The sequence below is a fragment of the Triticum aestivum genome, chromosome 1A (assembly GCF_018294505.1).
Source record: "Triticum aestivum cultivar Chinese Spring chromosome 1A, IWGSC CS RefSeq v2.1, whole genome shotgun sequence".
In the NCBI taxonomy this organism is placed as follows: Eukaryota; Viridiplantae; Streptophyta; class Magnoliopsida; order Poales; family Poaceae; genus Triticum; species Triticum aestivum.
The window spans coordinates 561,995,240-562,067,328 of record NC_057794.1 but is presented as its reverse complement, the minus strand read 5'-3'; the positions used below and the strand labels follow the sequence as shown (position 1 = coordinate 562,067,328).

At 47.9% G+C, this 72,089-nt stretch overlaps 2 protein-coding genes across 2 annotated transcripts; both read left to right on the top strand.

Moving 5' to 3' along the window:
• Positions 1-14,636: 14,636 nt before the first annotated feature.
• On the top strand, positions 14,637-23,783 carry LOC123181284 (uncharacterized; the record flags this gene model as incomplete). Its single annotated transcript, XM_044593544.1, has 2 exons — positions 14,637-15,016; positions 23,768-23,783. Coding segments are annotated over exons 1-2 (396 nt in total), but the record flags the coding sequence as incomplete, so codon positions are not given.
• Positions 23,784-51,194: 27,411 nt separating this feature from the next.
• Positions 51,195-51,650, top strand: LOC123050847 (uncharacterized). Its single transcript, XM_044473604.1, has one exon. It carries the CDS (start codon positions 51,195-51,197, stop codon positions 51,648-51,650), a length of 456 nt encoding a protein of 151 aa, XP_044329539.1.
• The last annotated feature ends 20,439 nt before the right edge of the window (positions 51,651-72,089 follow it).

Here is a 72,089-nt window from a genome sequence, read left to right as displayed (position 1 = left end):
TGGTGGAGGGGGCACCGCACACGGCTAAGAGATCAATGATCAACTGTTGTGTCTCTGGGGTGCCCCCTGCCCCCGTATATAAAGGAGTGGAGGAGGGGGCTGGCCAAGGAGGGTGGCGCGCCCTAGGGGGGAGTCCAACGCCCACCGGGAGTAGGACTCCCCTTTTTCCTATTAGGAGTGGGAGAGGGAAGGAACGGGAAGGAGGGAGGAAGGAAAGGGGGGGCCGGCCCCTCTCCCAATTTGGATTGGGCTTGGGGGACGCCCCCTCCCTTGCTCCTTTCCCCTCCTTTCCACTAAGGCCCAATAAGGCCCATATACCTCCCGGGGGGTTCCGTTAACCTCCCGGTGATCCGCTATTGTCCCAATCTCACCCGGAACCTTTCCGGTGTCAAATATAGTCGTCCAATATATCTATCTTTATGTCTCGACCATTTCGAGACTCCTCGTAAAGTCCGTGATCACATACAGGACTCCGAACAACTTTCGGTACATCAAAATATATAAACTCATAACGAAACTGTCATCGTAACGTTAAGCGTGCGGACCCTACGGGTTCGAGAACAATGTAGACATGACCGAGACACGTCTCTGGTCAATAAGCAATAGCGGAACATGGATGCTCATATTGGCTCCTACATATTCTACGAAGCTATTTATCGGTCAGACCGCATAACAACATACGTTTGTTCCCTTTGTCATCGTTATGTTACTTGCCCGAGATTTGATCGTCGGTATCTCAATACCTAGTTCAATCTCATTACCGGCAAGTCTCTTTACTCGTTCTGTAAAACATCATCTTTCAACTACTTATTAGTTGCATTGCTTGCAAGGCTTAAGTGAGGTGCATTACCGAGAGGGCCCAGAGATACCTCTCCGACAATCGGAGTGACAAATCCTAATCTCAAAATATGCCAACCCAACATGTACCTTTGGAGACACCTGTAGAGCACCCTTATAATCACCCAATTACGTTGTGACGTTTGGTAGCACACAAAGTGTTCCTTCGGTAAACGGGAGTTGCATAATCTCATAGTCATAGGAACATGTATAAGTCATGAAGAAAGCAATAGCAACATACTAAACGATCGGGTGCTAAGCTAATGGAATGGGTCATGTCAATCACATCATTCTCCTAATGATGTGATCCCGTTAATCAAACGACAACTCATGTCTATGGTTAGGAAACATAACCATCTTCGATTAACGAGCTAGTCAAGTAGAGGCATACTGGTGACACTTTGTTTGTCTATGTATTCACACAAGTATTACGTTTCCGGTTAATACAATTCTAGCATGAATAATAAACATTTATCATGACATAAGGAAATAAATAATAACTTTATTATTGCCTTTAGGGCATATTTCCTTCAATTCGCCGCCGGAACATGGATGCACTGCATACTCCTATAGTTGGAGAAACCCCTGTGGCCCAAGCCTTGGAGCAGGCGCGCTTGGCCAACCTGGCTGAGCGCACTCGACTGGAGAACCTCCAGCGCGCACTCGACGATCGCGCTCGACAACGTGCTCCTGAGTCGAGTCGACGCCATCTTTTTCCACCTCCGACTCAGGTATACCGAACACCGATCCAGAATCTAGCAGCTGCTGCTCGAATAGCAGAGTCGGTCCAACCTTCCCAATCAGAAGCTGGCCGAGGTCTGGTGAAGATCCGAGCCTTGCTCCGGGCAGCGGGAGAGCAGAATACTGTCGTATCTTAGTCGCGGAATAGGATCCACAGCAGATCCGTGATGGCAGACACAGTTCAGTCGGCCCATAGCCCAAGATCGACCCCGAGGCGTGAGGGACATGGAGATCGGCGTGATCAGTACAGAAACAGAGAGCAGTATGATCGCCGTGCCGATCGCGATGATCGCCGTCGAGTGCCCACGCCTCCTCCAAGAAGTGGGTCATACGTACCTCGGCCACATGAAGACAGATGCCCTCACAGTGTCGGACGAGGTATTCTAGTTGACCCCAGGGAGCCAGGCTTTGATGCGAGATCTATTCTCGTGCAGGGCTTGGTCGACAGAAACAGAGCTCACCGAGAGGTCCATGACATAGATCCGCAAACCAGCAATAGGGTACATGTCTCTGGTCCAGAGTGCTTCAGCAGAGCTATCAGAGCTGCGGTGATTCCCCCAACTTCAGGTTGGCGACTAGAGTCAGTAAGTTCACCGGAGAGTCCAAGCCTGACACTTGGCTTGAAGACTACCGAGTGACTGTCCAGATTGGTGGCGACAATAATGAAGTGGCCATGAAACACCTTCCTCTGATGTTGGAGGGCTCGGCTAGAGCATGGCTGAATCAGTTAGCGCCTGGCAGCATCTATACTTGGGAAGATCTTGCCCGAGTGTTTGTCAGAACATTCGAGGGCACTTGCAAACAGCCGGCAGGTTTGACAGAATTACAGTGTTGTGTTCAAAAACCGAATGAAACTTTGAGGGATTATATCCAGAGATGGATCCCCCTACACCACACGATAGAAGATGTGTCAGATCATCAGGCAATTTGTGCCTTTAAGGAAGGCGTCAGGTATCGGGAGTTGAATATGAAATTCGGCCGAACAGGAAATATGACTCTGGCTCGGATGATGGAAATTGCCACCAAGTATGCCAATGGTGAAGAAGAAGAGCGACTCCGGAGTGGCAAGCACAAAGCAGTCGCCCACGAAGCCAGAGGAGGAAACTCCGGTCGAAAACAGAAGCGCAACACCGAGCCAGCTGCTCCGGGTGAAGCCTTGGCTGTGGTTCAAGGAAACTTCAAGGGGAAGCCCAAAGGGCCGTGGAACCCCAAGAAAGTAAAAGATCAAGATGGAAATGACGTGTTGGATCTGCCGTGCCATATCCACACCAAAAAAGATGAAGAAGGTAATTTCATTTACCCGAAGCACACCACTCGGCAGTGTCGGCTCCTAATCCAGCAGTTCCGAGAGAAACAGCCCAAGGAAAAGGAGAAGGAAGCAGACAAGGCTGAGGATGAGGGAGAGGATGATGATGGTTATCCCCACGTGAATTCCACTCTGATGATTTTTGCTGACGTTGAGAGCAAAAGTCGATTGAAAGTCATCAACAGGGAAGTGAACATGGTCGCTCCGGTGACACCCAGTTACTTGAAGTGGTCACAGACTGCCATTACATTCGACCAGTCTGACCATCCAGCGCACATAGCCACCCCTGGGAGGCAAGCACTGGTGGTCGACCCGGTGGTCGAAGGCACTCGACTGACAAAGGTCCTGATGGACGGTGGCAGTGGCCTGAACATACTGTATGCAGAGACGTTGAAGGGAATGGGCATTCCGATGTCCAGACTCAGTGAAAGCCATATGAGTTTCCATGGGGTCATTCCAGGCAAGAAGGCTGCATCCCTCGGTCAGATTGCACTCGACGTGGTTTTCGGTGATTCCAAAAATTACCGCAAAGAAAAGTTGACGTTTGAAGTTGTGGATTTCCAGAGTGCTTATCATGCAATTCTGGGCAGGCCAGCTTATGCACGATTTATGGCTCGACCATGTTACGTGTACCTCAAACTGAAGATGCCTGGTCCCAGAGGAGTGATCACTATCTCTGGTAATCGGAAGAAGGCAGAAGAGTGCTTCCAGAAGGGCTCAAAGATCGCCGATGCCCAGATGGCCGTGGTAGAATTGCAAGAATACCAGAAAAATGCAGATCCGAGTGACTTGCTGCGAGCCAAGAAGCCAGCCATAGATTCAGCATTCCAGTCGTCTGGTGAAACGAAGTTGATTCACATTCACCCGACGGATCCCAATGCTGCTCCGACTCACATTTCAACCAAACTTGACTCCAAATAGGAAGAAGCGCTCATCCAGCTCCTCCGTGAGAACTGGGACATCTTTGCATGGAAGCCTTCTGACATGCCGGGTGTTCCCAGGGGACTGGCTGAGCATCGTTTGCGAGTCGACCCGAAGGTGAAACCAGTCAAAGAGCATCTTCGACGGTCCGCCGTCCAGAAAAGAAAGGCAATCGGTGAAGAGGTGGCTCGGCTTTTGGCAGCTGAGTTTATCCGAGAGATTTACCACTCCGAGTGGTTAGCCAATGTTGTCATGGTCCCAAAGAAAGACGACTCACTTCGCATGTGCATTGATTTCAAGCATATCAATCGGGCCTGCCCGAAAGATCACTTTCCTCTCCCTCGCATCGATCAGATAGTCGACTCGACTGCAGGGTGCGAGCGTTTGTCCTTTTTGGACGCCTACTCCGGGTACCACCAGATCCGTCTGTACGGACCCGACGAAATAAAGACAGCTTTTATCACCCCGTTTGGGTGCTTCTGTTATGTCACAATGCCATTCGGTTTGAAGAATGCCGGAGCCACATTCATGCGGATGATTCAGAAGTGCCTGCTCACTCAGATCAGTCGGAATGTGGAAGCATACATGGATGACATTGTGGTCAAGTCACGTAAAGGTTCCGACCTACTGACTGACCTTGCTGAAACCTTTGCCAACCTCAGAAGGTATGATATCAAGCTCAATCCATCAAAGTGCACGTTTGGAGTTCCAGGCGGAAAGTTACTCGGTTTCCTTGTTTCCGAACGAGGAATCGATGCTAACCCAGAGAAAGTAGGCGCTATACTCCGAATGAAACGCCCTGTGCGTGTGCATGATGTCCAGAAGCTTACTGGTTGCTTGGCCGCCCTAAGTCGATTCATTTCTCGCCTCGGTGAAAAGGCGCTGCCTCTTTACCGACTGATGAAGAAATCAGATAAGTTCGAGTGGACCCCAGAAGCTGATGCAGCGTTTGCAGAGCTAAAAGCCCTGCTTTCCACCCAGCCGGTGCTTGCTGCTCCAATCAGCAAAGAGCCTCTACTGCTTTATATAGCAGCCACTGGACAAGTCGTCAGTACAGTACTTACGGTCGAGCGGGAAGAAGAAGGAAAAGCTTATAAAGTTCAACGCCCAGTTTATTATATTTCTGAAGTCCTGACCCCGTCAAAGCAGAGATATCCTCATTATCAGAAGCTTGTCTATGGGATTTACATGACCACGAAGAAGGTTGCACACTATTTCTCGGATCACTCTGTTACAGTCGTCAGCGACGCTCCATTGTCAGAGATTCTGCACAACAGAGATGCAACTGGTCGAGTGGCCAAATGGGCGATTGAACTCCTTCCCTTGGATATCAAGTTTGAGGCAAAGAAAGCTATCAAGTCCCAAGCAATAGCAGATTTCCTCGCCGAGTGGATCGAACAGCAACTGCCGACTCAAGTTCACTCTGAGCACTGGACCATGTTCTTTGACGGATCCAAGATGCTGAATGGTTCTGGTGCTGGAGTAGTTCTGGTATCCCCCGAGGAGACAGGCTCAGATATGTCCTCCAGATTCACTTTGATTCCTCCAACAATGAAGCAGAATATGAAGCACTCCTGTATGGGTTGCGCATGGCCATCTCACTCGGCGTCCGTCGCCTCATGGTCTATGGCGACTCAGATTTGGTAGTTAATCAAGTGATGAAGGAGTGGGACGTCAGAAGCCCAGCCATGACTGGTTACTGCAACGCGGTGAGAAAGCTTGAGAAGAAGTTTGAGGGGTTAGAACTCCACCACATACCCCGACTGAAAAATCAAGCAGCCGATGACTTGGCAAAGATAGGTTCCAAGAGAGAAGCCATTCCCAGCAATGTGTTTTTGGAGCATATTCACTCGCCGACAGTTCAGGAAGATCCTTTTACTGAAGAGCCCCCGCAACCTAAGAGCGCCACAGATCCGACTGAAGTCGAGGTCCCAGCCGTGGTCGACCTGATCATGGAGGTTCTGACCATTACTCCCGACTGGACGGTGCCCTACATTGCGTACATCCTCAGGAAAGAACTCCCAGAGGATGAAGAAGAGGCTTGACAGATCGTCCGTCGATCCAAGGCCTTTACTGTGATAAGAGGGCAACTGTTCAGGGAAAGCGCGACTGGAGTCGGTCAGAAATGCATAACACCAGAAGAAGGTCGAATGATCCTCAATGACATCCACTCGGGGACCTGTGGTCATCATGCGTCCTCTCGGGCCATCGTGGCTAAAGCATATCGAGCTGGATTCTATTGGCCATGAGCAAATGAAATGGCGAAAGATATAGTCGACAGATGTGAAGGCTGCCAGTTTTACTCCGACATGTCTCACAAGCCAGCGTCAGCCCTGAAGACCACCCCCTCGTCTGGCCCTTTGCTATTTGGGGACTGGATATGGTTGGACCACTGAGAACTGGCAGGAGCGGCTTCACTCATGTGCTCGTTGCAGTCGACAAGTTTACCAAATGGATCGAAGCTAAACCTATCAAGAACCTTGATGCTAGCACCGCTGTCAGTTTTATCAGAGAATTGACATTCAGATATGGAGTCCCACACAGCATCATCACGGACAACGGGTCGAACTTCGATTCCGATGAGTTCAGAGCTTTCTGCGCCTCTCAGGGCACTCGAGTCGACTATGCTTCTGTCGCTCACCCGCAGTCGAACGGACAAGCAGAAAGAGCCAATGGCCTAATTCTCAAAGGACTGAAACCCCGACTGATGCGTGATCTCAAACACGCAGCAGGCGCTTGGGTTGATGAACTTCCGTCAGTTCTGTGGGGTTTAAGGACAACTCCTAATCGGTCGACCGGACGAACTCCTTTCTTCTTAGTCTATGGAGCCGAAGCTGTTCTGCCAAGTGACCTGCTCCACAATGCACCCCGAGTCGAGCTCTTCTCCGAAGAGGAAGCAGAGCAGGCCCGGCAAGATTCAGTCGATCTCTTAGAGGAGGAAAGAGAGATGGCCTTGATCCGGTCGACCATTTATCAGCAAGACTTGCGTTGATTCCATGCCAGAAATGTGAGGGGTCGAGCCTTCCAAGAAGGAGACCTGGTTCTTCGAGTGGATCAACAAAAACCACACAAGCTTGCCCCGACTTGGGAGGGTCCCTTCATCATCACCAAAGTTCTCCACAACGGAGCATACCATCTTTACAGTATTGAGCATCAGAAAGACGAGCCACGGGCTTGGAACGCGGAGCTGCTCCGCCCCTTTTATACTTAAGCACTCGTTCGAATAAAATGTAATAAGAAACACATTTGTAATCTGTTTATCAAAGACAAGAGCTTATGACCCTATCATCCCATTGTTGTGTTCTTATTTACTTCTGAAATCCCCCAATGGGTGGGCTTAGTCGCGAATCCGTTTCGCCTAAGTTCGAGAGAAAATCCTACCGAGTGGAGAGCAATCCTCCCACTCGGGGGCTTAGCTGTAGTCCAGTACTCGCCTAAGTTCTATCACTAGGAGACTTAGCTGCAGTCCAGTACTCGCCTAAGTTTGAAAAAAGCCTACCGAGTGGAGAGCAATACTCCCACTCGGGGGCTTAGCTGCAGTCCAGTACTCGCCTAAGTTCTCTCACTAGGAGACTTAGCTGCAGTCCAGTACTCGCCTAAGTTTGAAAAAATCCTACCGAGTGGAGAGCAATCCTCCCACTCGGAGGCTTAGTTGCAGTCCAGTACTCGCCTAAGTTCTCTCACTAGGAGGCTTAGCTGCAGTCTAGTACTAGCCTAAGTTTGAAAAAATCCTACAGAGTGGAGAGCAATCCTCCCACTCGGGGGCTTAGCTGCAGTCCAGTACTCGCCCAACTTCTCCCACTAGGAGACTTAGCTGCAGTCCAGTACTCGCCTAAGTTTGAAAAAATCCTACCGAGTGGAGAGCAATCCTCCCACTCAGAGGCTTAGCTGCAGTCCAGTACTCGCCTAAGTTCTCTCACTAGGAGCCTTAGCTGCAGTCCAGTACTCGCCTAAGTTCTCTCACTAGGAGGCTTAGCTACAGTCCAGTACTCGCCTAAGTTTGAAAAATCCTATCGAGTGGAGAGCAATCCTCCCACTTGGGGGCTTAGCTGCACTCCAGTACTCGCCCAAGTTCTCCCACTAGGAGACTTAGCTGCAGTCCAGTACTCGCCTAAGTTTGAAAAAATCTTACCGAGTGGAGAGCAGTCCTCCCACTCGGGGGTCTTAGCTGCAGTCCAGTACTCGCCTAACTCCGAAACATACCCCTATCCGCAAGGACGATGAGGTGCAGGTCGACTGCAACCTTCTCCTTCGGAGCCACGGCACAAGAACAACGTACGCTCCATCCCTATCCGCAAGGGCGACGAGGTGCAGGTCGACTGCAACCTTATCCTTCGGAGCTACGGCACAAGTACAACGTACGCTCCACCCCTATCCGCATGGACGACAAGGTGCAGGTCGACTGCAGCCTTCTCCTTCGGAGCTACGGCACAAGTACAACATACGATACATCTCTATCCGCAAGGACGACGAGGTGCAGGTCGACTGCAATCTTCTCCTTCGGAGCTACGTCACAAGTACAACGTCCGCTCCATCCCTATCCGCAAGGACGACGAAGCGCATGTCGACTGGAGCCGCCACCTCAGAGCTGCCTCTCCAGCGCAAAGACTATTCCGAGCAGTGAGCAAAGTCCATTCGAAGGCAAACGCAAGCACATTCGGAGATAAACCAAATTCAGATAAATCCTAAAAGTTCCAAGCAGCAAATCAAAAGTACTCGGGCATCAAGCCCGAAGGAGTTCAACGGTTACAGCAATCACTCGGCATTCTGAGGCAAATTTAAAGCAGATTCAAGTTTCATAAGTTTGTTCACTCGGCCGGAGGAGGGCTGGCAGGCTCCACGAATGAGTCCAGGTCGATCCCATCAGCGATCCGAGTGGCGGCAGCAATGAAAGTCTCCATGAAGGACTGGAAGTCATGCTTTTTGGTGTTAGTGACTTTGATCGCAGCCAACTTGTCTTCACGAGCCTCCTTGCAATGGACTCGCACCAAGGACAGCGCCACGTCAACACCACACCGGGCGGAGGATTTCTTCGATTCTTGCACTCGGTCAGGGATCTCGTTCAGTCGAGTCATCAGGGATTCCAGGTCATTTTCAAGCGTCGCCCTCGGCCAATGCAATGAGTCAATTCGGGAGACTACCTCCTTCAGGCGCACGAGGTAGCTTGTGGCGCTGGCGATACGGGACTCCAGTCGGAGCACGTTCATTGCAGTTTCGTCGCAGACTGGAGAAGCGATAGGGTCCAGACCCGTCTCGACCCTTCCAGTTTCCTCGTCGAAGTCTTGGCAGAATTCTGCAGCCAAAAATTAGTGAATCGACCGAGCAAGATCCGATCGCAAGCATCAACACAGTCGGTTTAGAAGAAATACCTTCCAGCGTGAGATAGAGCTTCTTGGCAAGAGTCCTCAGATAAGCTTCCGTGTCATTCCTCTTGCGGATCGCAGACTCCAACTTTTCATTCAGGACGACCTTGTCCTTCTTCAGACTGGTCACTTCGCGGTTAGCTTCATTAAGACAAGATTTCAGTTTGTTCACCTCCCCTTCCAGCGTTCCGATTGAAGCAAGCTTCTGGTCTATGAGAGCAGTTTTATCTTGGGATGCTTTTTGCGCGGCAGCGAGGTCCGAGTCCTTCTTCTCCAGAGCCAACTTCATTTTCTCTGCAGAATAAACAATCGAATCAAAGAAGGGATCAAACAAATATATTGAAAGTCAGTCAATAGTCAGTTACCTTCCAGACCAGCGGCTTCGCCTTGAGCTTTCTTCAGATTCTGCTGGGCCAATTCCAAGTCGAGGTTGAGTTGCCTCTGCTTCTCCTCAAGTTCAGCAAACTTAGAAATAAGAGTACAAGACTTTTGCAGAAAGCAAAAGACGGATCAGTCGATAAGATCAAAGGTTGTTTACTTCCGAGTGAATAAAACCTAAAGAAGTTCGCTTAGACCCCAGCCGACTGCATACAGTCGACTGCGGTCTCAGGGGCTACACCCAGCGGGTGCACTTGGCGTGCCCCCGCTGACTAAGACTCAACTCGACCGGTCCGCCCGGACCAAGTCAAAAAAAAGCTATTCAGACCACAGTCGACTGCCAGCAGTCGACTGCGGTCTCGGTGACTACACCCAGTGGGTGCACTTGGCGTGCCCCCACCGGTTCGGATCCTACTCGACCGGTCCGCCTGAGTCGAGTGAAAAAGAAAGGAAAGTAGAACTCAGACCCCAGTCGACTGCCAGCAGTCGACCGCGGTCTCGGGGACTACACCCAGTGGGTGCACTTAGCATGCCCCCACCGGTTCAGATCCCACTCGCCCAGACCGAGTGAAAGAACGAAACTACCAAAAACAACAAAACACCCAGCGGGTGCTCTAATTCGACGCAAACAATAGGAGATTGTGTAGAAGAATATTTTCGGGTAACATTTCCTCATAGAGCAAAAGCAGTCGGAAAGTCTACTCACCTGGACATTGGCCCGAAGAGCAGCACTGGCGTCGTAGGTAGCCTGGCTGTTCTCATGCACCGTCTTCACCCGCTCCATCATCATGTCAGCCTGTCGGATGGCTTCCACAGCCGCTTCCGACTGGTTGTCCGGGACGGGATAGCCGGTGAAAAAGTGAGCAGACGACCCAGGTGCGGCGGCTTGGAGCTTCGTGGCATGGAGTTGGACGACTGAAGGAATCACAGGCGCAGTCGGCGGTGTGGAGTGCTCACTCGACAAGGGTGCAGCGAAGGTCACAGAGGCCCTGCCCGCGTCTTCAGGTTGACGGACGGGAGGTGTCGTAGTTGGTTCTTGCCGAGACATCCTACCAGCTACTACCTTCTTGCTCTTCCTGGGCTTAAGAGCCACATCTTCATCGTCATCTGGAAGATCGATGACGTTGGGTGGAGCTGCAAGGCAGATCATTCGACCCCAAGTGAACCACTAGAACGCAATCGACCTAAGAGTCAAGAACAAAATCGCAAGAGTTTATACCTGGGTTGGAGGTTACCGCATCTTCCATCTCCTCGTCCCGGTACTAGAGAGAAGAGGTTCCTAATGTAGTAGCACTGCAAAGACCCGCATTCAATCGGTTACGTCCGGTTAATCGAGTCGACGAAAAGGACAAGTTAGATGATTACCCGGAGATAGTAGGGACGGTCACTTTGATCCTGGGCAAAGCTTTTGGCAGTTTGGAGGAGGTGGCTTTCGGTGCTTTCAGCGCTGGAGGCGGCACAACTTTGGACTGCTTTGGAGCCTTCTCAGTCGGCGTTGGGGAAGACGTCCTGGGACGCTTCGAAGACTGTCCAATCGGCGCGGCCACCAAGTCCGGAGCGCTCGCCGGGTCGTGAGCGTGTTTGGATCTCCTCTCCCTGCGAGGAGGCGAGTCGACTTCTTCGTCATCAGTCGATTCGTCGCTCTCCTCGTCCTCCTCGGCATCCGAGTGCCCCTCGCCGCTCTCGCCCCCGCTCGCTTCTTCCTCGACGTCTTGCTCCTGCACTCCGTTGGGCATTGAGTACATGTCGATGACGGCCTGAAAAGACAACGATCAAAGGAAATTCAGTCGACCATAAACAAGATGTCACACGGTGAATCGGAAAGATACTTGATAAAACAGAATTATACATGCTCCGGCTCGTGCGAGTTGTCGAATGGAATCACCCTCCTAGACCCCCGAGGGTTGTCTTTGTTGCTGGTTATCCCCATCAACCACTTCTTCAAGGTATCCTCGCTGACATCCTCCGGGTGGATCCGAGTGGAATCCTCGAGCCCAGAGTACATCCACATCGGATGATCACGCGCCTGAAGCGGTTGGATGCGTCGACCGAGAAAGACCTCCAGCAGGTCCATCCCGGTCACCCCGTCGCGGACGAGTTGGACGACCCGCTCGACCAGCACCTTGACCTGCGCCTTCTCTTCTGGAACTACCTTCAGGGGGGCGGGCTTCTCCACTCGAGCCAAGGAAAAGGGAGGAAGTCAGTCGACTGACCCGGGGTCGGCTGATCCTTGCAGTAGAACCAAGTCGACTGCCAGCCCCGGACCGAGTCGGGAAGGATCATGGCTGGGAAGGTATTATTGATCCTCATCTGGATCCCCAGACCCCCGCACATCTGGATCATTTGTGTCCTCTCGTCACTCGGATTGGCCTTTTTGACTGACTGGGAGCGGCAGGTGAAGATGTGTTTGAAAAGACCCCAGTGCGGTCGACAGCCCAAGAAATTTTCACACATCGACACGAAAGCAGCCAGATAGACTATGGTGTTTGGAGTGAAATGGTGAAGTTGAGCCCCAAAGAAGTTCAAAAAAACCCGGAAGAAAGGATGGGGAGGCAGTGAGAATCCGCGATCTACGTGGGTGGCGAGGAGAACACACTCACCCTCCCTTGGCTGCGGCTCGGTTTCGTTCCCCTGGAGCCGTGCCGACTTGTGGGGGATCAGTCCCCCCTCCACCAGGTCATCGAGGTCGTCCTGGGTGATTGTCGAGCGGATCTAGTCGCCCTGGATCCAGCCCGGCGGCAGGCCGGATCTCGACTAGGATCCGCCCCGGCTGGTCCGCTTGCCCTTCGCCTTCGCGGTCGCCTTCTTCGTGTGCTCCAGCGCCACCATCTTCTCTTTCCCCATGGCGACGGGTCGAGCGAGAGCAAGAGTCCGGTGACGAGAGCGGAAGCGAGCGTGGCGGAGAGATTGGGAGAAGAAGAAGAGAGAATGGGAGCGCACGGGGCAAAGGCCCGGTCCGGGGCCTTTTATAAGGTCGTCCCCCGAGTGACTGACTGGTGGACCCAGACGATCTAAACAAATCCCGCAACAGTCGCACGCGCAGTACTTGGCGAAAAAGGTGGCGCGGGGATCGAGGAGACTTGCCTAGTCCGTCCCGATAACCTCGGTTCTGTCCGTCTGGCGCACTTCCCAAAATTCGAATCCCGCGAAATCCGCGGAGAGCACAGCAACCTGTCAGACTGAAGACAAACATCCTCTACATTATCATTTGGAATTCTACCGTGAAAACTCACTCGACAAAAACCAAGAATGGACCAAGGCGACTGAGAAAGGAGTCGACGTCGTCACCTCAACTGATTGTTCCAGAACAAGATATACTCATGGCACAAAGAATGGGTCGGGAGTGTTCCCAACTCCTTCCTCACTCAAACCCTGATCCATTCGGGGGCTAATGATGAAGCTATGTACCTAGGATAGGGTCATGGATCTGTCCAACATACCCTCCCCAAAGACATCTCTACAAAGAATCAGAAGCAGTCGAAGAGAAACCATCATCCACTCGACCATGAAGATGTGCTCACTCGACCACCTTGAAGACACTCGACCACCAGAAGATGGGAAACCCTCCACTCTGCAACGGTCAGGACTTAAACCATAGCTTTATGGGCATTTACAACACTTTACTGCAGACGTTACCAGTAACGCCCCTCCTTTATGAGCATTGAACCTTGTGTAACGGAGGGGAGCTGGGGTCCTGGCGTACTCTATATAAGCCACCCCCCTCCTCTGGGACAGGGATTCGCACTTTCTGTAATTCACACGCATATATTCAGTCGACCGCCTCCGGGCTCCGAGACGTAGGGCTGTTACTTCCTCCGAGAAGGGCATGAACTCGTAAAACTCATGCGTACAACTCCTCCATAGCTAGGATTTTGCCTCTACATTCCTACCCCCCTATTCTACTGTCAGTCTTAGAACCACGACACCGGGACAAATGCATCCATTGGTCCCGATTCGTGGAAGAACCGGGACTAATGGGCTGGCCAGGCCCGAACGAAAGCCCCTTTTTCTACTAGTGCTCCACTCCTTGGGGATCAGCGATGTGAGGAAAATGATGGCATGCTCCGGCCATAAACTCACCATTGTGATCTCGCAGCACTACCCTTCCTCCACCTTTCTCTCCGTGTCTCCAGACCGTGCAATCGGAGTTGATCTTGACCCATCTGTCATCCGGGGGCTCCCACTTCTGGTCGATCTTAGGCTCTGGTTGTGACGCCCTCGCCTCATGCGCCAGCTTCCACTCGGCCATGTGTAACCTTACCGTAGTCAATATTTCATGAGGCCGATCTTCTTCCCGTCTCTTGCATCATCCGGCCCGTAGGCCGCCTGGACCATAGTCTCCTTCTCCTCATCGGCCGCAACGGCGAACCAGTCCAACAACCAGGAGGCTAGGGCGTTCTTGGAGTCCATCTGACTTGGCAGGGTCACCACAACCCCTAACTCAGAACGCAACATGCCCCAGAACGCAACACGCACCATCGTCTCCTCACGGCCGCACACAACATAAAAAAAATACCCGGTTTGATCCGACATCGAAAGAGCTGAGACCTGACCGTCGGGTCGTTTCGTATCATTCGCCACATATGTATCTTGGCCTTTGCTGGTGCACTCGTTTCCCACAGGGCGATATATCCCTTGTGCTTGTTAACCGAGCTCGAGGACTCCGGCTGTCAGGTCCTTGCCTTATTCAAAACCATCCTGAGCTGATAGGCAGATTTCACACTGGAGATATCATTTTTGTCTGGTTCGATGCCATATAATCCTCAGTAGCAGCTAGCATAGTGTAAACGGGCAAAAATATCAGGCAACACGGCATGCACCTGGTGGACGTGTCACCTGGCCGGCCGGTGAGCGGTGGTACGAGAGTCCATGTGACAAAACAAACGATATATCCAACTTTCTATACGCGCGAGAGCCGAGGTGCCCTGGGCCTCCCAAACGATATATAAACGAACCTTGCGCTGCACACACCACACAAAGCACAAAAGAACCATCTTCTTCTTGTTGTTGTTCTTCTTCCAGATTAACCAGTCCAAGAAGAAGAGCTCGCCGTGGTTTTCTAGGTAGTAATCCAACTTTCTAAGTTAGGCATGGAGGCTGTAGAGCCAGCGGTGGTGGTGAGCTGCGAGTGCTGCGGCCTCGAGGAGGAGTGCACCGGCGAGTACATCGGCGGCGTGAGGGCCTGCTTCGGGGGCCGGTGGCTGTGCGGGCTGTGCTCCGAGGCCGTCAAGTACGAGGCCGGCCGCAGCAAGCGCACCGTGGCGATGGGCGTGGAGGAGGCCGTGCGGGCGCACATGGCCTTCTGCGGCATGTTCAGGCGCGGCGGCCCCGCGGAGCGCGTGGCCGAGGGCATGTGCCGGATGCTTAGGCGCACCGCGTGCGAGAAGAACCGGACCACCTCATCGTCCTCGTCGCGGCCGACAGCGCTGGCGACGGTGGCGTCAGCGTCCGGGCACCACCGCGCCTCGGTGCCATCCGCCTGAGTTGATGTCTGCTTCTTGCGACGAGGTGATGCTTCGGACATACGTCTTCCTCGGCACAAGCTAGCTAGCTATATATATGCCGATATGCATGTGATGTAGTAGTATATTTTGTTTTGAATCTGTTCCGGAAACTATACGAGGTTAAAGCTCGATTAATCTTCCCATGAGGATCTTGATCTACCCAACGACCGAGCAGCTGTTCTTGGCCCAAATCCTTTCGAGGTGTAATAATATACCGACTGGTGCAGTGCACATTCGATCGATCTGCTTGAATGTTTTTCCCCTTCGATGCGATTCCCCGTCCGTCAGAATGATCTTGCACTTGTTCTTCAGAGTTTTTTTTTTTGTTTCTTTGCGCACCGGCTTCAGTTTTCTACCTGATCGACTAGACGAGCCATGACCGACCCCGTCGCCTTCGCCGTCTGTTGCTTTCGATATCCTCGCCCTCAACACACGTGCAGAAACATGAGAGCTTGATACGGCTAGTGCATGCTCACCCGTGGAGAAATTTGTTTAGATAAGGGAAGAAGACTTCTCCCGTCGAGAATGTGAGCTAGTCACTCAAAGATTTGTGTCCTCTGCAAGTTTGTCTGATAGACGTACGTCCTGAGTACAAAAGCTCTGGCTTGCATCCTAGCTTGATACTTCCTGGCTACCAGAGAAAATGCACACTGCACACATGTATACATATTACATACAAAAGCTTTTTGATCGACGTCCAAGTTCGAAGATGAGCGATTTGCTTTAGACGATGATGATATGTACACGCACACGTACACGGCGGAGATCCATCAAACATAATCATGGCACGCTCCACATTTTGTGGACTAAACAAAAAAGCCGAATTCAAGATCAATATATTCTTCCTTGAGACCAAAGTATTCAATCATGGATCGGTCTCCACTCCATCGAGTCATGCATGCTTTGCTCGATCAACAACTACTCCAGTCAAAACGAGGAGCTCAGCCGCTTGCTTTGGAGATAGCGACAAAATATAGTAATATCACCGTTAAAATTTCCGCTGAAAAATGGAGAAGCTTCCCAAGATGATCAACCGAACAAAATATGGTTACGCGCGACGAGTCAGACGATGCATGGCCGCTTCCAAAAAGCCTGGGGAAGAAAATAAAGAATCGGGATACTGCTGGTGTGTCACCCGCCAGGGGAAACAAAAACCTACGGTTCGGCGGATCGAGCACCGACAGCGACCGCGATCGTGAACGAACACCAGGCGCTCCCGCGATCGTTTGCTGTTGACATGATGCGTCACGTTTTTTTTCTCTGTTCAGCTTCTGCATCTATCTGACTTTGCCAATCCGATGTGATGCGACGTGACTGCGGCAGGAACAAACTAATATTGTGAGATTCTGGAGCGTCGCCACGTCGCCACCGGCGCTGAGGGGTGGATTCCAGCCATACACGTTAGGTTTAGCTAATTTCTACATAGGATGAAGAAGATATCCACGAGAGGACGTGAGAGCCAGCGTTCCCGAGTGGACATAGACGCCTGCTCGTGCTCGACCATACGAACCGTGCGATTCGATGAGAGGCGACAGGAGACCGTGGGCGTCCAATGGCGCGCCGGAGACACGCATGGGAGCTGCGTCCACGGCCATGCCCGTGACATGTGGACGCGCTCTGTGAGGCGCCTACTGAGTGAGGAGAGAAATATCTCGCTCCGCGCTGCTCCCGGTATGTCCCTCCCGCGCATGTCGATCACATGATTGAAAGACTAGCTCGGACACGACACGACATTGTATGCGTCGACGTATCGATATAGTAGTATATACAATCGCCCAGACGGCCAGACATGACGCATGCATGCACTCGGGACAGCAGTTTGGATCCCTGTCTTGGCAGCACCCACCCGCCCTGTCGACGTTCGGTCGATGGCTCGGCTCGGCTGATACATATACCTACCTGATGAAAAAGGCACGATCAGCCAACACGGCTTCCACAACGGTCGACGCGCCGCGTCTTGCCTCTTTACCTCACGGCATCTACGCGAACTGTTGTTCGGTGAAGATGCCGGGCACGCACGTGGCTAGACATACCGACAGTCTGTGCAGGCACCTGCAGGCTATTGCAGAAGTATGTGGCTGTTTTAGTTTGCAGAGCAAACAAGGGTTTTTTCTGGATAGCGGATAGGGGCGATTATATGTGGGGTCGGATGTGTAAGCGTGGCCAGGTTTGACATGACGGATGCGCCTGGAGCCCCAGACCTTCCTATATCCGTCCCATATTTGACCTAGATATGAGAAGAGTCAGTTAGCCCGGGCGTTGAGGCCAGTTTGAGGCACCCGTCGTCTGGGTTGGTATTTTTACCGGTCAGTGACCGAGCCGTCCGCCTGGGCGCATGAGGGGGTTTGCGGCTCCCGGCTATAGATGCTCTAACCGTAGCCAGCACCCGTGATCCGATCCCTTTAGCTGCCGTCAATTAAAGCCCGCGTGGCGCCGGCAATGAGAGAGAGGATGTATGGAGGAGCTGGTGGGTTGTGGCGGGCCGGCGACATATTTGTGGTCGGGCTGCAGCTATCAGCATGTGATGCTCGACGGCGGTATTTGTTTTCTAGCTTGGTAATTGTAGCGACCCGACCTCAAACGGTCAAGTCTCTGTGCTTCATTGTCATCCTTGGATCGGTAATGCTGACACACACAGTACTCGAAGGATTTATAACAGAGTGACAGTCACACACTTATTATATCGAATGTCTCAAGAGAGAACTTATTACAATAATATGGCTTAAGGTCATTTAATGTGATAACAGCGGAAGGCTTGGAAGACAAAGTGAGTCCATCAACTCCAACGACATAGCTGAGCTGCACGGCAATGACCTAACGAACCATACTCCTCGTCTGAAAAGTCTGCAACATAATACGTTGCAGCCCGAAAACGGGTCAGCACATGGAATATGTTGGCAATATAACACAGTAGAGCATGAACAGAATAATGCTATCACTACCTGCATATTTGGCTGGTGGAAAGCTCTATGGTTATAGTTTTTGCGAAAAGCCAATTTTTCCCTACAACAAAGGAATAGATTTTTAATTTAACTATCATGGTGATTGAAACATTGAGAAGGTAGCCCCAACTCAATCCCAATTAAAATAGTTAACAACCAACAATATTAATTAAAAGTGATGAGATACATGTGATAACCCAAGTACTAGATACTCAAGATTGTCCATAACCGGGGACACGGCTAAACATGATTAGATTGTACACTCTGCAGAGGTTTGCGCACTTTTCCCCACAAGACTTGATCGCCTCCGTTGGATTTCTCGCACTACATGGTGTTTGAGAAAATGGATGACCGAGACACAGTCTTTCAGAAACATTAACTCTCTACTCCGGGTAGACCATACCAAACCTACAAAACTCACTACCTGCTGATCCACCTCTTCAAGAGTTTCGTGTAACTTACTCAACTATGCTAGAGCCCATAATAGCTTGTGGCTGCACCCGGAAGTTCTAGCATGAATCATGTCAGTTCCCTTTGAGCCTGGGTGGCGGTCCTTAGGAAGATCACACGGGTACCCCGGGATTTCCAAAAAAACAGACAACACTGGGTTCCCCAGGTGCCTCAATCCACCCAGATGTTTGTTTAAGTTGCCACCTTAAGTTGAACCATTAGTTAACAATCTCACATCTGTCATGGATTTCACTCAAACCCAAACCACGTCTACGAGCATAGCACAGCAAAGCATAGCAATATAAGTAACGCGTAGAAGTAACTCCCAAGGGTTTGATAGTAACAGGGCAATAGGTTATACCTCAACAACTACTTCCCAACCGACAAGTTAATGACATCCTAAGCATGCAATGTTTGAGGATTGGAACTAATGCAGAAAAACTGGGTATGAAAAGAGTATGATCAATGTGTTACTTGCCTTGCTCACGATCCACGAATCCTAGGGACTCGTAGTAACACGCTTCGCACTCCGGGAGTTCTATCACAAACAAAAAAACAATAGCATACATAAGCAACAAGCAAAGATGCATAAGAAAAACTCAAATAAGAGAGGTTGACCAGAAAGTTCAACTTAAGAACTCCGGTTATAAAAAGAATCAAATCAAACGGAGAAACGAAACTCAAACGGCGAAAGAAACAAGATTTGTTTACTAATCTGAACTAAGGTCAAATTTTACATTACCAAAATATTGTTTAAATTGATTAAACAGAAAGAGGGTCTCGAGACGAAGATCTAGGCGCTTGAATCGCCTGATTCCGACTAACAAGCGAAAAGATAAACAGAAACTAAGATCGGATCAGAAATCGCGACCGAAAATAATCGCAGATAAATCCGTTAAAAGAAAACTGACGAACAAACTAACTAACGAGCGTTCATTAGCTGTAACTAACGTGTGAAAACCGTTCGTTTAAACGAACGTACGGACGAACGTCTGCAAATTAGAAGAACCGAAAAAACCAGTGAACCGATCTAAAAAAACGAACTAGGGCTTCTAAAAAACAGCGGCGGCGGATCGGCGCGGTACCTCGACGAGGTGGCTCCGGCGAGGCGGGTTCGGACGGCGGGGCGGAGGCTCGCGGGGCGGCGGGGCTCGGCGGCGGGAGGCGGCGCGGCTCGGGGCGGCTACGGCGCCGGTGGTGGTGGGCGCTCGGGCGACGCGTGTATAAAGGGAGCGGGGCGGCTTGGGAGAGGGGCCAAGGCGGCGGTGGTGGAGTCCGGCTCGGACTCCTCGTTCGAGTCGGCGATGACGGCGCGCGCACGAGGAAGGCGGCGGCGTGGGCGGTTGGGCCAGCGGCCCGGCTGGGTTTCAGCCCAGTCGGCTGGAACTTAAAAAAAACTATTTCACCGACAGAAATAAAATCCTAGAAAATAAAATAAAAATCTAAAAATACCAAAACAAATTTTCACCGCCTAAATGAAATATTTAGGACGAGATGAACATTTTCTTGGCCCTAAAATGCAATTTTTGAAAATGTGCAATTTTTCTAATGCAAATAAAATCCAAGTAAAATCAAATAAAATCAAATAAATGATTTTAATATTTTTCCTCCAATATTTCAATTATTTTGGAGAAGTCATATTATCTCCTCTCATATTTTTTTAATATGAAATATTTTTCGGATAGAAAAATAATTAAAATCAACATCCTCGTTTCATTATTTGATAAAAAAATCAAATATGAAAACTGGGAAATCCCCAACTCTCTCCGAAGGTCCTTTAGTTGCTTAGGATTTCGAGGATTGCAGAACGAAAATGCAATAAAATATGATATGCATGAATGACTTATGTATAACATTCCAAATTGAAAATTTGGGATGTTACAAACCTACCCCCTTAAGATGAATCTCGCCCTTGAGATTTGGGTTGGCTAGAAAATAGGTGTGGGTGGTCTTTGCGGAGATCATCCTCTCGTTCCTAGGTGGCTTCATCCTCCGTATGGTGGCTCCACTGAACTTTGCAAAACTTAATAATCTTGCTGCAGGTGACTCGGCTGGCAAACTCAAGAATCTTAACTAGCTTCTCTTCATAAGTCAAATCGCTATCCAACTGAATCGCGCCCAAGGGTACTGTATCTCTTAACGGTATATCGGACATCTCAGCATAACACTTGTTCAACTGTGAAACGTGGAACACATCATGAACTCCTGACAATCCCTCAGGTAATTCCAACTTGTAGGCAACTTCTCCCATCCGTTCCAAAACATGATACGGTCCTACAAATCTCGGGCGTAACTTTCCCTTAACTCCAAAACGTTTCACTCCTCACAAGGGGGATACTCGCAAATATGCTCTATCTCCAATTTCATAGGTTACCTCCTTGCTTTTCGAGTCTGCATAACTCTTCTTCCTGGACTAAGCAATCTTCAGTCTATCACGGATCAGTTTAACCTTCTCCTCAGACTCCTTGATCATGTCTGGTCCAAACAACTGCCGGTCTGCTACCTCATCCCACATCAACGGTGTTCTGCACCTGCGTCCATACAGGGCTTCAAACGGTGCCATCTTCAAACTGGATTGGTAGCTATTGTTGTATGAGAACTCTGCGTAAGGCAAATTGTCATCCCAGCTAGATCCATAATCTAGCGCACAGGCTCTCAACATGTCCTCCAAAATATGATTGACTCTCTCTGTCTGTCCATATGTCTGCGGGTGAAACGCTGTACTGAACTCCAATCTTGTTCCCAAAGTCTTGTGTAATTGGTGCCAAAACTTTGAAGTAAACTGTGTTCCTCTATCTGATACAATGGTCCTCGGAACTCCATGCAGACATACGATCCTGGACATATTTATCTTGGCCAACTTCGCACTTGTATAGGTGGTTTTCACTAGGATAAAATGAGCCACTTTAGTCAAGCGATCAACTACTACCCATATAGAATCATATCCTGCTTTGGTTCTAGGCAATCCGGTGATAAAGTCCATGCCAAGTTTATCCCACTTCCATTTGGGTATGGGCATAGGCTGTAACAGTCCTGCTGGCTTCTGATGCTCTGCATTTACTCTCTGACATACATCACATACGGCTACATACTCGGCAATATCCTTCTTCATACAAGTCCACCAGAAACGTTCCTTCAAATCCAAATACATCTTGGTGTTTCCGGGGTTTATCGAGTATGGTGAGTCATGAGCCTCCTGAAGTATTAACTTCCTGATCTCTGGGTTATTGGGCACATACACTCGGTCCTCAAACCATAAGGTATCGTGCTCATCCTCACGAAAACCTTTGGCCTTTCCTTTGCTCATCTTCTCCTTTATCTCGGCAATCTCTTTGTCATCCTTCTGAGCTTCTCGAATCTTGCCCAACAATGTAGACTGAACCTCCATTGTTGCAACGAAACCTCTTGGAACAATCTCCAATCGAAGTTCCATGATATCCTCTGCTAACTTCTTTAGCAATCCCTTACTTTCAAGGATATTGGCATAACTCTTCCGGCTCAAAGCGTCTACTACGACATTTGCCTTTCCTGGATGATAGTGTAGCTTCATATCGTAATCCTTTATAAGCTCCAACCATCTCGTCTGCCTAAGGTTCAGCTCCTTCTGTGTGAAGATGTACTTCAAACTCTTATGATCCATGTACACATCACAACGGTTTCCAATAAGGTAATGTCTCCAAGTCTTCAACGCATGCACTACGGCTGCTAGCTCAAAATCATGCGTGGCATAGTTCAACTCATGATGTTTTAGTTGTCGTGAGGCATACAAAACAACTCTTCCGTCCTGCATAAGCACACATCCAAGTCCTAAGCGAGAGGCGTCGCAATACACTTGGAACTCCTTATGTATATCTGGCGGTGTTAGCACTGGGGCTGTAGTCAAACGTTTCTTCAACTCCTGAAAACTTGCCTTGCAATCTTCTGTCCATTTAAACTTAGTATCCTTCTTCAATAGTTCAGTCATTGGCTTCGCAATCTAGGAAAAATTCTCAATGAATCTCTGGTAGTATCCTGCGAGTCCAAGGAAACTGTGAATCTCGCTAACTGAAGCGGGTGCCAACCATTCAGTTACTGACTGAACCTTGCTGGGGTCTACTGATATACCGTCTCCTGATATAGCATGTCCAAGGAATCCGACTTCCTTCAACCAAAACTCGCATTTGCTGAACTTAGCATACAACTGGTGTTCCCTGAGTTTTTCGAGAACTAAGCGCAAATGCTCCTTGTGCTCCTCTTCATTCTTCGAGTATACCATAATATCATCAATAAACACCACAACAAACTTGTCCAAATACTCCATGAACACCTTGTTCATCATGCTCATGAAATAGGCAGGGGCGTTAGTCAGTCCAAACGACATGACCGTATACTCGTATAATCCATACCGCGTGGTGAATGCTGTCTTTGGGATATCCTTCTCTCGAATTTTCAACTGATGATATCCTGATCGTAGATCAATCTTCAAAAACACTTTAGCTCCTTGCAGCTGATCGAACAGATCATTGATCATTGGCAGTGGATACTTGTTCTTAATCGTCACTTCACTCAAAGCTCGATAATCAACAACCATCCTTAGGGATTTATCCTTCTTCTCAACCAAAAGTACTGGGGCTCCCCAAGGTGACGAACTTCTTCGAATGTAACCTTTCTACAATAACTACTTGATCTGTTTCTTAATTTCCTCCAGATCATTTGCGGGCATCCGATAGGGTCTCTTGGATATTGGCCCTGTACCTGGCAATAGCTCTATCAAAAACTCAATGTCTCTATCTGGTGGCATGCCTGGTAACTCTGGAAAAACATCCGGGAAATCCTTCACTACAGGCACTTCCTCCTAAACAACTCCCGTAAGGGCATTTACTTGGCTCCTCCTAGGCACATGCCTAGATACATACTTAATCCTTTTTCCCTCCGGGGTGGTGAGATAAATCGACTTACTAGTACAGTTAATACTTCCTCCATACTTTGACATCCAGTCCATACCTAATATCACATGCAATCCTTGTGACTCCAAGATAATTAGGTCAGACGGAAAAACATGTGTGCCAATGGTTAGGGGTATCTGGTCGCACCATCGGCTGGCCATGTACTCTGCTCCGGGTGAACTCACTAGGAGAGGGGTCCTAAGGGTTTGGGTTGGTAGTTTAAACGTATCCACGAATCCCCTTGATATGTATGAATGTGATGCACCAGTATCAAAAAAGACAAGAGCGGTAAATGACTTAACCAAAAACTTACCTATTACCGTGTCCGGCTGCTCTTCAACCTCCTCCACGTTAATGTGGTTCACTTGTCCTTTGTTGAATGGATTAGGCTTCTTCCCAGCGCTCCCATTTCCATTTCCATTCCTTCCTTCAGGGCAATCGTTGGCATAGTGCCCTGTCTTCCCGCACTTAAAGCAAGTAACTTGACTTAGGTCTCTTTTGGCGGGTGTGGCTGGGTTGGAGCGGTTCTGATTGTTGTTAGCTCCGTTCCCATTTCCATTCTTAGCACCATTGTGGTTATGCGATCCTCCTCTAGTGTGGTTGTGACTTCCATGGGTATGAACAAGTCCTCTCGAGTTCGGGGTTAGGCGAGGCTTCTGCTGAGCTCCTGAGTTATACTTCCCTTGTCCGTACTTCCTCTTACGGCTCTCAATCTGCTGCTGCTTCCCTTCAATCATAAGAGCCTTATCTACCAACTCCTGGTAATTGTTGAAGGTTGCTACCATCAATTGCATGCTCATCTCATCATTCAACCCTTCCATAAACTTCTCCTACTTCGCGGCATCTGTGGCCACATCATCAGGGGCATAGCGAGATAACTTGCTAAACTCATCCACGTACTGAGCCATAGTACGGTTCCCTTGGCGTAAGTTGTGGAACTCCCGCTTCTTCATCTGCATAGCTCCAGTTGAGACATGGGCTGTGCGGAAAGCTTGCTGGAACTGGTCCCAAGTGACATTGGCTATGGGAAAAGTGGCTGTGTAATTCTCCCACCATGAAGTTGCTGGTCCATCCAATTGATGTGCGGCAAAGCGCACCTTCTCAACATCTGTGCAACCTGCGGTGGTCAACTCCCTTCCAATACGGCGTAGCCAATCATCAGCAACTATAGGCTCGGTGCTACTGGAAAACACCGGTGGCTGTAGCCTTAGAAAACGGGCTAGGTTGTCCACTGGCGGCGGGTTGTTGTTGTTGTTGTTGTTGCCCTGGTTCTGAACTAGCAATTGCATCAAGGCATTCTGCTGCTGGATCAACTGAGTGAGCTCCGGTGGGAAAGCAAAACCGGTGTCACGTCTCGGAGGCATCTGATGGGTTTAAATGAAAGAGATCAGAATAGAAAAGGGGTCTTGTCGGTGTCAAAACCGGTGGATCTCGGGTAGGGGGTCCCGAACTGTGCGTCTAGGCCGGATGGTAACAGGAGGCAGGGAACACGATGTTTTACCCAGGTTCGGGCCCTCTTGATGGAGGTAAAACCCTACGTCCTGCTTGATTAATATTGATGATATGGGTAGTACAAGAGTTAATCTACCACGAGATCAAGGAGGCTAAACCCTAGAAGCTAGCCTATGGTATGATTGTTGTATCTGGAGTTGATTGCCTACGGACTACAACCCTCCGGTTTATATAGACACCGGATAGGGTTAGGGTTACATAGAGTCGGTTACAATGGTAGGAGATCTTGAATATCCGCATCGCCAAGCTTGCCTTCCACGCCAAGGAAAGTCCCATCCGGACACGGGACGAAGTCTTCAATCTTGTATCTTCATAGTCCAGGAGTCCGACTGAAGGTATAGTCCGGCTACCCGAACACCCCCTAATCCAGGACTCCCTCAGTAGCCCCTGAACCAGGCTTCAATGACGACAAGTCCGGCGCGCAAATTGTCTTCGGCATTGCAAGGCGGGTTCCTCCTCCAAGTCCTTCATAGAAGATTGTAAACACCAAGAGTAGTGTCCGGCTCTGCAAAATAAGCTTCCACATATTGCCATAGAGAGAATAATATTAACACAAATCAAATCTGCTGACGTATTCCGCAGTGCGTCATCACACTACAGCCAAGTCCTTCACTCGAATCGTTTTCACTTTTCCACCTCAGCGTGTTTTGCGAGGCGGTTTCCTTGGCACGTCTTGTCAAAGCAGAGATCGTGTACCCCCCTTTTTACGGGATTCTCATCAATACGGACGTGGGTAACCCAACCGCGCCACTTATCACGGCGCTTGGGAGGCAAGCGAGTTTTACTAGGCAGGTGGGGACGCACAACCGCATCCGCCCATATAAGGGGACAAGGATCCACCTTTTTACCTACGCCTTCTTCCTCCTTTGCCTATCCATCTCCTGCGCACCCGAGCTCCAGCGCCCAAGCCTGCACTTCCCACCTCAACCTTCTCCAGCAATGTCCGGAGCGGGAGGCAAGTGGATGGTCTCCTCCGTCATGGAGGGCAAAGTCAAGAAGCTAAGGAAGGCCGGATACCTGTCCAAGGACATCGCGCACCGGCTTCCCGAAGAGGGGCAGCTTCTCCCCACCCCAAGGCCCCATGAGAGGGTAGTATTTCTCCCCCACTTCCTCCGCGGACTGGGTTTTCCACTCCACCCATTTGTCCGGGGGCTCATGTTCTACTACGGCCTGGATTTCCACGATCTGGCTCCGAACTTCATCCTCAACATCTCGGCGTTTATCGTCGTGTGCGAGGCTTTTCTCCGCGTCCGCCCCCATTTCGGCCTCTGGCTCAAGACCTTCAACGTCAAGCCCAAGGTGGTGCGCGGCAGCCAGGCGGAGTGCGGAGGCGCCATGGCGGGCAAGATGGCCAACGTCCTATGGTTCGAGGGCTCTTTCGTGGAGACCCTAAAGGGATGGCAATCCGGGTGGTTTTATATCACCGAGCCGCGCGATCCGAAATGGACCGCAGCCCCCGAGTTCCGATCCGGACCCCCCACGCGGCTTATGTCCTGGAAAGAGACGGGCCTGTCGTGGGGTGACGAAAAAGAGGTGACCGGATTGCAAACATGCATCCAGTCCCTGGTGAACAAGCCAGTCCGGCTTGTTAATGTAATCCAGGTTATGCTCGTCCGCCGGATCCTCCCGTGCCAACAACGGGATTTTAATCTGTGGGAGTTCGACCCGGCGCAGCATCAAACCCTCAGCAGGCTCTTCGACACGACGTACGAAGATGCCTGGAAGATGCTATTCAAGGGCGCCGTGGCTCTCGCATCCGCTTCCGAGGACCGCGGATACAGCTCGCAGCGTCACGCTAGCGAGGTATGCCATCTACACCTTTTACAGGATGTTAAGCTTTTTTCATAGTTTGACTCTATGCGGGATCTAAACTCCCTTACCTTTGACAGGCTTGGCGGGCGATATCCGGACCGATTAACTGTCCGGCTCCGCTGCCCGAAGACCCAGCCCCAGCTCTACTAGTGAAGCTGCTGGTTCCGGCGCCTTATGTGGTGCCGGAGAAGAAGGCCAAGAAGAAGAAGACCACGGGGACTCGAAAGAGTGCCCGCAACGTGGTGGTGTCGGACTCGTCATCTGACGAGTCTGAGACGCCCTCCTCCCGCGAAAACGAGGAGGAAGAAGAAAACTCTCCCCCCCCAGCGGAGGGAGGAGAGAAGAGGAAGGCCACCCCAACGGGGGAGGCCGAGGGGTCTAGGAAAAGGAAGACCCCTCCGCCGGACTACGCCCCCAACGCCGAAGAGGGCAAAGAGGAGTGGCCAAACAGGGCCAAGCGTCCGGCGAAATCGTAAGTTCGGATATCAGAGTAACTCATGATGTTCCTTTGTTGCACAGCTTTCCCTAATGTCGAATGTAATTATGCAGTCCGCCCCGGGCCGAATTCGACGAATCGTCGGGCGGCTCCCTGGACTCATCGGACGTGAACTCAGTTCCGCCCGCTGTCTCCCCCCGCACTGCAGACGACGCCGAAGTGGCGTCGCGACAAGCTCCGGGGCAGGAGGAGGTGGTCCCGGAGGAGCCGCAAGGCAACCTCCCGGACTCCAGGAGTGAAGGGGATAAGGCTCCCCAGGGCTCTCAGTCCGGCTTTGTGCCGGACACCGCGCCGGAATTCCAGTTCCGGACCGCGGTAGGCGAACTCCTTCCAAGAGGAGCAAGCCTTCTGAGCCGGCGGCCTCCATCCAACCGGAGGTGCCGGACAATCTGCTGGAGGTGCTTGACGACGCCTCCATCGACGAGGGGCACCATACTATTATGAGTACGGTGATCCAGAAGGTTCAGTCCGCCAAGAGCGGACTGACTGAAGCTTGTGCTAGCCTTCTAACAGGCTTCGAGGTAAGTAAAAATATGTAAAAATATTACCGCATAGACAGTAGCCCCTGATGCTCTGTTTGGCGTTCGGAAAGAAAAGCCGAATAGAGGATCTATTAAATATCGCAGGAGTCTAACAAAAAAGAGTCAATATGCGTATGCAGGCTTCGCTGCTATCCACCGCCGCACTGACTGCGGAGGTGGGTGTCCTGAAGCAGGACCTCGAGCGGACCGAGCAAGAGCTCGGCCTTGCCAAGCGGTGGCTCGAGGAGGAAGAAGGTAAGAAATACCTTACAGAAAAAGTGCCTATAAAAAGGCTTGATTGCAAAAAGAGTAACAGGATTGTACTGCTTATTGTAGGGGCCACGACTGAGGTGGCGACCCTTAAGCAGGCGCTGTCTGAGGCCGAAAAGAAAACGGCCGCGGAGCGCACCGAGCGAGACAGACTTGGGGCTCAGGTCGGCGAGGTGCAGCAAGAGCTTCAGGCTCTCATGAAAAAACATGAGAGTTTGGAGCTGGAGTCGAAGGCGCAAGCATCCGAGCTTGCAACGGCCCTAGAGGCTGCCAAGTCTGCCAAGGCCGAAGCCCAAAAGGCCCTCCAAGAGTTGGAGGAGATGAGGAAGATAGCAGCGGGTAAGGCATTCTTTATGCAAAGCAGAAATATAAAAGTGAACTACCTGTTACTTACCCGAATCCGGAGCTCTCCAGGGGCATTCGCAGATCTTCCCCGCAGCGTATCCGACGCCGCCGCATTCTACCGAGCTGAAGAGGGTAGCTCGACGGAGAAGGTGTTCTGGTCTCAGTATTCTGAGGCCGGACACCCTGTGCCCTTGAGCGACCAGCTGAAACAGCTGGTCGAGCTCCACAAGGCGGCCGAGCAGGCCATGAAGGGCTTCATAGTTCGGCTGTGGCCCGGAGAGGCCCTGCCTGGGAGCTATTTCGGGCTGGTGCGGCGGCTGGTGGAGGCCTGTCCGAGGCTTGAGGTCATCAAGCGCTCCGTCTGCATCGAAGGTGCCCGTCGGGCCCTTGCCCGTGCAAAGGTGCACTGGGGTAAGCTGGACGGTGAGAAGCTTGTGAAGGACGGGCCGCCGCCGGGGAAGGAGCATCGCAAGCCCGAGAACTACTACAAGGATGTTCTTGCAGGTGCCCGCCTTGTGGCGGATGAATGTACCAAGGATGTGATTTTTGAATGAACTCGCTCGTGTTTATCCTGTGCGCTGAAAACTTGTTCATATGCGCTAAGCAATGCTTATTGAATTTAAAATATTACTTTCTGTGCGGCCGTTTATCAAAAATTGAGAGATGGCCAGTCGTCGGCTTCTGCCCCCATGCCACTAGTGCTGGGGTGTTCGGGATAAACCTGAGCGCTCTTTTTCCCATAGTTGGGTCCTTCGAGGGAGGCGCTCAGCACAACGAACCAGGCAATCGGACTATAATGCTTGAACACTCTCACTTAGCCATAGAACTCTATAATTTTAAATTTCGGCGAAGCCCCTAGTTCGGAAGACCGAGTTCGGGGCGCTATCCACGCCTTGGCCGGACAAAGCCAGCTCCTCGCTCGAAGCGGCATAAGCCTTTAGGGACTCGAAAAACCTCTCGAACAGCGACCGGTCTCTCGCCACATCATGACAGTCAGTTTTAGCTTTCTCCACTGAGGTGCTTAACCCAGCTGAACCGGGGCACAATCGCAGTGGTTCTCCTAGTGCTACCTTAGCCGATAGAGCGGAACGTAAGGCACCAAAACATAGGAGCCGGGCAAACCCAACTATTGACCCAAATCATGATTCGGAGCCGATGCATATAGTGCTATAAGTTCGGGGTGCCGCACTTGTGAAAGTGTACGGACTTCTCACACCATTATGAGGGGTACTGAAGCCCCTGGCGTGTTTGCCGTACCATGGTGTACGGGTGCAATCATGTCATTTAATAAACATAAATGTGAAAAGAAGATAATGCAAAAAATAGACAAGAAGCTATGCATTGTTTATAGAGAGGCTATTTATCAAAGCCGAACGATACAAATAGTGCGGTAAGCAAAAGATATTGGACTATTCAGTATGTCCTGACCAGGGGCAGGCCGCGGAATTGTATTTAAAACAGGTATACCGCTCGTAACAGAGACCACCTGGGAGTTCCATAATGCGGCATGGCTTGTCTGCCTCCCTGGATCTTGCATCGTTTGTGCGGCAGTCGAATTGCCGAACAGGTCGTCCGAAGTATGGAGTCCTGAAAGTAAGAAAAAATTAAAAAAAAGAATCCGGCAGCCCCTAGTACGTTTTAAGCCGTATTTTGGGCATGCCGTTATTGTGCCCCTTCCCCTGTGCCCATGGTATTTCAAGGGCGTAGTTATGTACGCGAGGTACTGGTTTCGCTATGTCGCGAAAGCTGGGGTTGGGGCCGCATTGCTATGCTTGCTCAGAGTGTGCCAGGCGGTCCTGCTGTGGGTTACTCCGGGCGCGCTTGGCAGTGTCTGGCTTTTTAATGGCCGGACTGGAGAATTGCCTGAGAAGGCTACTTTGTACCTCCCATGCGAGAGCCGCCGTATGCTCCTCTGTACGGAGGGAGCGTTCGGTGTTTCCGTTGACCGTAATTACTCCTCGAGGGCCTGGCATCTTGAGCTTGAGATATGCGTAGTGCGGCACCGCATTGAACTTTGCGAATGCGGTTCGTCCGAGCAGGGCGTGATAGCCACTGCGAAACGGGACTATATCGAAGATTAACTCTTCGCTTCGGAAATTGTCCGGGGATCCGAAGACCACGTCAAGTGTTACTGAGCCTGTACAGTTGGCTTCTACACCTGGTATAACGCCTTTAAAGGTCGTTCTTGTGGGCTTAATCCTTGAGGGATCTATGCCCATTTTCCGCACTGTATCCTGATAAAGCAGGTTCAGGCTACTGCCGCCGTCCATGAGGACTCTTGTGAGATGAAATCCGTCGATGATTGGGTCGAGAACCAATGCGGCGAAGCCGCCATGACGGATGCTAGTGGGATGGTCCCTTCGATCAAAAGTGATCGGGCAGGAGGACCATGGGTTGAACTTTGGGGCGACTGGCTCCATCGCGTATACGTCCCGTAGCGCACGCTTCCGCTCCCGCTTGGGAATGTGGGTTGCGTATATCATGTTCACCGTCCGCACTTGTGGGGGAAAGCCCTTCTGTCCATTGTTGTTCGGCGGCTTGGGCTCCTCGTCGTCGCTGTGCAGCCCCTTGTCTCTGTTTTCGGCCCTTAACTTGCCTGCCTGCTTGAACACCCAACAATCCCTGTTAGTGTGATTGGCTGGCCTTTCGGGGGTGCCATGTATCTGGCACAAGCGATCGAGTATTCGGTCCAAACTGGACGGGCCCTGAGTATTCTTTTTGAATGGCTTTTTCCGCTGACCGGATTTATAGCCTTTGAATCCGGCATTGACTGCCGTGTCTTCATTGCTGTCGCTGCTAACGCGGCGTTTTTGCTTATTCCGACGTGTCCTGCCACTTTTGTCCTTGGTATCCGAATTACCAGGGTTCTTTGATAAGTTGTTACTGCGAGCTAGCCAGCTGTCTTCTCCCGCGCAAAAGCGGGTCATGAGTGTCGTGAGGGCTGCCATGGATTTCGGCTTTTCCTGTCCCAGGTGCCGGGCAAGCCACTCGTCGCGGATGTTATGCTTGAAGGCTGCTAGGGCCTCTGCGTCCGGACAGTCGACTATCTGGTTTTTCTTTGTTAGGAACCGTGTCCAGAATTGTCTGGCCGATTCCTCTGGCTGCTGAATTATGTGGCTTAAGTCGTCGGCATCCGGTGGTCGCACGTAAGTGCCCTGGAAGTTGTCGAGGAATGCGGCTTCCAGGTCCTCCCAAGAACCGATTGAGTCTGCTGGCAAGCTGTTAAGCCAATGCCGGGCCGGTCCTTTAAGTTTGAGCGGGAGGTATTTGATGGCGTGTAGATCATCGCCGCGTGCCATGTGGATGTGAAGGAGATAATCCTCGATCCATACCGCCGGATCTGTTGTGCCATCGTATGATTCGATGTTTACGGGTTTGAAACCCTCTGGGATTTTATGATCCATTACTTCATTCGTGAAGCATAGCGGGTGTGCGGCGCCTCTGTACTGGGCTATATCACGACGCAGCTCGGAAGAGCTATGTCTGTTGTGTTCGGCCCGGCCGGATTTGTTGTATCCGGAGTGAAGATCATTGTCACATGCCGTAGGGCGCCTGCGCGATCCGTAGATCGATCTTGTTTGTCTTGCCTTATCCTCCAGTATGTCTCGCAGGTCGGGCGCATTTTCCCGTGCCTTAGTTGAGCGGCGTCGGGGCATGGCTTGGGTGGAGGGCCGAGAGGCCTCTCTGTCGCGGCCGCGAGGTGGCCGGTCTGCCATGTCATGCGCTGGTGATGTAGGTGCTTCCTCCTCTGATCGGGGTAGCGGCCTGCGCTTCGGGTAACTCTTGGAGGGGCGTTCGAGTTCATACTCTTCGGCCGCAAGGACTTCAGTCCATCTGTCAGCTAGCAAATCTTGGGCAGCTCTAAGCTGTTGCTGCTTTTTCTTGAGGCTGCTTGCCGTGGCTAAAAGCCTGCGTTTAAAACGCTCTTGTTCGGTGGGGTCTGATGGTATGACGAATTCGTCGTCATCGAGGCTTGCCTCGTCTTCGGAGGGAGGCGTATAGTTATCATCCTCGACCTCTCGGTCTGCCGCTCTCTCATGAGGGCTGGCTTCTCCATCTTCCTGTGCCGAATCTTGCTGAGGTGGGTGTTCTTCGGCGCTATCCGGGGTAGTATTATCTCCCATGCCGGAATCACCGTTTTTGCTTTGGCGGGATTTAGAGCGGCGCCGCTGACGCCGGCGCTTTGGCTGTTTCTTGGGGGCGTCATCCCCCACTGTTCCATCGCCATCTCCATCTTTTGGAGTATCCACCATATATATGTCATATGACGAGGTGGCCTTCCAGCGCCCTACAGGTGCTGGTTCCTGTTCGTCTCCTACATCGTCGTCCATGCCGTCGATGTCTTCGGAGCTGAAGTCAAGCATGTCGGTTAGATCGTCGACAGTGGCTACAAAGTGGGTGGTGGGTGGGCTTTGAATTTCCTCATCGTCCGTATCCCACCCTCGCTGACCGTAGTCCGGCCAGGGCTCTCCTGATAAAGAGAGAGACTTAAGAGAATTCAGGATGTCGCCAAAAGGCGAATGCTGAAATATGTCTGCGGCGGTGAACTCCATTATCGGCGCCCAATCAGATTCGATTGGCAGGGGCGCGGGGGGTTCGGAGTCCGGGGAGGAGTCCGGATCCTCGGAGTCACGGGTCGTGCAGAGTGCGGGGCTAGCGTTCGAATCGATCGCTTTTGGGATCGCAGCCCCCGAGGTGACGTCCAACCGCTCATCCTCGATTGGCGCAATAGGCTCCGAGTTAGGGGTCGGAACCGATGCGTGTGTGGCCTCCAGAACACTGTCCGGGGGCAGAGCTAGATTATGCCCCTCAAGATAGTGCGGTGCGCTTGGCCGTGGCTTGAGCCCGTCGAAGATCAAGTCTCCGCGGATGTCAGGCGTGTAGTTTAAGCTTCCAAACCTGACTTGATGGCCAGGGGCGTAGCTTTCGATCTGATCCAGGTGGCCGAGCGAATTGGCCCGCAGAGCGAAGCCGTCGAAGACGAAGATCTGTCCGGGGAGAAAAGTCTCACCCTGGACCGCATCATTGTTGATGATCAAAGGAGCCATCGGGCCTAAAGGCGATGACACAGAGGAACTCTCAATGAAAGCACCAATGTCGGTGTCAAAACCGGCGGATCTCGGGTAGGGGGTCCCGAACTGTGCGTCTAGGCCGGATGGTAACAGGAGGCAGGGAACATGATGTTTTACCCAGGTTCGGGCCCTCTTGATGGAGGTAAAACCCTACTTCCTGCTTGATTAATATTGATGATATGGGTAGTACAAGAGTTGATCTACCACGAGATCAAGGAGGCTAAACCCTAGAAGCTAGCCTATGGTATGATTGTTTTATCTGGAGTTGATTGCCTACGGACTACAACCCTCCGGTTTATATAGACACCGGATAGGGTTAGGGTTACATAGAGTCGGTTACAATGGTAGGAGATCTTGAATATCCGCATCGCCAAGTTTGCCTTCCACGCCAAGGAAAGTCCCATCCGGACACGGGACGAAGTCTTCAATCTTGTATCTTCATATTCCATGAGTTCGGCTGAAGGTATAGTCCGGCTACCCGAACACCCCCTAATCCCGGACTCCCTCAGGTCTAATGAGAATGCACTACCCATATGCACATGAGACAAACACAATCATGTCACTCAATCAATCAAGCAAGGGCATACAAGCGGTCTAGAACTATCGCAAAAGTGCTCAACTACTACTTAATACATGGGGGAATACTAATAATATATGGTGGTCATCTAGAAATTTTGATTGGTGGAAGACTCCATGATGTCTGCTCCAGCTTCGTCTTCAAAGTCATCATCACTAGGATCGGAATCGGTGTCATCAATGATGATGTAGTTGTCCGCGCAAGTGGAACCGTCGTCTTCTACTCCCGGTGTTGGTCCTCCCATGAATACTCCAATCTTCTTAACTAGGTCGTCATTCTTCTCCAGTAGTGTCTTGATTTCCTCCTCATATCCATCGCCTGTAAACTTGAGTTCTTCCTCCAGCTCGATGATCCTAGTCTTCGCCTTCTTCAAGTCCATCATGTCCGCGCACATCTGGTTTTCTTGACGTCGAATGTGCTGGTTTAATTCCTGGATGAAAGCTGCAATGGATCTATGCTTCTTGGTGCCGATTGCTTCCCATTGCTCGTCTCGGCGCCCACATATCTGATAGATAGTGTCCTTGAGTTCTCTATTGTAGACTTCTCCAATGCGTCCCATGGTAATGTGGGCTTCCATGCTCTTGCCTAGACTCCAGGTGGATGCTTCGAAAGAAAATTCTATGGGTTTAGAAGTTGGCGAGAACGTCCTTCCTGGAACTTGTAATTGAATCATCCAGCGCTCCTCTTCTGGTAAGGTGGCGTTGTACGTCCCGGTGAAGCTTGGTATTCCAATGTTCAAGTACTTAGTGACTTCCTTCAAGTGGCGTCCAAAAGGTGTGTCTTCATCTGGTTGTGCAAACTTGTTCTTCATCTTCGTCATCCAAAAGAGTAGAAAATGGAGAGGAGTCAGAAATGAGTAGAGAAGTGTGACCTATGGTTTATCTTAGTGGTCGTGTCCTACACTCAGCGTGTGCTCTGATACCATCTTGTAGCAACCCGACCTCAAACGGTCAAGTCTCTGTGCTTCAGTGTCATCCCTGGATCGGTAATGCTGACACACACAGTACTCGAAGGATTTATAATAGAGTGGCAATCACACACTTATTACATCGAATGTCTCAAGAGAGAAGTTATTACAATAATATGGCTTAAGGCCATCTAATGCAATAACATCGGAAGGCTTGGAAGACAAAGTGAGTTCATCAACTCCAACGGCATAGCTGAGCTGCACGGCAACGACCTAACGAACCTTATTCCTCGTCTAAAAAGTCTGCAACATAATACGTTGCAGCCCGAAAACGGGTCAGCACATGGAATATGCTGGCAATATAACACAGTAGAGCATGAACAGAATAATGCTATCACTACATGCATATTTGGCTGGTGGAAAGCTCTATGGTTATAGTTTTTGCGAAAAGCCAATTTTTCCCTACAACAAAGGAATAGATTTTTAATTTAACTATCATGGTGGTTGAAACATTGAGAAGGTACCCCCAACTCAGTCCCAATTAAAATAGTTAACAAACCAACAATATTAATTAAAAGTGATGAGATACATGTGATAACCCAAGTACTAGATACTCAAAATTGTCCATAACCAGGGACACGGCTAAACATGATTAGATTGTACACTCTGCAGAGGTTTGCGCACTTTTCCCCACAAATCTCGATCGCCTCCGTTGGATTTCTCGCACTACATGGTGTTTGAGAAAACGGATGACCGAGACACAGTCTTTCAGAAACATTAACTCTCTACTCCGGGTAGACCATACCAAACCTACAAAACCCACTACCTGCTGATCCACCTCTTCAAGAGCTTCATGTAACTTACTCAACTATGCTAGAGACCATAATAGCTTGTGGCTGCACACGGAAGTTCTAGCATGAATCATGTCAGTTCCCTTTGAGCCTGGTGGCGGTCCTTAGGAAGATCACACGTGTACCCCGGGATTTCCAAAAAAAACAGATAACACTCGGTTCCCCAGGTGCCTCAATCCACCCAGATGTTTGTTTAAGTTGCCACCTTAAGTTAAACCATTAGTTAACAATCTCACATCTGTCATGGATTTCACTCAAACCCAAACCACGTCTACGAGCATAGCATAGCAATATAAGCAACGCGTAGAAGTAACTCCCAAGGGTTTTGATAGTAATAGGGCAATAGGTTCTACCTCAATAACTACTTCCCAACCCACAAGTTAATGACATCCTAATCATGCAATGTTTGAGGATTGGAACTAATGCATAAAAACTGAGTATGAAAAGAGTATGATCAATGTGTTACTTGCCTTGCTGACGATCCACGAATCCTAGCGACTCGTAGTAACACGCTTCGCACTCCGGGAATTCTATCACAAACAAACAATAGCATACATAAGCAACAAGCAAAGATGCACACGCAAAAGTCAAATAAGAGAGGTTGACCAGAAAGTTCAACTTAAGAACTCCGGTTTGCAAAAAGAATCAAATCAAACGGAGCAACGAAACTCAAACGGCGAAAGAAACAAGATCCGTTTACTAATCTGAACTAAGGTCAAATTTTACAGTACCAAAATCTTGTTTAAGTTGATTAAACGGAAAGAGGGTCTCGAGACGAAGATCTAGGCGCTTGAATCGCCTGATTCCGACTAATGAGGGAAAAGATAAACAGAAACTAAGATCGGATCAGAAATCGTGATCGAAAATAATCACAGATAAATCCGATAAAATAAAACTGACGAACAGACTAACAAACGAGCGTTCGTTAGCTGTAACTAACGGGCGAAAACCGTTCGTTTAAACGAACGTACGGACGAACGTCCGCAAATTAGAAGAACCCCAAAAAACGGCGAACCGATCTAAAAAAACGAACCAGGATTTCTAAAAAACCGAACGGTTTTTAAAAAAAAACCGGCGGCGGCGGATCGGCGCGGTACCTCGATGAGGTGGCTCCGGCGAGGCGGGGTCGGGCGGTGGCTCGCGGGGCGGTGGGGCTCGGCAGCGGCGGCGAGGCGCGGGCGGCGGGAGGCGGCGCGGCTCGGGGCGGCTGCGGTGGCGGCGGGTGGTTGTGGTGGTGGCGGCTCGGGCAGCGCGTATATAAAGGGGGCGGGGCGGGGCGGCTTGGGTGACGGGCCAAGGCGGTGGCGGTAGAGTCCGGCTCGGACTCCAAGTCCGGCTCGGCGGCGGCGGCGCGGGCGGTTGGGCAGGCGGCCGGGCTGGGTTTCAGCCCAGTCGGCTGGAACTTTTTTTTAAACTCCCCGACAGAAATAAAATCCTAGAAAATAAAATAAAAAACTAAAAATACGAAAACAAATTTTCACCGCCTAAATGAAATATTTAGGACGAGATGAACATTTTCTTGGCCCTAAAATGCAATTTTTGAAAATGTGCAATTTTTCTAATGCAAATAAAATCCAAGTAAAATCAAATGAATGATTTTAATATTTTCCTCCAATATTTCAATTATTTTGGAGAAGTCATATTATCTCCTCTCATATTTTTTTAATATGAAATATTTTTTGGAGAGAAAAATAATTAAAATCAAAAATCCTCGTTTCATTATTTGATAAAAAAATCAAATATGAAAACCGGGAAATCCCCAACTCTCTCCGAAGGTCCTTGAGTTGCTTAGGATTTCGAGGATTGCAGAACGAAAATGCAATAAAATATGATATGCATGAATGACCTATGTATAACATTCCAAATTGAAAATTTGGGATGTTACAGTGATCTTCAACAACAACATGGTCTGACTGGGCCACCGAAAAACAGTGAGTCAGTGTACGGTCCTGGACGGTAGCGAAGCCGACATCAGATTCAGAACTATCATGCAATGTCGTCGGTGATTTTTAAGGCTTCTTAGGGAGTTCGAGTTTGGTTTGGGGCGGCGAGGGGGTGGTGTTGTCCCCGATGTTCATCCTGCTCTTTCCCCGTTCTTTTGGTGTGTTTATGACCGGTGGAGGGCATGTCGAGCCGTGTCTCTGGCAGGTCTTCTAGGATCTACTCGGTTCAGTTATCTGGTGGATCCGTCTGAATATGGCCGGCATTCGTCTTCTTCAGATTTTACATGATGTTATCAGGGTTTTCCTCTATAGCGTGGCGATTTGCTTTGCAGATCCCAGTCGTCGACGTCTCTTGGTTGCATAGACGACTTCCTAGTTGTTGCTTCTACAAACTTCTGTGTTTGAAAAGTTTGCTCTGTCGAGGTGTAGGCCTGGGCGGCATCAAGCTATACTCACGGCACGCTGCCTGTGGATGCAAGAGGAAGAAGACTCCCCCATCCCATAATTTTGAATGTAATTTTATCTTTTTCTATAGGTATTTTTGTAAGTAATGGTGATACTAAATATGTGACATTGAACCCTTTTGCAAAAGAAAATGTTAGAAGAGGATAATGACCCAATAAGAAGAAAAAATCTCTCCTTACCGGAGCAGCATCCCTCCAAGTCTAGAAAGCAAGGGCTTTTCTTAATGACTGTCAAATCAAAAAAGAGTGCACTGACAAAATAATTACTGACTGGCTAAGTATTACCACAAAAAGTGATATCATAGTTCCAACATATATGGCATATGAACTTGGTCCTAAGTTAGTTTATTTTAAAAATTGACCAAATTTATAGAAAAAACTACATTCTGAATATAAAAAAACAACATAAACATACTTCATAATGGATCTATGTCCTTTGCTTCACCGGCGGGGGCCTCCTCTTTGTTAATCCATGTCAGTTAGTGCAACACCCCGGCCCCTACTTGGTAGGCATCCTCAAAGCCCGATGTAGATAGTTATTTGTGCTGCCTCATCCATAAGCCCTTAGTCTCGGCCAAGGTTGTCAGAATTGTAACCTGATATGTATAGAAACCCCTATAGTAGGATTGCAAATTACTGGATCCTAACTAACATATCTTGGATCCTAGATCTATCTAAATCATAGAATAATAACTCCTACAAAATATGGATAAAAATGTATAATCAGAAAAAAAATCATGATTCTGACAACCTTGGTCTCGGCCAAACTTCTCCTCATCTCCACCACCATTGGGCGGGAAAAAAATCTGCGGAGAATGCATACACAAAAAGATTGGCTGATGAATCCCAACAATGTATAGCTGACTAAGTAAGAGTAAAACGTGCTTATCCATATGTGCCGTTAGTTAGGTTCCACTTGCACATTGGCAGAAGCAAGGAAAGAACGGCCGGCGTAGTGAGATATTAAGGTGTACGTAGTGCCAATCTTTGCCTGTGATCTAGGGCGGAGATGAATTCCTCCGCGCACCTAGCTCCGACTAGGAAGTGATCAAGGTCAATCCACACATGATCAATTATATGTATCATCGAAGTCACAAAATAGCAATCAAAGATGGTTTATTCAGAGACTAAAGCGCTGCTACCTCTTGAGTTTGCGTTGGTTTTTCCCTTAAAGAGGAAAGGGTGATGCAGCAAAGTAGCGTAAGTATTTTCCTCAATATTGAGAACCAAGGTATCAATCCAGTAGAAGATAATGTGCAAGCCACCGAATACCTGCACAAACAAACACCAACATTGCACCCAATGAGGGAGTCCTGGACTAAGGGGTCCTCGGACGTCCGACCTATTAGACATGGACCGGACTAATGGGCTGTGAAGATAGAAAGACTGAAGACTTCACCCGTGTCCGGATGGGACTCTCCTTGGCGTGGAAGGCAAGCTTGGCTACCAAATATGAAGATTCCTTTCTTTCGTAGATCAACCAGAGTAAGATCCGCACCAGAGTGGTACGGTAATCCTATTCTGGAAATCATGCTACTAGATCATGATGAACCTACGAACTATGAAGAAGCGATGGTGAGCCCAGATTCCACAAAATGGCTTGAAGCCATGAAATCTGAGATGGGATCCATGTATGAAAACAAAGTATGGACTTTGGTTGACTTGCCCGATGATCGGCAAGCAATTGAAAATAAATGGATCTTCAAGAGGAAGACGGACACTGGTAGTAGTGTTACTATCTACAAAGCTAGAATTGTCGCAAAAAGGTTTTCAACAAGTTCAAGATGTTGACTACGATGAGAGTTTCTCACTCGTATCTATGCTTAAGTCTGTACGAATCATGTTAGCAATTGCCGCATTTTATGAAATCTGGCAAATGGATAAACAAAGCTGCGTTCCTTAATGGATTTCTTAAAGAAGAGTTGTATATGATGCAACCAGAAGGTTTTGTCAATCCTAAAAATGTTAACAAAATATGCAATCTCCAGCGATCCATCTGTGGACTGGTACAAGCATCTCGGAGTTGGAATATGGGCTTTGATGAGATGATCAAAGTATATAGATTTATACAGACTTGTGGTGAAGCCTGTATTTACAAGAAAGTGAGTGGGAGCACTACAGCATTTCTGACAAGTATATGTGAATGACATATTATTGATCGGAAATAATGTAGAATTATTCTGCAAAGCATAAAGGAGTGTTTGAAAGAAGTTTTTCAAAGAAAGACCTCGGCGAAGATGCTTACATATTAAGCATCAAGATCTATAGAGATAGATCAAGACGCTTGATAAGTTTTTTCAATGAGTACATACCTTGACAATATTTTGAAGTAGTTCAAAATGGAACAGTCAAAGAAAAGAGTTCTTGGCTGTGTTACAAGGTGTGAAATTGAGTAAGACTCAAAGCCTGACCACGGCAGAAGATAGAAAGAGAATGAAAGTCAATCCCTATGCCTCAACCATAGGTTCTATAAAGTATGCCTTGCTGTGTACCAGATCTATTGTATACCCTACACTGTGTTAAGCAAGGGAGTACAATAGTGATCTAGGAGTAGATCACTGGACAGCGGTCAAAATTATCCTTAGTGGAATAAGTATATGTTTCTCGATTATGGAGGTGACAAAAGGTTCGTCGTAAAAGGGTTACGTCGATACAAGTTTTGGCACTGATCCGGATGACTCTTAGTCTCAATCTGGATGCATATTGAAAGTGGGAGCAATTAGCTAGAGTAGCTCCGTGCAGAGCATTGTTGACATAGAAATTTGCAAAATACATACGGATCTGAATATGGCAGACCCGTTGACTAAACTTCTCTCACAGGCAAAACATGATCACACCTTAGTACTCTTTGGGTGTTAATCACATAGCGATGTGAACTAGACTATTGACTCTAGTAAACCCTTTGAGTGTTGGTCATATAATGATGTGAACTATTGGTGTTAAATCACATGGCAATGTGAACTAGATTATTGACTCTAGTGCAAGTGGGAGACTGAAGGAAATATGCCCTAGAGGCAATAATAAAGTTATTATTTATATCCTTATTTCATGATAAATGTTTATTATTCATGCTAGAATTGTATTAACCGAAAACATAATACATGTGTGAATACATAGACAAACAGAGTGTCACTAGTATGCCTCTACTTGACTAGCTCGTTAATCAAAGATGGTTATGTTTCCTAACCATAGACAAAGAGTTGTCATTTGATTAACGGGATCACATCATTAGGAGAATGATGTGATTGACATGACCCATTCCATTAGCTTAGCACTCGATCGTTTAGTATGTTGCTATTGCTTTCTTCATGACTTATACATGTTCCTATGACTATGAGATTATGCAACTCCCGTTTACCGGAGGAACACTTTGTGTGCTACCAAACGTCACAACGTAACTGGGTGATTATAAAGGAGCTCTACAGGTGTCTCCAAAGGTACATGTTGGGTTGGCGTATTTCGAGATTAGGATTTGTCACTCCGATTGTTGGAGAGGTATCTCTGGGCCCTCTCCGTAATGCACATCACATAAGCCTTGCAAGAATTGCAACTAATGAGTTAGTTTTGAGATGATGTATTACAGAACGAGTAAAGAGACTTGCCGGTAACGAGATTGAACTAGGTATTGAGATACCGACCATCGAATCTCGGGCAAGTAACATACTGATGACAAAGGGAACAACGTATGTTGTTATGCGGTCTGACCGATAAACATCTTCATAGAATATGTAGGAACCAATATGAGCATCCAGGTTCCGCTATTGGTTATTGACCGGAGACATGTCTCGGTCATGTCTACATTGTTCTCGAACCATAGGGTCCGCACGCTTAACGTTATGATGACAATTTCATTACGAGTTTATGTATTTTGATGTACTGAAGGTTGTTCGGAGTCCCGGATGTGATCATGGACATGAGGAGGAGTCTCGAAATGGTCGAGACATAAAGATTGATATATTGGAAGCCTATATTTGGATATCGGAATCGTTCCGGGTGAAATCGGGATTTTACCGGAGTACCGGGGGGTTACCGGAACCCCCCCGGGGGTTATTGGGCCTACATGGGCCCTAAGGGAGAAGAGGTAAGGAGGCAAGAGGTGGCCGCGCGCCCCTCCCCTCCCTAGTCCGAATAGGACAACGAGAGGGGGGCGGCGGCCCCCCTTTCCTTTCCCTCTTCCTCCTCTTTCCCACTTCTCCTTCTCCAACTAGGAAAGAAGGGATTCCTACTCCCGGTGGGAGTAGGACTCGCCCTTGGCGTGCCCTCCTTGGCCGGCCGCCGCCTCCCCTTGGCTCCTTTATATACGGGGGCAGGGGGCACCCTAGAACGCACAAGTTGATCTTCGTGATCGTTCCTTAGCCGTGTGCGGTGCCCCCCTCCACCATATTCCACCTCGGTCATATTGTAGCGGTGCTTAGGCGAAGCCCTGCGACGGTTGAACATCAAGATCGTCACCACGCCGTCGTGCTGACAGAACTCCTCCCTGAAGCTTTGCTGGATCGGAGCCCGGGGAGCGTCATCGAGCTGAACGTGTGCCAAGAACTCGGAGGTGCCGGAGTAACGGTGCTTGGATCGGTTGGACCGGGAAGACGTACGACTACTTCCTCTACGTTGCGTCAACACATCCGCTTCGGTCTACGAGGGTACATAGAAAACACTCTCCCCTCTCGTTGCTATGCATCACCATGATCTTGCGTGTGTGTAGGAATTTTTTTGAAATTACTACGTTCCCCAACAGTGGCATCCGAGCCAGGTTTTATGCGTTGATGTTATATGCACGAGTAGAACACAAGTGAGTTGTGGGCGATATAAGTCATACTGCTTACCAGCATGTCATACTTTAGTTCGGTGGTATTGTTGGATGAAGCGGCCCGGACCGACATTACACGTACATTTACGCGAGACTAGTTCTACCGCCGTGCTTTGCACACAGGTGGCTGGCGGGTGTCAGTTTCTCCAACTTTAGTTGAACCGAGTGTGGCTACGCCCGGTCCTTGCGAAGGTTAAAACAGCACCAACTTGACAAACTATCATTGTGGTTTTGATGCATAGGTAAGATTGGTTCTTGCTTAAGCCCGTAGCAGCCACGTAAAACTTGCAACAAACAAAGTAGAGGACGTCTAACTTGTTTTTGCAGGGCATGTTGTGATGTGATATGGTCAAGGCATGATGCTAAATTTTATTGTATGAGATGATCATGTTTTGTAACCAAGTTATCGGCAACTGGCAGGAGCCGTATGGTTGTCGCTTTATTGTATGCAATGCAATCGCCCTGTAATGCTTTACTTTATCACTAAGCAGTAGTGATAGTCGTAGAAGCATAAGATTGGCGAGACGACAACGATGCTACGATGGAGATCAAGGTGTCGCGCCGGTGACGATGGTGATCATGACGGTGCTTCGGAGATGGAGATCACAAGCACAAGATGATGATGGCCATAGCATATCACTTATATTGATTGCATGTGATGTTTATCTTTTATGCATCTTATCTTGCTTTGATTGACGGTAGCATTATAAGATGATCTCTCACTAAATTTCAAGATAAAAAGTGTTCTCCCTGAGTATGCACCGTTGTCAAAGTTCGTCGTGCCCAGACACCACATGATGATCGGGTGTGATAAGCTCTACGTCCATCTACAATGGGTGCAAGCCAGTTTTGCACACGCAGAATACTCAGGTTAAACTTGACGAGCCTAGCATATGCAGATATGGCCTCGGAACACTGAGACCGAAAGGTCGAGCGTGAATCATATAGTAGATATGATCAACATAACGATGTTCACCATTGAAAACTACTCCATTTCACGTGATGATCGGTTATGGTTTAGTTGTTTTGGATCACATGATCACTTAGAGGATTAGAGGGATGTCTATCTAAGTGGGAGTTCTTAAGTAATATGATCAATTGAACTTAAATTTATCATAAACTTAGTCCTGGTAGTATTTTGCAAATTACGTTGTAGATCATTAGCTCGCGTTGTTGCTTCCCTGTGTTTATTTTGATATGTTCCTAGAGAAAATTGTGTTGAAAGATGTTAGTAGCAACGATGCGGATTGGATCCATGATCTGAGGTTTATCCTTATTGTTGCACAGAAGAATTATGTCCTTGATTCACCGCTAGGTGACAGACCTATTGCAGGAGCAGATGCAGACGTTATGAACGTTTGGCTAGCTCAATATGATGACTACTTGATAGTTTAGTGCACCATACTTAATGGCTTAGAATCGGGACTTCAAAGACGTTTTGAACGTCATGGACCATATGAGATGTTCCAGGAGTTGAAGTTAATATTTCAAGCAAATACCCGAGTTGAGAGATATGAAGTCTCCAACAAGTTCTATAGCTAAAAGATGGAGGAGAATCGCTCAACTAGTGAGCATGTGCTCAGATTGTCTGGGTACTACAATCGCTTGAATCAAGTGGGAGTTAATCTTCTAGATAAGATAGTGATTGATAGAATTCTCTAGTCACCATCACCAAGTTAGTAGAACTTCGTGATGAACTATAATATGCAAGGGATAACAGAAACGATTCCCAAGCTTTTCGTGATGCTGAAATCGACGAAGGTAGAAATCAAGAAAAACATCAAGTGTTGATGGTTGACGAAACCACTAGTTTCAAGAAAAAGGGAAAAGGGAAGAAGGGGAACTTCAAGAAGAATGGCAAGCAAGTTGCTGCTCAAGTGAAGAAGCCCAAGTCTGGTCCTGAGCCTGAGACTAAGTGCTTCTACTGCAAAGGAACTGGTCACTGGAAGCGGAACTACCCCAAGTATTTGGCAGATAAGAAGGATGGCAAAGTGAACATAGGTATATTTGATATACATGTTATTGATGTGTACTTTACTAGTGTTTATAGCAACCCCTCAGTATTTGATACTAGTTCAGTTGCTAAGGTAGTAACTCGAAACGGGAGTTGCAGAATGAACAGAGACTAGTTAAGGGTGAAGTGACGATGTGTGTTGGAAGTAGTTCCAAGATTGATATGATCATCATCGCACACTCCCTATACTTTCGGGATTAGTGTTGAAACTAAATAAGTGTTATTTGGTGTTTGCGTTGAGCACGAATATGATTTGATCATGTTTATTGCAATACGGTTATTCATTAAAGTCAGAGAATAATTGTTGTTTTGTTTACATGAATAAAACCTTCGATGGTCATACACCCAATGAAAATAGTTCGTCGGATCTCGATCGTAGTGTTACACATATTCATAATATTGAAGCCAAAAAATGCAAAGTTAATAATGATAGTGCAACTTATTTGTGGCACTGCCGTTTAGGTCATATCGGTGTAAAGCGCATGAAGAAACTCCATACTGATGGGCTTTTGGAATCACTTGATTATGAATCAGTTGATGCTTGCGAACCATGCCTCATGGGCAAGATGACTAAGACTCCGTTTTTCGGAACAATGGAGCGAGCAACAGATTTGTTGGAAATCATACATACTGACGTATGTGGTCCGATGAATATTGAGGCTCGCGACAGGTATCATTATTTTCTGACCTTCACAGATGATTTAAGCAGATATGAGTATATCTACTTGATGAAACATAAGTCTGAAAAGTTCAAAGTATTTCAGAGTGAAGTGGAAAATCATCATGACAAGAAAATAAAGTTTCTACGATCTGATCGCAGAGACGAATATTTGAGTTACGAGTTTGGTCTTCAATTAAAACAATGTGGAATAGTTTCACAAACTCATGCCACCTGGAACACCGCAACATAATGGTGTGCCTGAACGTCATAACCGTACTTTATTGGATATAGTACAATCTATGATATTTCTTACCGATTTACTAATATCGTTTTGGGATCATGCATTAGAGACAGCTGCATTCACGAAAAAAAGGGGCACCATCTAAATCCTTTGAGACGACACTGTATGAACTGTGGTTTAGCAAGAAACCAAAGTTGTCATTTCTTAAAGTTTGGGGTTGCAATGCTTATAAGAAAAAGTTTCATCCTGATAAGCTCAAACCCAGATCGGAGAAATGTGTCTTCATAGGATACCCAAAGAAGACCGTTGGGTACACCTTCTATCACAGATCCGAAGGCAAGAAATTCGTTGCTAAGAATGGATCCTTTCTAGAGAAGGAGTTTCTCTCGAAAAAAGTGAGTGGGAGGAAAGTAGAACTTGATGAGGTAACTGTACCTGCTCCCTTATTGGAAAGTAGTTCATCACAGAAAATGGTTTCTGTGACACCTACACCAATTAGTGAGGAAGTTAATGATGATGATCATGAAACTTCAGATCAAGTTATTACTGAACCCCGTAGATCAACCAGAGTAAGATCCGCACCAGAGTGGTACGGTAATCCTGTTCTGGAAATCATGCTACTAGATCATAATGAACCTACGAACTATGAAGAAGCGATGGTGAGCCCAGATTCCGCAAAATGGCTTGAAGCCATGAAATCTGAGATGGGATCCATGTATGAAAACAAAGTATGGACTTTGGTTGACTTGCCCGATGATCGGCAAGCAATTGAAAATAAATGGATCTTCAAGAGAAAGACGGACGCTGGTAGTAGTGTTACTATCTACAATGCTAGAATTGTTGCAAAAAGGTTTTCGACAAGTTCAAGATGTTGACTACGATGAGAGTTTCTCACTCGTATCTATGCTTAAGTCTGTATGAATCATGTTAGCAATTGCCGCATTTTATGAAATCTGGCAAATGGATAAACAAAGCTGCGTTTCTTAATGGATTTCTTAAAGAAGAGTTGTATATGATGCAACCAGAAGGTTTTGTCAATCCTAAAAATGTTAACAAAATATGCAATCTCCAGCGATCCATCTGTGGACTGGTGCAAGCATCTCGGAGTTGGAATATGCGCTTTGATGAGATGATCAAAGTATATAGATTTATACAGACTTGTGGTGAAGCCTGTATTTACAAGAAAGTGAGTGGGAGCACTACAGCATTTCTAACAAGTATATGTGAATGACATATTATTGATCGGAAATAATGTAGAATTATTCTGCAAAGCATAAAGGAGTGTTTGAAAGAAGTCTTTCAAAGAAAGACCTCGGCGAAGCTGCTTACATATTAAGTATCAAGATCTATAGAGATAGATCAAGACGCTTGATAAGTTTTTTCAATGAGTACATACCTTGACAATATTTTGAAGTAGTTCAAAATGGAACAGTCAAAGAAAAGAGTTCTTCGCTGTGTTACAAGGTGTGAAATTGAGTAAGACTCAAAGCCTGACCACGGCAGAAGATAGAAAGAGAATGAATGTCATTCCCTATGTCTCAGCCATAGGTTCTATAAATTATGCCATGCTGTGTTCCAGATCTATTGTATACCCTACACTGTGTTAAGCAAGGGAGTACAATAGTGATCTAGGAGTAGATCACTGGACAGCGGTCAAAATTATCCTTAGTGGAATAAGTATATGTTTCTTGATTATGGAGGTGACAAAAGGTTCGTCGTAAAAGGGTTACGTCGATACAAGTTTTGGCACTGATCCGGATGACTCTTAGTCTCAATCTGGATGCATATTGAAAGTGGGAGCAATTAGCTAAAGTAGCTCCGTGCAGAGCATTGTTGACATAGAAATTTGCAAAATACATACGGATCTGAATATGGCAGACCCGTTGACTAAACTTCTCTCACAGGCAAAACATGATCACACCTTAGTACTCTTTGGGTGTTAATCACATAGCGATGTGAACTAGATTATTGACTCTAGTAAACCCTTTGAGTGTTGGTCATATAATGATGTGAACTATTGGTGTTAAATCACATGGCAATGTGAACTAGATTATTGACTCTAGTGCAAGTGGGAGACTGAAGGAAATATGCCCTAGAGGCAATAATAAATTTATTATTTATATCCTTATTTCATGATAAATGTTTATTATTCATGCTAGAATTGTATTAACCGAAAACATAATACATGTGTGAATACATAGACAAACAGAGTGTCACTAGTATGCCTCTACTTGACTAGCTCGTTAATCAAAGATGGTTATGTTTCCTAACCATAGACAAAGAGTTGTCATTTGATTAACGGGATCACATCATTAGGAGAATGATGTGATTGACATGACCCATTCCATTAGCTTAGCACTCGATCGTTTAGTATGTTGCTATTGCTTTCTTCATGACTTATACATGTTCCTATGACTATGAGATTATGCAACTCCCATTTACCGGAGGAACACTTTGTGTGCTACCAAACGTCACAACGTAACTGGGTGATTATAAAGGAGCTCTACAAGTGTCTCCAAAGGTACATGTTGGGTTGGCGTATTTCGAGATTAGGATTTGTCACTCCGATTGTCGGAGAGGTATCTCTGGGCCCTCTCGGTAATGCACATCACATAAGCCTTGCAAGCATTGCAACTAATGAGTTAGTTTTGAGATGATGTATTACAGAACGAGTAAAGAGACTTGCCGGTAACGAGATTGAACTAGGTATTGAGATGCCGACCATCGAATCTCGGGCAAGTAACATACCGATGACAAAGGGAACAACGTATGTTGTTATGCGGTCTGACCGATAAACAACTTCATAGAATATGTAGGAACCAATATGAGCATCCAGGTTCCGCTATTGGTTATTGACCGGAGACGTGTCTCGGTCATGTCTACATTGTTCTCGAACCATAGGGTCCGCACGCTTAACGTTATGATGACAATTTCGTTATGAGTTTATGTATTTTGATGTACCGAAGGTTGTTCGGAGTCCCGGATGTGATCATGGACATGAGGAGGAGTCTCGAAATGGTCGAGACATAAAGATCGATATATTGGAAGCCTATATTTGGATATCGGAATCGTTCCGGGTGAAATTGGGATTTTACCGGAGTATCGGGGGTTACCAGAACCCCCCCCCCCCCCGGGGGGGGGTTATTGGGCCTACATGGGCCCTAAGGGAGAAGAGGAAAGGAGGCAAGAGGTGGCCGCGCGCCCCTCCCCTCCCTAGTCCAAATAGGACAAGGAGAGGGGGGCGCCCCCCCCCCCCCTTTCCTTTCCCTCTTCCTCCTCTTTCCCACTTCTCCTTTTCCAACTAGGAAAGAAGGGAGTCCTACTCCCGGTGGGAGTAGGACTCCCCCTTGGCGCGCCCTCCTTGGCCGGCCGCCCCCTCCCCTTGGCTCCTTTATATACGGGGGCAGGGGGCACCCTAGAACACACAAGTTGATCTTCGTAATCGTTCCTTAGCCGTGTGCGGTGCCCCCCTCCATCATATTCCACCTCGGTCATATTGTAGCGGTGCTTAGGCGAAGCCCTGCGACGGTTGAACATCAAGATCGTCACCGCGCCGTCGTGCTGACATAACTCCTCCCCGAAGCTTTGCTGGATCGGAGCCCGGGGAGCGTCATCGAGCTGAACGTGTGCCAAGAACTCGGAGGTGCCGGAGTAACGGTGCTTGGATCGGTTGGACCGGGGAGACGTACGACTACTTCCTCTACGTTGCGTCAACGCTTCCGCTTCGGTCTACGAGGATACGTAGACAACACTGTCCCCTCTCGTTGCTATGCATCACCATGATCTTGCGTGTGCGTAGAAATTTTTTTGAAATGACTACGTTCCCCAACAGCCAGAACCTGCACTGCTTCCGGATCAGCAATGTGAGGAAAATGATGGCATGCTCCGGCCATAAACGCGCCCTTGTGATCTCGCAACAGTACCCCTCATCCACCTTTCTCTCCGTGTCTCGAGACCGCACAGTCAAAGTTGATATTGACCCATTCGTCATTCGGGGGCTCCCACCTCTAGTCGTCATAGGCTCCGGTTGCAACGCCCTCGCCTCATCTGCCAGCTTCCAGTCGGCCATGTGAACCTTACCGTAGTATCTCATGTGACGGGAGATCCTCTTCCTGTCTCTTTCATCGTTTCTTGCCAACCACAACCCGTAGGCCGCGAGGACCATGGTCTCCTTCTCCTCATCAACAGCAATGGCGAACCAGTCCGGCAACCAGGAGGCTAGGGCATTCTGGAAGTCCATCTGACTTGGCAGGGTCACCACTGAAACTCCCAACTCCGAACACAACATCCCCCGAGCTGAACTGAATGTTGGCAGGCCCAGAAACGATGCATCATCGTCTCCTCTCGGCCGCACACAACATAAAAAATACCAGGTATGATCCGACGTTGAAAGAGCTCAGACCTGACCACCAAGTCGTTTTGTATCATTCGCCACATGTGTATCTTGGCCTTTGCAGGTGCACTTCTTTCCCACGGGGCCATATATCCCTTGTTCTTGTTAACCGACGAGGACTCCGGCTGGCTATCAGGTCCTTGCCCTATTCAAAGCCATCATGAGATGATAAGCAGATTTCACACTGAAGTTACCATTTTTATCTAGCTCCATGTCATATAATCCTTAGTGCTACCTTCGTCTTGATTTATTGGTCCCCTTAGTATTTTGTGCTAAACTTTGATCATAGATTTAACTAAAATTAATAATGCATGTCACCAAAAGGAACATTATTATTTTTAGTTAAATATGTGGTTAAAGTTTAGCACAACCAGGATTGCTATGTCTCAATCGACTGAGACATAACCAAGTCTTAGACGATGCTATATTTGTAGGATCTTACGTTGAGATCCGTGCAAATTTTTCTTTTTTCTTTCTTACATGTTATATCACTTAACTTAGACCTGGTTAAATGTCAGTCGACTGAGACCTAGACACACCCTAGCACAAAATACTGAGGAGACCAATAAATCGGGACTGAGGTAGTAGCAGCTTGCATAATGTAAACGGGCAAAAATATCAGGCAACACGGCATGCACCTGGTGGACGTGTCACCCGGCCGGCCGATGAGCGGTGGTACATGAGTCCATGTGACAAAACAAACTGTTCTTCGCTCGGGTCGCAGTCGCCATGACAGCGCGGGAGAGCAGAGGTGCCCTGGGCCTCCTAATCGATATCTAAACGTACCTACCGCTGCACACACCACACAAAGCACAGCACCAAAAGCACAAGAGAACCTTCTTCATCATCTTCTTATTCTTCTTCTTCTTCTTGATTAACCAGTCCAAGAAGAAGAGTCCGCCGTGGTTTTCTAGGTAATAATCCAACTTTCTAAGTTAGGCATGGAGGCTGTAGATCCGGCGGTGGTGGTGAGCTGCGAGTGCTGCGGCCTGGAGGAGGAGTGCACCGGCGAGTACATTGGCGGCGTGAGGGCCTGCTTCGGGGGCAGGTGGCTGTGCGGGCTGTGCTCCGAGGCCGTCAAGTACGAGGCCGGCCGCAGCAAGCGCACCGCGGCCATGGGCGTGGAGGAGGCCGTGCGGGCGCACATGGCCTTCTGCCGCATGTTCAGGCGCGGCGGCCCCGCGGAGCGCGTGGCCGAGGGCATGTGCCGGATGCTTAGGCGCACCGCGTGCGAGAAGCACCGGGCCACCTCATCGTCCTCGTCGCGGCCGACAGCGCCGGCGACGGTAGCGTCAGCGTCCGGGCACCACCGCGCCTCGGTGCCGTCCCCCCGAGTTGATGTCTGCTTCTTGAGACGAGGTGATGCTTCGGACATACGTCTTCCTCGGCAAAGCTAGCTAGCTATATATATGCCAATATGCATGTGATGTAGTAGTATATTTTGTTTTGAATCTATTCCGAAAACTACACACAAGTGTTTGATGGAGTATTATATACGAGGTTAAAGCTCAATTAATCTTCACATGAAGATCTTGATCTACCCAACGAGCGAGCAGCTGTTCTTGGCCGAAATCCTTTCGCGGTGTAATAATATACGGACTGGTGCACTTGTTCTTCAGAGGTTTTTTCTTTGTTTCTTTGCGCACCGGCTTCAGTTTTCTACCCGATCGACGAGACGAGGCCATGGCCAGGCCCGTCGCCTTCGCCGTCTGTTGCTTTCGCTATCCTCGCCCTCAACACACGTGCAGAAATATGAGAGGTTGATACTGCTACTGCATGCTCACCCGTGGAGAACTTTGTTTAGATAATGGAAGAGGACTTCTCCCGTGGAGAATGTGAGCTAGTCACTGGAAGATTTGTGTCCACTGCAGGTTTGTCTGATAGACATACGTCCTGAGTACAAAAGCTCTGGCTTGCATTCTAGCTTGATACTTCCTGGCTACCAGAGAAAATGCACACTGCACACATGTATACATATTACATACAAAAGCTTTTTGATCGACGTCCAAGTTCGAATATGAGCGATTTGCTTTAGATTTTTTTTCGAAAAAAAGGATTACCCCCGACCTCTGTATCAACATGATGCACACGCCATCTTTATTAATCAATACAAGGATCAATCGAAGCCTCCTTCTAGGCGAACAAAGTCGCTACACCTACAAGCATACAGATGTGCCCTGTCCGCAGAACAGACACAATCTAATCTAGTGGCCTGAAGACCATCCGGTTTAGGCGTCCCATAACATGCACCGCCTACGCACGCTCTAGGATCTGCCGATGCCATCTTCCGCCATCCCGTCTTCAGGAGGAACTAGCAAACATGTCCGTGCGTTGCAACGGGAAAAAAACAATCACACCTATAATGGCCCAAGACCTCTCAGTCCAGCTCATATTTTCACAAGAGACCGCTTAGTTCCGACCCATGGTATAATACATGTATACTATTCGCACCGGGTGGTGTCTCTTTTCTCTATGCAAAAATCAAAATCTAACTGAACATGTCGTACTCTTTACTTTTATAGCAAACATGCCTTACATTGCACCAGTGCATAAATATCTAGTAAATAGGGACGTGCATTGCAATAATTAGTGGGGTAATAAATCTCTCTCCCCCTTCGGTCATCTCCTGAGTCCTCCATGTAACTATGTTGATGCTCTCAATCTCCTGGAGCTAGTGCGTAGTATTAGAGTTTGATGCAGGTAGAGAAGAGATAGAGATATAGATTATTTATTCCTCCTACTCTACCATATACCTACAGATAGAAATTGGGTCAAAGCAACATCTGTTTTCTTTTGAAGAAGCATAATAAATGATGTGTCGCAGCATGTTGTAGTAAGAGCTGTGCAACTGAGATTTATTTTTCGCATTTGCTTAATCTAGGCGTACCAGCTGTGCTGGATATATACTTTTTGATAAGTTGAAGGAGTACATATAGCAATGTTTCATATTGTGGGTTTCATTAATGGACTGTACTAACGCGCAGTCGTTCGGATTTTAAACAACAAATCAGGACGACTTAACTAGTGCGTGCATGCATGCGGTCGCGAGTGCATGCAGCCACTTTTCTTCACATGTGATTACTAATTTTTCTCTCTCTTCATGCACATGTCATGACTCTTAATACAATGCCTAATTATATGCATGCATGTAAGACAAAATTGATGACATCACTCTAGATTCTCTCATATTTTGAATTTCCAAAATGTTTTGTAGTTCAAACCGTCCGTCCGATCGAAAAATTGTTTTCACATAAAAAATTCGGCGCGACGAGACCTTCGAAACTAGATCCCATGTTGATATGTTTCGACAACTTTTTTTTCTGAGGCAAAATGTTACCACGCCTGGGTATGCAAGTTATCACATATATGGTACATAAATTACCACAATGTTTACATAGGCAAAATTCTGGCCATAAAAATGACTTCTTCCAGCTTTCTCCCCTGATTCCGGGCATAAAAAGTGCGGAAAAGCTAATGTCATCATAGATTGTTTTTATTTTGAAATTTTAAAATGTTTTATAGCTCAGACCGCTTGTTAGATCCTAAATCTGTTTTTACAAAAAAATCCGCCACGGCGAGACCATGTTTTTTTGGCATGGTTCGGATACTTTTTTTTGGGTCAAAAATTATCATGCCTGGGCTAAATAAGTTATCAGCTCTGCTATGCGTATATTACCGTGTTATTTACACAGATCCAACCAAACTTTGTTTTCATCAACTTTTGTTCACGGGTCAAAGTTATCGAGGTGTTTGTACCTAAATAATCAGGTCCGAGAGCCTATATTACCATGTTATTTATACTGATGTTACCGGAGTATGTTTGCAAACAACTTTGTTACGTGAGTCAAAGTTATCGTGGTGTTTGTATCTAAGTTATCAGGTCTGAGAGTGTATATTATCATGTTATTTACATGAGAAAGAAATTAGTGGTATATTTTCAACAACTTTTTTTTACGGGTCAAAGTTATCGTGGTGTTTGTACCTAACTTATTAGGTCCAGGAGCCTATATTATCATGCTTATTACACAAAAAGTTACCAGTGGTATGTTTTTAACATCTTTTTCCCCGAGTCAAAGTTAGTAGTGTTTGTATCTAAGTTATCAGGTCTGGGGGCATATATTACCATGTTATTATTTACACAGATGTTACCGAAGTATATTTTTAACAACTTTTTTCACGGGGCAAAGTTATCGTGGTGTTTGTACATAAGTTATCAAGTCCGGGAGTGTATATTACCATGTTATTTACAAAGAGAGTATATTTTCAACAACAACAAAAATTCACGTGTCAAAGTTATCGTGGTATTTGTACCTAAATTATCAGGTATGTGATGTATATATTACCATGCGATTTACAAAAATAAGTTACCAGGGGTGTTTTTAACAACTTATTCCCCGGGTTAAAATTACCCCTCGATGTTTATATGCAACTTATCAGCTCTGTGGTGCCTAAATTATCATGCTATTTACAAAGAAGTTATCGATACTATATTTTCAACAACTTTTTTTTATGAGGCAGAGTTATCGTGATGTTTGAACCTAAGTTATTATGTACAGGAGCCTATATTATCGTGTTATTTACACGAAAAGTTATCGGTGGTATGTTTTTAACAACTTTTTTGCATGTGTTAAAGTTTTTGTGCTGTTTGTACCTAAATTATGAGGTTTTCGATGTGTACATTACCATGCGATTTACAAATAAGTTATCAGGGATGTTTTTCAACAACTTATTCCCCGGGTTAAAATTACCCCTAGGTGTTTGTATGCAAATTATCAGCTCCGTGATGTCTAAATTATCATACTATTTACATAGAAGTTATCTGGGTTCGGATTTTAGCATTTTCGTAAATATAATAGGACATCTACTTGACACAAACTACATCTATTGTCCCTCGGATTTATCTGTTGAAACTAAATTTACCTCTTAATTTACCCAAGCTGCATTTCACAAAGAGAGAATGGAACAATGAAAGTCTGAATTTTCTGAAAACTAATAGTAGACCTTGGCCTCATACACTTTCTTCAGATAAAAGAACACTAGAAAACAGAATTTTCTGGATTGAAATGATGCATTTGTACGCATGTTCTAGCTGTTACTGCCGCTGCTCATTTGGTATTCTAATTGGAAGCAAAGTGCAGTTGCTTCAGAGGTCAAATCTGCAATTTATTCAGAGGCCAAAAGTGCAGTCACTCCATCACACGCAAGCTGCTGCAATTTCTTCAGAGGCCAAAACTGCCGTTGCTGCAACCGCTCCCTCAGACGCGCGAGGCGAGCAGCGACACGACGGCTCCCTCTTCCGCCCGAGCGGCAGGCACCGGCGGTAATGATGGGCGGCGGATGCAGCCCGAGGTCGAGGCACATGCGGCGATGGTGGGCAGCGGATCCAGCCTGAGGTCGATGCAGCCGGCGGTGGTGGGCGCCTGGACTTCTCCCTCTCCCGTTTCTCTTCCTCTCACAGCCGGAGCTGGCTGAGCTCGGCCATGGCAGCCATGGCGCGGAAGGAGCAGAATCTCGCGTGGATGGAGATGAAAGATTGAGGGACTCGATTGGGGGTTGTACGGGTCGGAGGGAGGTGGCAGCCGGCGGCGGCGCTCGCGGGATGGGCGGCGGCGGGCGTTCCGATCGCTCACAGAGAGCTTTCTTTTTCTCGTGCGTGACAGTGAAAGAAATTATCGAGCGGCTGCCTGCGTCTTACGTGGGGGATCGAAGGGCCATCAGGTCGTACGCGCCTGTTGCAAACCATCGGTCGGCAGGATTTTAGCTTTGCCGTAATAAAAAAATGTATGTTCAATGTATGCATGCATCCCCGTAAGACACATAGATTACCTTAAATTGTAGAGAAAGCTTTGGTGAATATACTTGGAGTCCGTAAGCACCTTGGCTTCCGGATGAAACTCATCAAAACCTAGTCGAGGAAAAGGCCGAGGTTGGAGTTGCACCGTCCCACGCCTCTTAACGACCAGGACCAACGCGTAGCTGCCGGCATGGCTTCCTTTGATCACACGGAAGCAGGGTTGCCCATGTACCGGATGAGGAACTCCAACGGAACACACGGAAGCGCCATCTATGGAAGTACACACACTCCTGGATGGCTCAGCTCAACACCGAGGTGAATTCACATCCAGTTCGTTTCTTGGCGAAGTTTGTATCAAAAATCATCTTCTCCAGTTTATATAAAAAAAGCATCACCTCGCCCGGCGCTGCCGAGAATTTCCGCTGCCTTTCTAGGCTTTCTTGGCTTATTAGCCACAACCTTTCTTGTATTTGTCACATGTAGCCACACACCAATTTATTTCTGATGCTTTAATTTCTTCGTTTCCTTAGGATAAGTTTTTTTTTTAGTTGGGCCAACACCTCAACCTGGGTTCGTTATTTCTTCTTGATTCTACGATAAATTACACCTGTATATAAACCGGTGAGATTTTAACCAAAAGAGCGAGGTGGTACTATTTTATTCGATAGCGGATCATCTTTCCTGACAAAAGGAGAAGCTAGGTGAGTTGGTTGTGCTGTTTGCTACCTACTGTGTAAGTTGTGAGTTTGAACCTCAACGAAAGCATTTTTAGCTGCTCTTATTAATGGGCTTGATCAAAGAAATTATCTTCCCTCGTAAAAAAAGAATTTTTTTATGTGGATCGTGGTTTCAATAGTAGCAAAGCGAAGTTTTAATTTTTTATGCCATCGCATAGAAGAGTTGGTACGTCCGTTGTTGGCCACCACGGTTCGAGCCCACCTTGGCACACCTTTTTTTTTCTTTTTTTTACGAAACAGAATAGAAAAGGACGTACGAAACGGTTGATTGGACAAAAAAAGTGGTGAAACAATCCCTCCTTTAATATTAGGTAGACAAGAGATAACTGCACGGATCTTTCCAGTCCCATCTGCCGTCGACGTGACCACGACATCAGACAGCGCCACTAGCCTGCGTGCGTCGATCAAATCGCGTCCAACTCTAAGACTCTACCGCTCCACGCCGCCGAGACTCACGGTCATTAATGCGGTCGATGAAACACCGCTCCACCTGTTGGCCTCTCCAATGAACAGTGCTCCAAGACGATACCCCCAAGAGGGAGAACGACACCAAAGTCTCCATCATCATCCATCCGGAGACACATATCTAGGGTTCCCCCGGAACAACTACCTCCTGGAGGAAGAGGGGCACGCCATCTGCAACTGCCGACGCATATCCAAGCAGTTTCCACCGCCACATAGCTCTCACGACGATGCCTTCAAGAAGGACACGGCGCCAAAAGCATCATCGCCGCCCTAGGTTTTCACCCAATAGACCGTGGGGACAGAAAAGGTAGGGCGGACCCGGACAACGTCTCCAAGAAGAAAAATGGCACCCTCAGGTATCGTCGCCGTCGCGGCCAGGAGGAGCCGACCTGGGAATTAACCCAAACAGGATCCCCATCTCCCGCTCCGTCCCAACCCGGTAACATGCTAGCAGCATGACCATGTCCGGTAAGACGGAGTGCACGCAACATGGGTTGGAGGAAGGAGTAGCTTGGCGCCGTTGGCCGCTGGGCAGCAAAACGCGGCACCAACTCACCGATGAATCGCCGGCCACCCGGACCGATCCCCGGCAGCCCATCCGCCCCGCTGCACCACCGGACGGGGAAGGCTCACCAAAGGAACCACCGCCCCTTATCCACGGATGGCAACCGCCGTACCAGCGTCGAGCAGCTAGAGAAGGGCCCCGCCGCCGCCTTCCTTCGAGCCATCCGTACTTTGCCGGAGGGAGCCTCAGGCGACGACGAGGGGAGGAAGGTGTGGCGGAGGAGAAAGAGGCATTGAGGGGAGGTGGCGGCGAAGGAGGGATCCGGTGGCAGCGCTAGGTCGCAATCGCGAGTCGCTTCTTTAGATGATGATGATATGTACAGGCACACGTACACGGCGGAGATCGATCGAGCATAATCATGGCACACTCCACATTTTGTGGACTAAACAAAAAATGCCGAATTCAAGACCAATATATTCTTCCTTCAGACCAAAGTATTCAATCATAGATCGGTCTCCACTCCATCGAGTCATGCATGCTTTGCTCGATCAACAACTACTCCAGTCAAAACGAGGAGCTCAGCCGCTTGCCTTAGAGACAGCGACACTTCAAAATCGCATACATAGTAATATCACGGATACAATTTCCGTTGAAAAATGCAGAAGCTTCCCAAGATGATCAACCGAACAAAATATGGTTACGCGCGACGAGTCAGACGATGCATGGCCGCTTCCAAAGAGCCTGGGGGAGAAAATAAAGAATCGGGATACTGCTGGTGTCACCCGTGAGCGAAAACAAAAAACTACGGTTCGGCGGATCGAGCACCGATAGCGACCGGGATACTGCTCGTGCAACGAGCACCAGGCGCTCCCTCGATCGTTTGCTGTTGACATGAAGGGTCACGTTTTTTTTCTCTGTTCAGGTTCTGCATCTATCTGACATTGCCAATCCGATGTGACGCGACATGACTGCGGCAGAAACAAACTGACATCGTGAGGTTCTGGAGCGTCGCCACGTCACCAGCGCTGAGGGGTGGATTCCCGCCATACACGTTAGGTTTAGCTAATTTCCAGAGAGGACGTGAGAGCCAGCGTTCCCGTGTGGACGTAGGCGCCTGCTCGTGCTCGACCATACGAACCGTGCGATTAGATGAGAGGCGACAGGAGACACGCATGGGAGCTGCGTCCACGGCCATGCCCGTGACATGTGGACGCGCTCTCTGAGACGCCTACTGAGTTACTTCCTCCGTTCGGAATTACTTGTCGCAGAAATAGATGTATCTAGACATATTTTAGTTCTAGATACATCCATATTCGAGACATGTAATTTCGAACGGAGGGAGTATGAGAGAAATATCTCGCTCCGCGCTGCTCCTGGTATGTCCCTGCCGCGCATGTCGATCATATGATTGGAAGACTAGCTCGGACACGACACGACATCGTATGCATCGACGTATCGATAGATATACAATCCCCCAGACGGCCAGACATGATGCATGCATGCACTCGGGACAGCAGTTTGGATCCCCGTCTTGGCAGCACCCACCCGCCCTGTCGACGTTCGGTCGATGGCTCGGCTCGGCTGATATACATATACCTACCTGATGAAAGCGGCACGATCGGTAAAAGTGGGACAACCAACACGGCTTCCACAACGATCGACGCGCCGCGTCTTGCCTCTTTACCTCACGAAATCTACGCGAACTGTTATTCGGTGATGATGCCGGGCACGGACGTGGCTAGACATACCGACAGTCTTTGCAGGCACCTGTAGGCTACTGCACAAGTATGTTGCTGTTTTAGTTTGCAGAGGAAACAGGTTTTTTTCCGGGTAGCGGATAGGGACGAATATATGTGGGGTCGGTTGTGCAAGCGTGGGCCGGGTTTCATAGGACGGATGCACCTGGACCTCCCCATATCCACCGCATATTTGGGCTGGATATGATGGGAGCCAGTCAGTCCGGGCGTTGAGGCCGGTTTGAGGCACCCGACTGGGTCGGTTTTTGATCGGTCAGTGACTGAGCCGTCCGCCCGGGCGTATGAGGGGGGTTTGCTGCTCCCGGCTATAGATGCTCTAACCCTAGCCACCACCTGTGATCCGATCCCTTTCGCTGCCGTCAGTCAAAGCCCGCGTGGCGCCGACAACGAGAGAGAGGATGTATGGAGGAGCTGGTGGGTTGTGGCGCGCCGGCAACACTGATTCGTGGTCGGGCTGCAGCTATCAGCATGTGATATGCTCGATGGCGGTATATGTTATCTAGCGTGGTGATCTTCAACAGCAACACGGTCTGACTAGGCCACCGGAAAAGAGTGAGTCGGTGTACGGTCCTGGACGGTGGTGAGGCCGACATCAGACCCAGAACTATCATGTAACGTCATCGGTGATTTTTAAGGTTTCTTAGGGAGTTCGAGTTCGGTTTGGGGCGGCGAAGCAGTGGTGTTGTCCCCGATGTTCATCCTGCTCTTTCCCCGTTCTGTTGGTGTGTTTATCTCCGGCGGAGGGCATGTGGAGCCGTGTCTCTGGCAGGTCTTCTAGGATCTAGTTGGTTCAATTATCTGGTGGATCTGCCTGAATATGGCCGACATTCGTGTTCTTCAGATTTTACATGACGTTATCGGGGTTTTCCTCTCTAGCGTGGCGATTTGCTTTGCAGATCGCGGTCGTCGACGTCTCTTGGTCGCATAGACGACTTCCTAGTTGTTGCTTCTACAAACTTCTGGGTTTGAAAAGTTTGCTCTGTCGAGGTGTAGGCCTGGGTGCCATCGAGCTATACTCATGGCGCGCCGCCTGTGGATGCAAGAGGAAGAAGACTCCCCCATCCCATAAATTTGAATGTAATTTTATCTTTTTCTATAGGTGTGTTTGTAAGTACTAGTGATACTAACTATGTGACATTGAGCCTTTTTGCAAAAGAAAAGGTTAGAAGAGGATAATGACCCAATAAGAAGAAAAAACCTGTCCTTACCAGAGCATCATCCCTCCAAGTCTAGAAAGCAATGGCTTTTCTTAATGACTGTCAGAGCAAAAAAGAGTGCAATGACAAAATAATCACTGATTGGCTAAGTAATACCAAAAAAATGATATCATAGTTCCAACATATATGGCCTATAAACATGGTCCTAAGTTAGTTTCTTTGAAAAATTGACCAAATTTATAGAAAAAGCTACATTCTGAATATAAAAAATACAACATAAACATACTTCATAATGGATCTATGTCCTTTGCTTCACCGGTTGGGGGCTCCTCTTTGTTAATCTATGTCTGTTAGTGCAACACCCCGGCCCCTACTGGGCGGGCATCCTCAAAGCCCGATGTAGATAGTTATTTCTGCTGCCTCAACCATAAACCCTTAGTCTCGGCCAAGGTTGTTAGAATTGTAACCTGAATTGGATCGAAACCCCTCTAGTAGGATTGCAAATTGTAGGATCCTAACTAACAGAATCTTAGATCCTAGATCTATCACAATCATAGAATAATAACTGCAGCAAAATATGGATAAAAATGTATAATCACAGAAACAAAAACAAAATCATGATTCTGACAACCTTGGTCTCAGCCAAGCTCCTCCTCATCTCCACCAGCATTGGGCGAAAAAAAAAATCTGCAGAGAGTGCATACACAAAAAGATCAGCTGATGAAGCCCAACAATGTACAGTTGACTAAGTAAGAGTAAAACGTGCTTATCCATATGTGCCGTTAGTTAGGTTCCACTTGCATATTGGCAGAAGCAAGGAAAGAACGACCGGCATAGTGGTATATTAAGGTGTACGTAGGGAACCAGCTGGTGCCGATCTTTGCCTATGATCTAGGGCAGAGATGAATTCCTCCACGCACCTAGCTCCGATTGGAAGTGATCAAGGTTAATCCACACATGATCAATTATATGTATTATCAAAGTCACAAAATAGCAATCAAAGATGGTCTATTCGGAGACTAAAGCGCTCGGAGATTTGATCATAGTCCTTAGACAAATTAGATTGGACGACACAAAGGGCTGGACGAAATGTTCTTCTTATGTTCCCTTCCTGTCAGGAACAAGTAGTTCACTAGTGTACGTACGTAGAACCTGATGAGAACAGGAGCGGCTTTATTTTTTTAAGGGGAACTTCTTGCCGCTTTATTTAAACAAAGTTTGGAATGGCATTAGAAATTGCATCTAAAATAGAGTCTGGTGGCGAAGCCAACCAAGTCTCACATTGTTCTTCTCCTACCCATACTTTAGGATTAATGCTACATCTACGTAATCAATCTTCGTAACTAACGTAATAGGCCAGGTGGCATATCTTTGTTGGGCAAAATTAGAGGCAGAGGGCTCACCCAGTTGAAATCAGGAAGGAGAGATTAATAATTAAGAAGTTTACGTAAAGGAGAACGTAGGTGTGCGTAGATGTAGCATTTTCGCTACTTTAGCTACCTTATGTGCGGCAACGTTCCAGAACGACGAACCCAAGAAACCTTGAACTCCATCATCGAGTTGAGCATCTCCTTGATATCTTGCACCCAAGGCCCCAGAGCGGATAGGTTCCGGATTGGTTGGTTGATCATTTGCACCATCGCCTTGTTGTCCAGCTCCACATGAGCTCTCTGGACTTGAAACTCGACGGCCATTTCAACAGCCCTCCGGCATGCCAGAACCTCCACTGCTTCCGGATCAACGATGTGAGGAAAATGATTGCATGCTCCGGCCATAAACGTGCCATTGTGATCCCGCAACACTACCCCTCATCCACTTTTCTCTCGGTGTCTCGAGACCGCACAGTCAGAGTTGATATTTGTTAGACTTAATCCAGTAGGATAGATTGGATCTTATGCCTAGAATTCAGATCACCTAATTGCATATGAACAGAGAGGGGTTGAGTTCTTACCACCAATGGAAGAAGCCATTGGTGTAGGCGATGTGAAGTCCCGTGCCTGCTTGATGCAGGCTTGATGCAGGCTCAGTGAAGATGCTCGCTGCAAGTAGCGGCGTCCCTCCGAGCGCCACCAACACTGCCCTGGGACAGGGGCAGCGCTTGGAGATGATCTTCCCGTCGTGCCGCGCTCCCCCAGATCGGTTAGGGTTTAGGGATGTGGGGAGTAAGAGTAAACTGTACAAGAACTCGTCTAGCGTAGGTGTCGGCTGCTCCCCCATCTTTTTATGTGCGCTGGCGACAGGGGACCAAAACCATAGTTGGTTAGGGTGCCCCCGATCAGGGCGCGTAAGTTGAGATCGAGGGGTACGAACGTTGGTTCGTGGCCTCCCTGTTTCTCTATTTAACGTAACTTTATTTCTGGTCTTTTTATTTTCGTTTTGGTCCATTGGGCCTCTAGATCAATACCAACAATATTGACCCATTCGTCATTCGGGGGCTCCCACTTCTGGTCGATCATAGGATCCGGTTGCGACGCCCTCGCCTCATGCGCCAGCTTCCACTAGGCCATGTGAACCTTACCGTAGTCAATATTTCATGTGGCGGGCGATCCTCTTTCACCGTTTCCTGCCAACCACATCCCATAGGCCGCCTGGACCATGGTCACCTCATTGTCAGCAATGGCGAACTAGTCCAGCAACCAGGAGGTTAGGGCGCTCTGGAAGTCCATCTGACTTGGCGGGGTCACCACCAAAACTCCCAACTCTGAACGCAACATCCTCCGAGCTGAACTGAATGTTGGCAGGCCCAGAAGCGATGCACCATCGTCTCCTCTCGGCCGCACACAGCATAAAAAATAACAGGTTTGATCCGACGTTGAAAGAGCTCAGACCTGACCGCCAGGTCGTTTTGTATCATTCGCCACATGTGTATCTTGACCTTTGCAGATGCACTTGTTTCCCACACGGCCATATATCACTTGTTCTTGTTAACCGAGCTCGAGGACTCCGGCTATCAGGTCCTTGCCCTATTCAAAGTCATCATGAGATGATAGGCAGATTTCACACTGAAGATACCATTTTTGTCTGGTTCCATGTCATATAATCCTTAGTACTACCTTCGTCCTGATTTATTGGTCCCCTTAGTATTTTGTGCTAAACTTTGATCATAAATTTAACTAAAAATAATAATGCATGTCACCAAAAATACGAACTAAAAAAATAAAATGCTTGTCACCAAAATGAATTATATTTTAGTTAAATCTATGATTAAAGTTTAGCACAAACGGGATTGCTATGTTTCAATCGACCGAGACATAATCAAGTCTTAGTCGATGCTATATTTGTAGGATCTTACGTTGAGATTCGTGCAACTTTTTTCTTTCTTATACTCCCCCCATTCCAAAATATAGTGCGTCCGCGCTTTCCGAGGTCCAACTTTGACCATAAATTTAACCAACGAGACCAACTGCGGCGGGAGAAAAAATTATATATTGAAAACTTCTTTCGAATACGAATTCGCTGATATAATTTTTGCTCCCGCCACAATCGATTTTGGTAGTTAAATTTACGGTCAAAGTTGAAGCACGGGGATAGAGGAAGCACTACACTGTGGAATGAAGGGAGTATGTTATATCACTTAACCTGGATCTGGTTAAATCTCGGTCGATTGAAACCTAGACACGCCCTAGCACAAAATACTGCTGGAATTTAGTCTATTTTGTTCAGCCCACAGAAATTCCTAATAAATCCTAGAGGCCCACTTAGTCCATTTATGCAAGGCAAGGGATACTACTAAAGTTTAGTCCCACATTGCTAGTTTAGTGGGAGTTGGACCTCCTTATAAGGGAGGTTCTTTCCCCACTTGTACGAGCATGAGAACAAGAGGGATATCCACGCGCGCTCCTCCTCCGCCGCCCGCCTCGCCACGCCACGCCTCGCCCCGACGCGCCGCGCCGCGCCGCGCCGTGGGTTGCGGGAACGAGCCGATATCTAAATTTTTGCCATTGCCACGCACTACGGGTATACGAAAGGTCACTCGGGTGCTGACTGTTTGTTTCAGCTCCCGGCGCAGCCTCTCGCCTCCTTCTCTTGCGCCTATAAAAGGGAGGTCGCTCCTCTCAGAGAGACGCACCAGAATCTCTTCCTCCTCTCGCCACAAGTTCCTGAGCACTGCACTGCTGCTACGTTCTTCCCCATCCCGTCTTGCGGCGTGCACTGCAGGTCGGGACAGTAGGCCTCCGAAACCGCACCTTTTGAGTCCTGTACGGGAGAAGGGTGATAAGGTTTTTGGGGAGCGCTCAGCGCGACTACTGGCTGCTTCATCACAGACGATCCGGTCGCCGACGACTACTTTCCCGACGACGACTTCTTCCCCGACGTCCACGACCTCCTCGACGACATGGCAGGCGAGGACACCGACCCCAAGTCCAGCGCATCTGCTGCTGCTGTCCCGTACGTGTTCTTGTCTTTCCTGTTAACGGTTATGCCGCAGTTCCTTGTTCTAGTCCTTGTCCTACACATGATAGGTTCTACTTCATATATGCAACTCGTTCTACTGTCTGCTATAGATATGCTAGGCTACGATTCATATATGCAGAAGCTATTTACCTTCTCCCTGTCAGAACGCATGACTTGTTTTATCTCTATTATATTACTCATGCTTTATCTAGTATTTCTGTGAATAAAATCACTTGGTAAATTGCTCATATTTCCAACAATCCAAAAACCTTATTGTAGGCAATTTACCCCAAGTGGTTTTGCTGCTTCCATGAGACCTCCTATGTTTGAGGGTATCCACTGTAAGAGGTGGCGCGTGAGAGCAGTCTTGTGGTTTCAAACCATGAGTTGCTATGACGCCACTCTCGGCAAACCTGAAGAAGAGCTTGATGCTCAACAGGCACAAGCTTTTCAGAAAATGGATACTCTGTTTAAGGCTGCTCTCTTGAGTGTTCTTGGTGAGAACATAGTTGATGCTTATGCGTCAATTGATAATGGAAAAGATATGTGGGATGCACTCGAGGCCAAGTTTGGGGTCTCGGATGCTGGCACTGAGCTGTACATCATGGAGCAATTCTATGATTACAGGATGACTGAAGAGCGCTCCGTGGTTGAGCAAGCTCATGAGATACAGTCTTTTGCTAGAGAACTTGAGCACTTCAGTTGTATGCTATCGGACAAGTTTGTTGCCGGAGGTATCATCACTAAGCTTCCTCCTTCATGGAGAAACTTCGCTACCTTGCTGAAGCATAAGAGGCCGGAGTTTTCCGTCCCGGATCTCATTGGCACTCTTGATGTGGAAGAAAAGGCGAGAGCAAAGGACACACGTGCTCGAGGTATTGAGGGAGGATCTAGTGCCAATGTGGTACAGAAGCAGAACTTCCAGCCCAACAAGTTCAAGAACAAGGGCAAGTTTGATGGAAAAGCAAAGTTTGATGGGAAGAACAAGGCTGTGCAACACACAAACTTCAAGAAGAAGAATGGCAAGAAGAAAGGTTCTTGTCATGTGTGTGGGGATCCTGATCATTGGGCTCCTAGTTACCCTAATCGCTATGACAAGCGTCATCCGGAGAAAGGCGGCAATACCGCTAATGTTGTCATTGGAGACACTAACATTAAGGATGTTGGGTATGGTATATTTCCCACTATTCTTTCAGTATGTCATTCTCCTGACTGGTTGATTGACACGGGTGCTAATGTGCATGTATGCGGTGATATTTCCATGTTTTCGTCTTATCAGACCGCAGGGACTTCAACCGTGCTGATGGGCAACGGTTCAAGTGCTTCTGTTCAAGTGCTTTCATGTCCTGAACCGAGTCCCCACAAAGAACAAAGAGATAACTCCATTCGAGGAATGGGAGAAGAAAACTTTATAACTCTCTTATCTGAGAACATGGGGTTGTTTGGCGAAAGTCAATGCTCCAATTTCAAAGAAACAGAAGCTTGGACCAAAGACTGTGGATTGTGTTTTCCTGGGATATGCTTTTCATAGCATTGGCTATAGATTCTTGGTTGTAAAATCTGAGGTACCTGACATGCATGTCGGTACGATCATGGAGTCGAATGATGCGACTTTCTTTGAAGATATCTTTCCCATGAAGGATATGGCTACCTCATCTAATCAGGAGATGCCTAGTTCATCGAATCAGGAACCAGTTACAATTACCAAACCCGCCATTTCGATAGAACACTTTGAAAGTCCTGTGGAGGAGAACAATGAAGTTCCTACAAGTAGCAATAGACAAAGGATTGCAAAGTCCTTTGGTGATGATTTTCTTGTGTATCTCATAGATGACACTCCCAGTTCTATTTCAGAGGCCTATGCATCTGAAGATGCTGACTACTGGAAGGAAGCGGTTCGTAGCGAGATGGATTCCATCTTGGCGAATGAAACCTGGGAGATAACTGATCGTCCTTATGGGTGCAAACCTATAGGATGCAAATGGGTATTCAAGAAAAGCTTAGGCCTGATGGTACTATTGAGAAGTACAAGGCTCGGCTCGTGGCTAAGGGTTATACCCAAAAGGAAGGTGAAGACATCTTTGATACTTACTCACCTGTGGCTCGACTGACCACTATTCGAGTTCTACTTTCACTAGCTGCCTCGCATGGTCTTCTCATTCATCAAATGGATGTTAAGACTACTTTCCTAAATGGAGAGTTGGATGAGGAAATTTATATGGAACAACCAGATGGGTTTGTACTAGATGGTCAGGAAGGGAAAGTGTGCAAGTTGCTGAAGTCTTTGTACGGACTTAAGCAAGCACCCAAACAGTGGCATGAGAAGTTTGAAAGAACTTTAACAGCTGCAGGCTTTGTTGTGAACGAAGCTAACAAATGTGTGTACTATCACCATGGTGGGGGCGAGGGAGTTATCCTGTGCTTGTATGTTGATGACATACTGATTTTCGGAACCAATCTGAATGTTATTAAAAGGAGGTCAAGGATTTCCTATCTCGTTGTTTTGAGATGAAGGATTTAGGAGTGGCTGATGTCATTCTCAACATCAAGTTGTTGAGAGACGATGATGGTGGGATTACATTGCTTCAATCTCACTATGTGGAAAAGATCTTGAGTCGCTTTGGCTATAGTTACTGCAAGCCCTCTCCAACACCATATGATGCTAGTGTGTTGCTTCGAAAGAATCGAAGAATTGCTAGAGACCAATTGAAGTATTCTCAGATTATTGGCTCGCTTATGTACTTAGCCAGTGCTACAAGACCTGACATCTCTTTTGCTGTTAGCAAACTGAGTCGGTTTGTTTCAAAACCAGGAGATGTGCATTGGAAAGCTCTAGAAAGAGTTTTGCGTTATTTGAAAGGCACTGCAAATTATGGAATTCACTACACCGGGCATCCAAGGGTGCTTGAAGGGTATAGTAACTCAAACTGGATCTTAGATGCTGATGAGATAAAGGCCTCGAGCGGTTATGTATTCACTCATGGAGGTGGCGCCGTTTCTTGGAAGTCTTGCAAGCAGACCATCTTAACGAGGTCAACAATGGAAGCAGAACTCATAGCACTAGATACAGCTACGGTTGAAGCAGATTGGCTTCGCCGGCTCTTGAATGACTTGCCGGTTGTTGAGAAACCTGTACTGCGTGTCCTTATGAACTGCGACAATCAAACTGTGATCACGAAAGTGAGCAGTTCAAAGAATAACATGAAGTCATCAAGACACGTTCAGAGAAGGTTAAAGTCTGTCAGGAAAATGAAAAACTCCGGAGTTATTGCGTTGGATTATATCCAAACGTCTAAAAATCTGGCATATCCTTTTACCAAGGGTCTATCACGTAATGTGATAGATAATGCATCGAGGGATATGGGTATGAGACCCACAATATGAGTTGTTCATAGTGGTAACCTATTCTTTGTGATCGGAGATCCCGTGAATTAGATGTGGAAGACAAGCTGTTGGTCAACTGAGAGGAGAGTATCCTTACTATTCACAATACCACTCCATGAAGATGCAATACTCTCCTAATCTACATGGCAGGTTGATGTATATCTTAATGTGTTTTAAGTGGCTTATTTAAGCAGAGATGTTATCCTGCAGAATATCTTTTGAACAACACACCTATATGAGTCTGATTGTCAAACATCGCAATCTATGAGAGTAGGGTTCTCTCTAGTAAACTCATGAAAGGTCATGGAGTATGACGCATAAGCTCCACCCGCGGGGAAGACCCACGGTAGCCACGTATCGGTCAAGGCTTTATGTGAAGCTAGATTCGCAGAAAACTTGCAGTTCAAGGCCTAGTCCACTGTTCAAGTTGCTTACTAATGTAGCATAGAGTTCTAGGTGGAAGTTCAACTTAACAGTCTCCACTGCAGTACCGGTATATAAAACAGTGTTTTGGAACCAAAGGCAAATTTCTGTGTGCCTCTAGGATCTGGTGGGGGATTGCTGGAATTTAGTCTATTTTGGGCAGCCCAACTATTTCAGAAATTCCTAATAAATCCTAGAGGCCCACTTAGCCCATTTATGCAAGGCAAGGGATACTACTAAAGTTTAGTCCCACATTGCTAGTTTAGTGGGAGTTGGACCTCCTTATAAGGGAGGTTATTTCCCCACTTGTACGAGCATGAGAACAAGAGGGATATCCACGCGCGCTCCTCCTCCGCCGCCTGCCTCGCCACGCCTCGTCACGCCGCGCCGCGCCGCGGGTTGCGGGAATGAGCCGAGCCGATATCTAAATTTTTGCCACGCACTACGGGTATACGAAAGGTCACTCGGGTGCTGACTGTTCATTTCATCTCCCGCGTTCCCTTCAGCTCCCGGCGCAGCCTCTTGCCTCCTTCTCTTGCGCCTATCAAAGGGAGGTCGCTCCTCTCGCCACAAGTTCCTGAGCACTGCGTTGCTGCTACGTTCTTCCCCATCCCGTCTTGCGGCGTGCACCGCAGGTCGGGACAGTAGGCCTCCGAAACCGCACCTTTTGAGTCCTGTACGGGAGAAGGGTGATAAGGTTTTTGGGGAGCGCTCAGCGCGACTACTGGCTGCTTCATCATGGACGATCCGGTCGCCGACGACTACTTCCCCGATGACGACTTCTTCCCCGACGTCCACGACCTCCTCGACGACATGGCAGGCGAGGACACCGACCCCAAGTCCAGCGCTTCTGCTGCTGCTGTCCCGTACGTGTTCTTGTCTTTCCTGTTAAAGGTTATGCCGCAGTTCCTTGTTCTAGTCCTTGTCCTACACATGATAGGTTCTACTTCATATATGCAACTAGTTCTACTGTCTGCTATAGATATGCTAGGCTACGGTTCATATATGCAGAAGCTATTTACCTTCTCTCTGTCAGAACGCATGACTTGTTTTATTTCTATTATATTACTCATGCTTTATCTAGTATTTCTGTTAATAAAATCACTTGGTAAATTGCTCATATTTCCAACAATCCAAAAACCTTATTGTAGGCAATTTACCCCAAGTGGTTTTGCTGCTTCCATGAGACCTCCTATGTTTGAGGGTATCCACTATAAGAGGTGGCGCGTCAGAGCAGTCTTGTGGTTTCAAACCATGAGTTTCTATGACGCCACTCTCGGCAAACCTGAAGAAGATCTTGATGCTCAACAGGCACAAGCTTTTCAGAAAATGGATACTCTGTTTAAGGCTGCTCTCTTGAGTGTTCTTGGTGAGAACATAGTTGATGCTTATGCGTCAATTGATAATGGAAAAGATATGTGGGATGCACTCGAGGCCAAGTTTGGGGTCTCGGATGCTGGCACTGAGCTGTACATCATGGAGCAATTCTATGATTACAGGATGACTGAAGAGCGCTCCGTGGTTGAGCAAGCTCATGAGATACAGTCTTTTGCTAGAGAACTTGAGCACTTCAGTTGTATGCTACCGGACAAGTTTGTTGCCGAAGGTATCATCACTAAGCTTCCTCCTTCATGGAGGAACTTTGCTACCTTGCTGAACCATAAGAGGCAGGAGTTTTCCCTCCCGGATCTCATTGGCACTCTTGATGTGGAAGAAAAGGCGAGAGCAAAGGACACACGTGCTCGAGGTATTGAGGGAGGATCTAGTGCCAATGTGGTATAGAAGCAGAACATCTAGCCCAACAAGTTCAAGAACAAGGGCAAGTTTGATGGAAAAGCAAAGTTTGATGGGAAGAACAAGGCTGTGCAACACCCAAACTTCAAGAAGAAGAATGGCAAGAAGAAAGGTTCTTGTCATGTGTGTGGGGATCCTGATCATTGGGCTCCTAGTTGCCCTAATCGCTATGACAAGCGTCAACCTGGGAAAGGCGGCAAGACCGCTAATGTTGTCATTGGAGACACTAACATGAAGGATGTTGGGTATGGTATATTTCCCACTATTCTTTCAGTATGTCATTCTCCTGACTGGTTGATTGACACGGGTGCTAATGTGCATGTATGCGGTGATATTTCCATGTTTTCGTCTTATCAGACCGCAGGGACTTCAACCGTGCTGATGGGCAACGGTTCAAGTGCTTCTGTTCGTGGTGTTGGCACGGTCGATCTGAAGTTTACTTCGGGGAAGATCGTGCGGCTGAAGAACGTGCATTATGTCCACTCCGTCAATAAAAATCTTGTTAGCGGATCTCTTCTGTGTAACTGATTTGGTTAACGCCATGTTAGATACATTGGGTCTCTCCAAGGCATGGTGGGGGGAGGCGATATTGACAGCATTTCATGTCCTGAACCGAGTCCCCACAAAGAACAAAGAGATAACTCCATTCGAGGAATGGGAGAAGAAAACGTTATAACTCTCTTATTTGAGAACATGGGGTTGTTTGGCGAAAGTCAATGCTCCAATTTCAAAGAAACAGAAGCTTGGACCAAAGACTGTGGATTGTGTTTTCCTGGGATATGCTTTTCATAGCATTGGCTATAGATTCTTGGTTGTAAAATCTGAGGTACCTGACATGCATGTCGGTACGATCATGGAGTCGAATGATGCGACTTTCTTTGAAGATATCTTTCCCATGAAGGATATGGCTACCTCATCTAATCAGGAGATGCCTAGTTCATCGAATCAGGAACCAGTTACAATTACCAAACCCGCCATTTCGATAGAACACTTTGAAAGTCCTGTGGAGGAGAACAATGAAGTTCCTACAAGTAGCAATAGACAAAGGATTGCAAAGTCCTTTGGTGATGATTTTCTCGTGTATCTCATAGATGACACTCCCAGTTCTATTTCAGAGGCCTATGCATCTGAAGATGCTGACTACTGGAAGGAAGCGGTTCGTAGCGAGATGGATTCCATCTTGGCGAATGAAACCTGGGAGATAACTGATCGTCCTTATGGGTGCAAACCTATAGGATGCAAATGGGTATTCAAGAAAAAGCTTAGGCCTGATGGTACTATTGAGAAGTACAAGGCTCGGGTCGTGGCTAAGGGTTATACCCAAAAGGAAGGTGAAGACTTCTTAGATACTTACTCACCTGTTGCTGGACTGACCACTATTCGAGTTCTACTTTCACTAGCTGCCTCGCATGGTCTTCTCGTTCA

Bases quoted from the DNA above. Each gene is read 5' to 3' on its own strand.
- LOC123050847 (XM_044473604.1), top strand. From the start codon at position 51,195: ATGGAGGCTGTAGATCCGGCGGTGGTGGTGAGCTGCGAGTGCTGCGGC.